Source organism: Dasypus novemcinctus, chromosome 11 (genome assembly GCF_030445035.2).
Source record: "Dasypus novemcinctus isolate mDasNov1 chromosome 11, mDasNov1.1.hap2, whole genome shotgun sequence".
In the NCBI taxonomy this organism is placed as follows: Eukaryota; Metazoa; Chordata; class Mammalia; order Cingulata; family Dasypodidae; genus Dasypus; species Dasypus novemcinctus.
The window spans coordinates 120,475,897-120,547,985 of NC_080683.1; the positions used below are offsets into that span (position 1 = coordinate 120,475,897).

Consider the following 72,089-nt stretch of genomic DNA (forward strand, 5'->3'; position numbering starts at 1 on the left):
TGTCCGAGCTTCTGTGCACCTCCTGGGACTGGCAGAAGCTTGCGTCACGTTAAAGATCAACTTCTTTCCTTTCTTAATCTTTCTTCTTCTACCTCCCTTCCTAAGGCATTCATCATAAGGGCCCTTCTCACAAAATATCCCTAATTTTAAACTCTGTCTCAAGTCTCTTTCCTGAAGAAACCAAACGGTAACAGATACTGGCAGGGGTTATCTCCAGAAAACAGGATGCAAGATGGAGATTTGGACCAGAGTCACCTGCTACCATGCAAGCAAGCAGGACCCATTCATGGTGGTAGAGAGAGCACAGATACCCTTGGTGATGATAAAATGGTTAAAACTTCTATGGTGCTTTGGAATGGTATAATAGTGGAAGGGAATAACAGGTGAGATGAATCAGGTATTTTCAAAGGAGGCAGAAAATAGAAATTATAAGAACAGTGGTGCAAATTGTCAATCACCAAATTCATTGGAAGATCCAGAAAAAGATAACAAAAGATGATCAATAGCCTGTTCAAGATAAATGACACCCTGAAACATGGCAAGGAGACATATGGTTTGCTATGTACCAAATTCTTCAGTTCCCATATTCCTCTGAACCTTATGAGCTTGCACAAGTATACCTCCCATCTTATTCAGAAGGAATACACTCCCCTTATTTGGAGACAAGGCCCAGGTCTCTCCTCCTCACTTCTTCATAGGAATCTCTCCAGATCTGTAACCACCAAGCCTCTGGGCCATGAGACTTATGACTAGCATTGAGTTGCAGCAAAACTCACCCAGAGTTGCACTGGTCCTGAGAAAAGAGGAATGAACACATTCTACAAAGTAATTCCCTGCCACAATATGTGGAACTGAATTCAAAAAGGGCTTGATAAAAGGTGCCCCAAGATAAATTTGAATGATGGCATGTTTGCTGATTTGGGCACATTCTTTCTGAGTTCCAGGGTTTAACAGCCTGGAAAGAAGCCCAGGATATGGTGTGAACTTGTTACTAATATAGTTCCTAGACACATGGCAAAAATGATAACTCTTGCTAAATGAGGTCCTAATGCTAGAAATACCATGCTAGATGGCAGCCATGCAGGATAAGGCATTATGTAGGGCCTGATAACCTGGCACATGTCGCAAGGGAGGTTTAAAGGATACAGCATATTCCAAGGTCAGAGGGAAATCCATCACATGTTCCATGGGAGGTGTAAGGATTCATCACCTATCAAGGTCAGAGAGAATGCACTGGTGAGAGAGGCACCATTGTCCTAGGAATTTCAGCAGTGGATCTCTTTTATAGACAGGGATTATGGAACAGCAGACTGTTACTAATTTAAGTCACTGATTGCTATGGGGATTATCAGTTCACAGGATAAGAGGCAAGGTGGTAGCTCTTAACTGTCAAAAGCTAGATGAAGGCAAAGTTGCAGTGGCTACCTAGAGTGCAGACACACAGAGAATTATGGTGCTGGTTGATGAAATCCAGTGTCCCTATAGGCCAATTTTGTCAGCAGCCAACAAGGGTGATTCTCAACATACCAATAGACTAACTTATGCTTAATGACTAGGTCACTGCTGGTTGCCTTAGTTGAAAGTCAGGATTCCCTTGTCCTGTTTCCAGGACTTTGACAATTTTTAGACCTGCAACCCTTTGATTGCAAGAGAATCCAGATCCTCAGAAGGAAGGACCCTATAAGACCCTGGCCTATGTACATGGTAATAATTTTTCCAGTCCTTTCCACAGATAGATCGGTGGCCACTTATTCAGGTAACTGTACAGTGAATACAGTAAGGTAAATACCTAAACATTTCATTCAAAGGTCTAGCTATTTTGATCCAATGTGGGACCATTCTGAACGACTCTTTTAACTCCGGTGCTTCTCATGAATTTGGGTTGTATGGCGGCTCAGCCTTATCCCCCTGCCTGACCATCTTTCCTCCCTTCCTTTCCATGGTTTAGAGTCCGTAGCTACTCTAAATAATCACCCAGAGCATTACATTTTTGTCGTGTTCTGGTTCCTGAAGGCCCCAACCTATGACTGACACTCAAGGATTTCTCTCTCCCATTTATTTCAAGAGGATGAATAAAAGCACTGAGAAGACTAGAGGAGATGAGTATTGCTGTTCTTTCACTGAACAGGTATTTTTAGATGCTGAAAACACGCCAGTACCTGTCAGACAGGACAGGTGAATCCATTGACAAGGTCTTAGCTTTTGCTTAGAGGCTAATGGAATAGAGAGAAAAAAAAAATGTGGACTCTGTCTTTATTTCTATAAAAATGGGGGGAGTGGATGCAGCTCAGTGGTTGAGCACCTGCTCCCCATGTATGAGGTCCTGGATTCAATCCACAGTACCTCCTTAAAAAAAAGGGGGAAAAGAGGGAGAAGTCACTCCTTTATATATTTCATGATAAAATACACACATTGTTCATGATGATGTTAGTATTTACAAAAGTTCTAAGAAGAAATTTAGGGTTGAGTCTCCAGGCAAGGAACACTTATTAGCTTTGTTTTTAGAAGTTATGGGAAAAAAACTGAATAATTTATATGAAGAGCTGAATAATTATGTCTTAGTAGTATATCATCTCATAGTATTATGAGATAAAATTATTGGAAGATATTAAAACTTATTTTTAAAGGAATGTCTGTTTAAAAGATCAAATTATAAATATTTAATTGCTTTGCTGAAAGAGCTAGACAAATGTATATTCTCTTAAATTAGAAAAATTTTCAATATATGCATGATGGAATCTCACTTGGAAAACAAAGTCAAAAAGTTTGTTCAAAACTTACAAATTGAAAATATATGACAAGACCACAAACAATGAGTAATAATAAAGGATAGTTAGAGAGTATTTCACTAGTGCCAGTAGTTCATGAAATAATGTTATAGAATTTAAAATTCTAATGGCATTAACCTCCTCATTACTATTTGGGATATGTGCAATATATATCAGAAAATTGTATAAAATTCAAGTAGAAATTAAATCAAAATTATAGAGAAAACTTCTATGAAATCCTTAAAAGGAACAAGATTTTTACTATTGTGTAGCTTTCAAATGTCTCTGTTCTTTTCTCGTTCCTCAAATAAGAACAACATTGTCAAATATAAAGACATAGTTCCCAAAATAAGAAAGCAGATCCGTGTTCCATCTATCATCTCACACGCAAAATCACACTGCAAAGCTTACAGAAGCATAAATGAGTTCTATTAGGTGGTAACAATCCCATCTGTACTTTTAGGGTTTCCTAGAATAGCTTCTGATATTTGGCAGTAAAGACCATCAATATATACAAACTTGTTATGTCAAATATGTATTAAATATTGCGAAATATTTTATAATCATTTACCAGAGTTAGAAGCCATCTCCCCTCTTAACTCCACTGCCCACTGTAACAGTTTATACCATTCATTTCACATTTGCCATCCCAACACTTGTGCTTTGTTTTGAACATGAAGATATTTTATATCCTAAACTAACTTGAGGCAAGAGAATATCCTGTACCAGTCAACACTTCTCTAACCTCAAAGCTCTATGTCCATCATTTACACATAATTGTTGTATGAATTCATCCTTCTTATTTGGTTTACTTGAGGAAACCCAGCCTATACGGGATTTTGCTCTCTTTTAGTTCACAAACCAGGGGAAAGACAGGGTATATTGCAAAACTGACTATCAAGAAACTGTTCCTAACAATAGATGACAAGTGAAGGACTAACAGAAAACAAACCCAAAAACCAAACCAACAAACTAGAAAAAATTATAATTATTGAGTATCAAAGTGTACTATGATTCAAAATGATTGCCCAATAATTATTTTTTCTTTAAGTACTCTGTGCTGCTGTTAAATAGTTAATTAATTAAAAATAATCAACTACTCAATCAATGGCGAATCAGGAAACAAATATATATTTATGAAATGCTTCATGTTGACTTTGTATGTCTGTATATATTTAGACATTTCTTTGGATCTGGCCTATTCACACGATTCATTTCTGTGTTTGGAGTTAGTATGGATAGCGTCAGACTTTGAAATCGAGACTGGTATTGAATTCTTTCTTCTCCTATTGAAAGAAGAGTAAAAATTATGCTCAGTAGGAATAAATAATTGGAAGAGGGTAGACAGAAATAAGTGTAGGAGACCATAGCATCAAAGACATTCAAGGTTACTATGTTCTTCATCAAATGAAATAGCCCATGTTAATTGAGTATTAATTTGTAGCAGGCTATTATAATCCGATTACCTGTATCACATCACGTAATATTCTTAACCATACTATATGCTAGGCATTTTTATTACACTTTTTTTTTTGATGTGGTGAGATTCTTGCAGAAATGTTAAGTGCCTGGCTAAGGTGAACCAGGTAGTAAGTAGACGCCGAGCCAGAACACAAATCCATGCTATAGATCATTGCGAACTGGCTCAAATTGTTTGGAATAATAATAGTAATAATAATAATAATCAACCCAATTAAATGAGCTCATATTTATCATGCTGAAAGTGTGCTTAATACTAGGCACTAGAAGATGTTTTCCAGGGTTGTGAGATCAAGAGACTGCCAAGGACCCCTTGGGTCCCTCCTCCAGTTCTGCGATGCTCTTCTCTGAAGTGACCTTCAAGAAGAAGCACAGAGACCTGCACAAGGGGTGTCTCCTGCTCCCAGTGCTCAAGGAAGAAAACACTATCTCTGAAAATAGTTTTATAAATCTCAACTCATGAATCCTAAAATTAATACCGTCACTGATAAGAACATTTTAAAAAACTCTGCCTCCAGGAGGAGACAATAGACACAGTTACAGGTCTTGTGTCCATTCGTGTAAGGTACTCATGAAGCACAACTGTTACCCAGGCTCAAATATAGTAAAAGCAAAACGTTTTATCCCACAGAAGGGCCTTGCATGGAGAAAAAAAGCAAGACTATATTGATTTGCCTTGAGCATGCTATTTAAATTCCTACAACTGCAGCGTTTTAGGTATTAAAGTACTGAGACACTAGAGTGTAAAAGAACCCCTTATAAGAGGCTGTAGAACTCTCAAAAGGAAAAGGAAGTGGGGAAAAGAAGATGGAAAGATTTTGTATGACCTGAAAAGAAAATTCACTGTAGTAATGATGATGAAGCTTTTCCCATTCTTCAATGTCCCTGGCAAATATTAACCTCCTGACATCACAAGAGGATAAAGGGCAGATGTTTGCATTCAACCATGAAGGCATGGCAGACAAAGAACCTACTCACGCATACTTCTCTTTATTTGCTTTTGAAATTCTAGCTAAAGTAAAAACTTTTTGCCTGTTATTTTTATAGGCAGCGATGTCTAACAATATTTACCTGAAGATTAAAATTGACAATTTTAATAAGTTCTGATGGGGCATGGACTCATTTTCATTATTATAAAACTTTATAAATGAAGTTATATGATTAATACTCACTTCTTTTTTGCTGATCCTTGAAGTTATAAAAGGAGATAGGCTTCTTTTTGAGCTTACTTGGACATTATCAATATATAGATGTATTACTCTAGAGCTATAATTAGTCAATGATGTAAATTCAACTGCATATGATGTTGTCCACCATGGATTTACATTACAAAACGCAATTAAAATGTAGCTTGGAGTCATTGCAATTAATGAATATTTAAATTCATACACAGATAAAAAATAATGATAACTATTACTATTTGAAAATTTATTTCCAAAATATGTATGAAAAACATAGCCAATAACCATGGATTATAATAAACTTGCTTGTGATGTAAAATGTTATAATAAAATTATGACTTTCTGAAAAACTTATGGCAATATTATGCTCACACTTTTTTAAAAAGTCAGAATTAATAAAATAAAATATTTTTCTAAAATATGTAATTATTATCCTATTTGCATTTCAGTGTTATTTGGAAATCTGGAAGTATTATAAAATATACCAATTATAAGTTCTTGTAAGAGTTTTGTATAATGGCTAATATTTTAAATATATGGTGGCAATGTACTTCTTTAAACATTCTCTTATTTACACAGGTAATAAAGCAGCTTTCCTAAACCAATAGATCATTTGTAAAAAAAAATGTTCAATTATACTTACAGTTTTCTCATTAAATATGTCCTAGACTTGAAATTATATAAAAATTGAATTTGGAAATATTAATAAAATAAACAGTGTTAAAACTTTGTTACTTATAACTGTTTCTAAGTAATTGAAAAACAAATATATCCTATTATAATAGATGGATTTCTTATAGTTATGCATAATTTTATTTCAGGACATCATTTCTCTGTCCTTGTCTTTTATAATGGAAACATTGATTTCTTTCATGAAGGAATATGTACAAAATGGAATTAATTTTGATATATTGCCATGATTATAATGGGGAACATTAGAAGGTGGTAAAAAGCAAACCCCAAAGCAAAGCCCTATGGGTAAAAGAGATGGGTGAACTTCTGGAGAGTCAACAAGATGGGGCAAATAAGTCTCGAAGCTAAACTCAGCAGGTAAATGCAATGCCTTCCCCCCAGCGTGGGACATGACACCTGGGGATGAGTCTCCCTGGCACCGAGGGACCACTATCAACTACCAACTGATGATGCAACTGGAAAATGACCTCATACGGAAGGTTCAACGCGGATCAGCGGAATATCCCTGTCTACATAAAATAACATGACTTTAAAATGCTGTTTGACCTAATGTAAGGGGGAAATGGAAAGGAGAAATGAGTTTATATGGCTACGAGTCTCTAAAAAAGAGTCTGGAGGCTGTCAGAAGGATTGCCCTTATGCACAACTGAGCAGAGTCAGAGAGACAGATAAAGCAGATACAACCCCCAGATATCGGTTCCTTCGAGAGCTAAAGAGACCCATGGGAGTTATGGTCATGGCCGATGGGGTTAACTACCAGGTCAGATGGCCCCTCTTTGGAACTGGTGTTTATGTGTGACGAATCTGGACTCATATGGGATCTCTCTTCATAAGACTTTCATGCTAATGTGCTGGAGGTGCAGTTAGTGTCGGGGTTTAAGATATATTTAGGGGATTTGAATCTCTGGACTGAGAATGTGATAGCCAGGTCCTGAGCCTCAACAGACTCCAGCACCTACAATCTGACTTATTGGGCTCACCACACTCAGCTAAGATGGAGCTGAAGAAGGACAACCACCACACCATGGAGCCTAGAGTGATTACAACTGAAAGTGGGAGGATTGTATCCAGCATCCAGGTGGAATCTGAGCCTCCTCTTGACATAGAGGTGCAATGGACACAACCAATCCAATGTCCACATAGAAAAGGTGGCATTGGATTGAGAAAAGTGGACATGATGGCTGATGGGTATGGGGAAAGGCAGGAAGAGATGAGAGGTGGAGGCGTCTTTGGGACATGGAGCTGCCCTGGATGGTGCTTCAGGGGCAATCACCGGACATTGTAAATCCTCACAGGGCCCACTGGATGGAATGGGGGAGAGTGTGGGCCATGGTGTGAACCGTTGGCCATGGGGTGCGGGGGTGCCCAGAGATATACTTGCCAAATGCAATGGCTGTGTCATGATGATGGGAGGGAGTGTTGCTGAGGGGGGGGAGAGGTGGGGTGGGGGAGGTAGGGTTCAATGGGACCTCATATATATATATTTTTAATGTAATATTATTACAAAGTAAATAAAATAAAATTAAAAAAAAAAAAAGATGGGGCAAATATATGATTCTAAAGAGAAAGCAGAAGCCGGTGAAAGCTATTTCAGCCTTGCTCATACCAGGAAGAGAAGAAGTCTTAAATTTATTATTTCTCATTTCTTTAGTCCCTAAATCTCTATTAAGGGAATCAAACATGAAGCTCCAAAACAATTTGAAAAACTCAGGGCATTATATTTCATATTCAGTGATGTGTGCAATAAATATTGGAAAAATGATAAAGGCAAAACAATGAGCAAACAAACAAAATCCAATATCAAACAAACAAACAAGGTGACAGACATCCAAACAGATGCAAAACTGAGTCATCATAGCATTTAAAGAATGTTTTCTTTTCTTCTTGGGAGGAGAGGAGCTTGTTCTCGAGAGAAAATAGATTTCTCCATAAATATACACTAATGACCTTTCTGAAAAAATAAATGAGTTTCAGTTATAAAAGATGTATTAGTATTGCCAGGAAAGAAAAGTTTATTATCATTTAAAAACTATGCTCAGCACATGGAATATTACCTCGGAGAGACCTCTGTTATGATTTTCCACTGTATTAATATACTGAAATCTTGAAACCACATCGAGATTTACCACACTATGTTATTGTTTTTGCAAAGATCTATTGCCGAGGCATGACTTGTGTTTGATTTTTGCCATTGTAACTTCTCACTGTCCAGTTCTATTCTGTATTGAGGTGAGTAGCTTTGAGTGTAGACTTCCAAATACAGCTGGAGAATCAGCAGCAGCCAGGGTAGACTTCTTTGGGACTATTTGCTAAATTGTGTTCAGCCAAAATCTGGACAGTTGAAAATATATATCCTGCCACATTGCACTGCTCAGCTAATCTCTCTTCTCTGGCTGCTACTGCCTGTAGCTTCCAGAGCCAAGGAAGCTCAAAGCAGCTCACATTCCAAGAGTGGGAAGGGCACTGCAGTACAAGCTAATGTACTTTGAATGGAACCTCCAGGGCCCAGGAGAAAGATGCATTCAGCCCCACTGTAGACAAGATATCAAATACCATTCCCAAGTTGACACAGCTAGTGAGTGGCTGAGCTGGGATTTGAAGTTAAATCTGCGGACACCAGAGCACAGGACTGCATTTCTCCGTGCACATCGATTTTCATGGGTGCTATTATTTCAATTTCAGGATGACCATCCAGGTCAAGGCGCAGCAAGCTGTTTCATGGAGGACTGGAGAGTTAATATTTTAGACTTTGTGGGCCACAAACGACTCGGTCACATAATTTTATTTCCACGTGTCATACAGATATGCTTATAAAATGCGAAAACCATGCTTAGTTCTAGGGCCATATAAAAACAGAGTGTGGGGAAGATTTGGCCTGTAAATCCTTGATCTTACATACATAACAGCTTTCCCAGACCTGGAAGGCTACCTAGTACATGCTCAAACACAATAATGAAAAATAGAACGATTCCAGAAACAGTGTTTCCCATTCCCTAGAGCCTAGCCTTAAAAGCAGAGATGGTCATTTATACCAAGCGATCTGCAAAATTCCTTTAAAGCAATTCCATTTCTGTCAGGCACTCTTTCTTCTCCATCCTGTTCACCATGTAAACTTGTGTTCTTACCCAATGAATCCTTTGAGATGCAATAAGCATTTATTGGATCAGGCATATTACTATTTTAAGGGAATAGTAGGAATCGACTGCATTAGACTCTACTGCCGCGTGCCCAGAGGCACAGTCCTAGCCCTGAAGGAAAATCCCAACAATGAAAAGGGAGTGCACGGTTTCATTTTCCTGCAATTGCATTTTGTTACTGGAATCTGTGTATTTATATGAAGATTTTACTCTAGTCTCAAAAGTTTATCGCAGTTTGTCCTATACAGTTCAGTTTTATTCTATCTAACCTCATCAATTCATACTAGAATATAAAGCTTTAGATATTAATTTATTACTTAGCTATTTTGCTACTGTTTTACATTCTTTGTCAGAAAATTTATCGCATATATGTAGATAGATAATTTATATTGGATTAAGAGTTGTAGCATAATTACTCTTCCATTTTTTCTTTCATTTATCCTCTTTTCCTTTCTATACTTAAAATATATTTATTCCTTTGTTTCTGATTTTAGCAGGATTTGGCTATTATAGAAAATATTGAAAATAAGAAAAGTAAGAAGAAAATAATGAATATCACATATAGTATTATACATGGATAATGACTAGGAAATACATGAAGTAAATTTGAGTCTTTTTTCTATAACTCTATGTGTAGTGTTTTGTCACTATACACATTCACACATACATGTAGGAATGATTAAATTTTAATGGACTTATACATGTGTTATGTATAGGTTTTGGAGGTTTGGGGGATTATACAGCATGTAGAAATTTTATCTCTTTTCAGTGAAAACTTTGCAATAAAAATTTCTTTTTTTATTGATATTAGTTGAAAACCTCATTATTACTGGCTTTATAATACTCGTCTTGAAGCTATGTGGCATTCCACATCCACACTTAAGTCAATTCCCTATTTAGATACACTTAATTGATCCCCCAATTTTATTAAAAATCTTTCTGAAATAAATATTTCTTACATAATTTTAATGTTTTATTTCTTTAGATTGAAGTTTTGAAAGAGAAAATTGCTTGATGAAACAACATGCACAATTTAGCCTTCTTAATATAACATTCAAAGTGCTTTCAAGAAATGGTACACTGTTTACTCTAGAATGACTAAAAATCTCAAGCCGTCTCTCCATAAGGATTGAGAGAAGTTTTTGTTCCATTTATCTTTCTTTTGCAATTTCAAACAAGAAGACCACTTTTTTGTTTTAGGTTTCTACCATGTTTTTTCAACTTTTTCAGTCCTTTAAGTGACTATTAGATTTCATTTCTTTAATTTAATATAATTGATGGATTGATTCATTGGTTGGTTGATTGATTGAGAGGTTCATAGTTTCAACAGACAGCTTTAGCATACTCACATTTGCTATCATAAATTATTTGTTTTCTGTTTATCTGTTTTCCATTTTATCTGTTTTGCTGTAACTTACATCTTTTTAGCACATTCCAGATTAGTCCACTTCTTTTTTTTATTTATATATTCTTTAAAAACAGCTTTGCAATCTTTTCATTCTAGTGGTTTGGAAAACATATTTTGTATTTAAATGTAAAGGATGGAGATATATATATATTCACACACACATATATACACACATACAAATATTAGGAACAATAATTTCATTTATTAAATGACACCCACCTTATTTGAAATAAAAATTGCACCAACTTATATATGCTTGTATATCTTATTAGCAGCATAATGCCAGGCTTTCGTTGATATATTTTGGTATTTATCAGCAATAATTTATTAGTAGTGTATTAGCAATAGAGCATAATTTTGCTGTACAAAATGGATCACTTTTTCCAGAATTATTTTTAAATGTACTATATTTTGTATTTTGATAGTGAATAATCTTAATTTTTATTTAATAATTTATTTCTCATCACACTTATTTTATACTAATAATAACTCATTTTATTTTTTGAAAAATTTCAATCTATAGGAAAGTTGTAAGAATATTACCACTATTACTGGATTTCAGAAATTTACTAATTGTTACAACTTGTCACATTTGTCCTCTCTCTGTGTATGTATGTTTCCTAAATTATTTGAGAACAAGACATTGTGAAACCTCTCTTCCAAACGCTTTGACATATATATATTCCAAGAAACATGATGAGTCATAACCAAAATCACGTTATCATATTTTGTAAATTCAACCTTGTCAAATACTATTATATAATAATCCACATGTGACTTCCCCCAATTGTCCCACTACTGTCCTTTATATCTACTTGGTGTTGTTTATTGTTGTTCAATCCAGGAACTAATCAAAATACTGCACGATGTTCCATGACCAGATGCGTTTATCAACTTTTATTTTCTTATTTTTAATTATTTATTTTTGTCTTTCATGACATTGATGTTTTTAAGTAGCCAAGCCAAATGCTTTGTAGAATACTCCTTGACTTGCATGTGTCTGATGGTACCATCATGATTACATTCAGATTAAAGAGTTGGGGAAGGAATATTTCATAAGTGATGTTATGATTTTCTCATCATATCATTGATTACACTGATGTTAATTTATTCCATTATGTTAATGTCAAGTTTGACCACTTGATTAAAGTACTATCTCCAGATTTACTCCTTGTATGAGTTCATTTCTGCACTTAAAAATCACTTGATATTAATATGTATCAATAAAATTGATTTTGTAACTAAATCCTAGTTGGAAACTTGAAACTTTGTAACTATCTCATTTTTCAATAAATTTTAACCCAGGATTTTCATATCCATTGATGTTTCTTGACTTATCAGTTATTCTCATTACATTTTAAAATGGTGATTTTTTTAATTCATTTATTCTTCAGCATGGATCAGTTGAAATTTTTCTGTAAAGAATAGTTTTTACCATCTTGCATTTAGACTCATGGGTTTTTGCCAATGTTTTATAATCCATTTCTATAATATATTCATTGTATTACTCAAGTTATCCTTATACAGGCCAGTGCAAGGCCCTCCCTCTTGATTCTATGACCTTTTGATGAGATCACATCTGTGCCTGGGCACTTCTTTCCTTCCCGGAGTTAAAGATATTTCAGGTTTTCCTTGTATTTTCTCTGCCCTAGCCACGGAATGGGCCATTTCTCAAAGGAAACCTGGATCCTTTTATTGGTTAATGAGAACTTGTACTCTTTGTTTTTAATCCCTTTCTCTGGACAGAACTATGAATATACCACTTTTATTTGTGAGTTAGTTTTGATACCTCTAACTCCCACCCAATAAGGTTTTTCTCTTCAACAATTTCATATTTTTATTTTGTGAAAAAATGTGTTTGCCAAACATCTCAATATACTTAATCATTTACTTAGATTTCAATATACACAAAATAGATTCACACTTATTTATAACAATAATACCTCCACTAAAAAGTAAATTTACTACGTAAACCTGGGGGGTATCTTTGTACTTTCTGTCCTCATTAGAGTTCTCAACTGGCTATTTACAAAATGTTTAAACTGTCCTTAATAATGGTATCCGCAGTGGTGTCCAGGGGTTTAGGCTCTTGGGTATTTGTCACGAGAAAGAATTCAAGGACGAACTATCCATCAACCAAACCAGCTGAGAATTTATTGGGAGGTAAAGTGAAGAAAAGAAAGCATACTTCTCAGAGTTAAACGGAGGTAAAGTGAGGAAAAGAAAGCATACTTCTCAGAGTTAAACGCAGGCATTTTCAAGGAAAAAAATGCTAAGTTCTGCCCTGGGTCCTCTGTCTTATGGGGATACAGGACTTTAGAGTCTACGCTGATTGGCATATTTGAGACAAAATAGGGGAACTCTGGGATGGTTTGATTCTCTTAGGGGGTGGGGCTGCTGTCTGGTGGTGATTGGCTTCCAGCTGCTGTCCACGAGCCATGCAGGGCATGTTGGCTGGTGGCGATCGGTTTCTGGTCACTGTACATGAGGTGTGATGTCACTGTTCAGGAGGTGTGAGATAATCTGAAAACAACGGGGGTTGTAGGGGTGGCGCCCCTCTCACTGCTTCCCTCTTGGCTGGCTGGCTTGTTGCCTTCTGATAACACAGTCTTTGTGTGTGTGTGCTGTAAGCTGCCCCTTCCTCACTTCCCTGGGTGCCTCAGCAGGCTAATGCTAGCCAGCAGGTCTTTACCTCACTTTCTCTTACCAGGTTTATTAGGTTTTCTGTCCCCTTCCTCCGCAGGTCCCTATAATCTTCCTGCCTCAGTGAGTATATAGTAAGTATGATTTTAAGAGAAATTGCCAGATTATTAAGCAAAATGCTTGTTGTGGTAAGTGTATTAGTTATCCAAAAGGGGTGCTGATGCAAAGTACCAGAAATCTGGCTTTTATAAAGGGTATTTATTTGGGGTAGAAGCTTACAGTCACAAGACCATAAAGAGTCTAACTCAAGGTACCATGAGAGGTACTTTCTCACCAAATGCCTAATGTCATGTGTGGAAGCAAGATGGCAGGCTATGTCTGCGAGGGTTCCGCTTCCTCTTTCCACTAAGGCTCTGTGGGCCCAGCTTCTTCCAATCTCAGTTGTAGGCTGGAGGGCTCATTTCTTTCCTGGCTCTTCTGCTCTGGTCTCTTCACAAGGTCAGCTGTAAACTATTAGGCTAATCTCTCTGGGGCTGCAGAATCAAAGTTCAATCCTCTTCCGTGTCTGTGGTGCTCTTCCTCTGTGTGTACCTTATTCCATGTTCTTGATTGAACGTCTGTTTACATAGCCCACCAAGGGGATGAGGACTCAACACTGCATGCCCTAATCTTGATTTGATCAAGTAAATGTAAAGCCTTTGAATTTAACACAATCAAAGGGTATCACACCCAGAGAAACAGACTAGTTTATACACATCATCAGTACCTCTTTTTGGAATTCATAAATAACGTCAAACTATCACAACAAGCTATATAACTTTCAGGGCCAGTTCAAAATGAAATGTGAGACACTTGTTAAAAAATGTATAAAGAATTTAAAGATTGTAATGGCAGAAGTTTAAACAAAACACAGCGTCATCCCAAATATGGACCTCTGAGTAATTGCACAGGATATGTGGAGCTGGCCCTAGTATTTTACACCATTTCAAAATCTAACCAGCAAAGCATGACATTCTAGTTTTTCCACATCCTTGCCAATACCTGATAATGTCAATCTCTGTAATTTTTACCATTTGGGTGGTTAGGTAGTAGTACCACATATTGGTACTTATTATCATTTTTGGATGAATAAAAATATTGATTATCATTTAGCAGTCATTTGTATATGTACCCTTAGAAATTGTTATTCTAAACTCACATTTTTATTGTTTCATATTTATTTATATTATTGTTGTAATAGTTATTTATATAATCTGGACACAAGTAGTTTTGGTAGATATGTTTACAGAAAATATTTTCTTCCAGTGTGTGAGTATGTGGTTTTTCTCTTAATTTTCTTCATGGTTTTTTTTTAATAAACAGAAGTTTTCATTTGTTGGATTATTATTTTTTTCAAACAAGTACAATTTATCATTTTTAATGATTAATATGTTTGTATTTTTAGCAGCTATATATAGCAGGGGGAGCATAGAGAGATTGAGAAGCAGTGAATCTTTTCTTGTTTTTTTTTTTGGTTATTATTATTATTATTGAAATAATGAAAATGCTCTAATAATGATTGAAGTGGTGAATGTCCAAATACATGATTATAGCAAACACCATTATATGCATACTTTGGATGGATTCTATGCTTTAATAATATGCATCAATAAAATTGATTTATTTAAGAAAAAAATGAATTTTTTGTCTGCCCCAAGATCATGGATATTTTCTCCAATGGTTTCTACTAATGTTTATAAAAGGTTTAGCTTCTATGTTTTTTCTATACTTATTTTTAAATTAATTATTGGTGTGGTGAGAGTTAAGGATTGAGGTTTGTTTTTTCTATAAGGATATCACATTGTAGTGGCATCATAATATGTTGAAAAGATTATTTTTCCTTATTGAATCATCTTAGCACCATTTCTCAAAACAATTAACCAGACATGTATGTCTATATTTCTGGACTCTCTATTGTTTTCCTTTGGTTTCTATGGTTTCCCTATAGAAGGATATGTCACTCTGTTTTAATCACATTTTTAAAGTAAGTTTGAAAATTAAGTAACTTAAGTCCTTGAAATTTCTTCTTTTTCCAAATTGTATTGTCAATTGTAGGCAACTGGTTTTTGTAAATAATTTTAGTGTTACCTCACTGATTTTATTAAAAGCCTGATTTTCTGAACAATAATGCCAACAGTTTTTATTTAAAATGAGATAAGAAAAGTTAAACATACCTGCCTTTAAATTAAGGAGGAGAAAAAGATACCAACACATATGCAGCACCCATAATGTACTCTGTTCACCACAGTGATGGAGCTAAGCAGCTCTGGGTCCTTCTGGGGAGACACTTTGTTTTCTGGTACAGGGATAAGCCTACCTAGCCGCTGGCACAGATGTAAGACAGAGCACTCTCCCCCAGGGGTGGAGGAGAAACACAGGTAAGTCCTTTCAGTCCAATCACCCATTTCCCATGACCACTCTTAAGCTTATTATGTGGTTTTTTTTTCATCTTCACTTCCATATACTTTTATTACACTTTCATTACAAGTTTAAAGTCTGACTTACACAGAATGCGTGTCAGGTAAGCTCACTAATGACACTGAGAGGGCAGGATAATCACCTGGATAAGTTCCCTGCAAGTCCAGTCTCTAGAAAGTTTGCAAGTAGACTGAAATGCTGTTAAGGGAATTTAGACACTAAGGGCTTGTGTCTGGGTGTCCTTGACTTTCTCTCCTTGGCCTTTTTCTCACTTATCACATCCGCCGCCAGCTTACTGGAGTCTCAGCATCGTCCACTAAACACAGACACGAGACAAGAACACTTCTTAGTTCCAAATAAATGTCTAGCACAGAGGCTTAGATGGTAGAGGCTTAAATATTTGCTGAGAATTTTAAAATATATATACTTCAGTTTAAAATAAATGTTTTAATTTTACAAGAAACAAAAGAAAATGAAAAAGTTAAAGAAATTATATAAAGAGAAATGACAGCAGTAGCCTCTACTGTTGTTAGTTTGGAGAGTTCACCAGGACCTCGGGGTATGACCTAAGGGGCGAATTGTCAACCTTCAAAGCTGTGGCCTCTTTTATGCCGGCTTCCATTATAAAATAAGGACTTTGGGGATCCTTTGTTACTTTATCAATAAATATGTGATAGGGAATTCTGGCCACAGAATTCATAGACTTCTGGTTGAGGTAGGATCTTATATTTACTAATTACTGCCTTGTTGATTTCTTTAATGAAATCATTCGTTTGACAACAGGCTAAGCAGTATTTCATGTCTGCAGGAAAACCACTGAACTCATCAGAAGTTATAAAGGGAATTTCTTTAACATTTCTTTGTTCTTCCAGGGGCTCTTTGTGGGTGCAGTGTCCTCAGCATTGGTTCTTCAAGGGTTTAGATCTGGTTCCTTTACACAGCTCTGGGTTACTGTGACCTGAGGCAAATGGGGAGAAACGTTTTCTTTGAGATGTTGCCCATCTTTATAATCTTCTTCAAGAGATTAAGGGTTACTTGAGTGAATTGTCGGTTCCTGCTAGGTGATGAATTTGCAATTCCAATTTAGAAGTTTATCTACTATGATGACTTCATCTATTTTATTTAATATAGTCTCAAGGTAGGTCCTTGGCCACAGTTTCGTAATGACAGAGTTTGTTTACTATTGCCAATCTTTTCATTAATGTGAAAGAATAATTGTTCCAGATCTGAAGAGGTCGTCCTGTAAACTGTTTAAACTCAGAGGACAAGTCAGGATGGGTCAGTCTAAAGCACTGACACCAACTAAACCAAACCACAGAAATGTCAAGCCTGCCTTGGGTCTTTAGCCAAAGAATGTCTTCTGGGTTCCTCGACTGCAGGAGTCCCAGTACCAGTCTCCAACTTCTGCCATCTGCCAGCAAATGGTCCACTTTGACTCTAGGTCACCAGACACAGAACACAGTCTCAGCCTCAAGTCTGGGAACTTGGTGAAATTTTGAATGTGATCTGTTGTCAAGTCTATAGATGAGTTGTACCTAAAGTTCATTAACTTTTCCAATCCATCAACATGATATAGCTTTTTATTAAGTTCATTTTAAAAGTTTCTCTAAGCAATGTTTTATAATTATCAGTGTACAAACCTTGCACATATTTTGTTGCATTTTCCCCTAGTCACTTTATGTTTTTGGATACTACTTTAAATGACATTTTAAAATTTAATGTTTAATTTTTTGTTGCTTGTATATAAAAATATTAATGCTTTTGGAATTGACCTTGTATCCTGTAATCATGTGAAATTCACATATCAGTTTTAGTGACATTTTTTGTAAATTCTTCAGGATTTTTTATGAACACATCGTTTTCTGTAGATACAGAAATTTTTACTTATTCTTCTGACTTATATGCCTTTAGATATTTTTCTTGACCTATTGCACTTGTTATTACAAAAAGTCGAAGTGAAATAATGAGATTAGACATCTATGTTTTGTTCCCATTCTCTCACATGAATTGGTAGTATTTCTGTAGATTCTCTTTATCAGGTACATGATGTTCCTGTTAATCCTACTTTGCCAAGAATTTTTATTGTGAAATGTGTCCCTGGTACTGAACTGGTACGGGAAACCAGTGGAAGGAAATTTAGAAGTTGGTGTGCTATTTTCCATAAATGAGTAATATATGGAAATTTTAAATTATAACAATGACATAATCAGATGGTTATTGCTTGGGTCAATTGATTCTCTAGAGCAGAGACTGGCAAGATTTTCCTGTAAAGGATCAGAGAGTGAATATTTTAAGCTTTCCATGCTCCGTAGCATATTCTTTGCTTTTGTTTGCCCGTGCTTTTTTAAAAAATTTACTTTATTTGATTCTTTAAAAATATAAAAACATTAATGACTTAAAAAAACAAACCCTGGCCAGATTTGGGTCTCCAGCCTTAATGTGCTGACCCTTCCTCCAAAGAAAGAGAATGAAATGCTAAAGTGAAAAGTCAGAGAACTTCCTTGTCTATGTATATTCCAGTTACCATTGCAATGTAACAAATCTCCCAAAAACTTAGTGGTGCAAAACAACCATTTTATTATGCCCACAGATTCTGTCTTTTGGAAATTCAGAAAAGGCACAACAGGCATAACAATTTTCCTTTCCACAACATCTGGGAGGACCGCAGAGCTGAGAGGGATACAATGGCAGGTCTGGTGTCTTCTCTAACATGTCTGGGGACATACCTATGCTGGGTTGATATAAAAGCTGGATTCAGCTCAGAATGTAGATGAAACATCTATACAGAGCCTACCCCTGTGGACTGGATGTCCTCAAGTTATGGTCTTAGGTGACTAGACTTCTTTAATCACAACTTAGGGGCCCAGAATGAGTTTACCAGGAGATGGGGCAGAAGCTGTAGGTCATTCTAAGAACTAGCCTGATACTGGTTGAAGCAGTTACAAACTCAGTCATGTTCAAGGGAATGGAACTTAGACCCCACCTCTCTGCGGAGGGGTATGAAATGATTTGCAGTCACTTTTAAACTGCCACCATCAACTCTCTTGCAACAAATTATTTCTATTCCTCCCATACGCAAAATATAATCACTTCTTTCTAGGGCCCCATAATTCACATCTCATTTTGGCTTCAGGCTCAGGCTCCCACTCCAAGACCTTGTCAATTAATCCAGTCTATGTGTAGTTGAAGCTCTGATATGTAGGACACACTGGAAAAGAGCTCTGCTGTTTTTGATCCTGCCATGTGACAGAAAGGAGAGGCTCAAAGAACTGAGGACCTGGGGAGAGACAAGCCATATGCCTGATGGCTTGCAGCTGAAATTGGAAAGAAAGTCAAGCAATTGAGCCTGAGAGAAGAAGCCTGAAAAGAGACAAGTCCCATGCCTGGTTGCCCTCAGCTGAGCTCTCCAGGAGATGGTACAACCTACAGTTGAAGGCAGACACCAGGCAGAAATCACCTGCCATCTTGCTTCAACCTGTGGCAGCTGGCTTGGGTGAGAGAGAGCCTCTTATGGTGCCCTGAGTTGGACTTTTCACAGCATTGTGATAGTAAGTTTTCACCCCAAATAAAAACCCTTTATAAAAGCCAACACATTTCTGATGCATTGCATTGGCATTCCTTTGTCAAACTAAATAGTTCCCAATCCAATAAGCTGGTGGCCTTATAATAAGGAGGACATTGGACACAGACAGACAGAGATAAGGAGATAATGCCCTGTGAAGACTGAGGCAGAGAATTCCATAGATTTGCAGCAAACCAGCAGAGGCTACAAGTGGCGAGGAAGGAGTCTCTCCTACAGATTTAAGGGGAAGCATGGCCCTGCTAACACCTGGATTTCAGAATTCCATCCTCCAAAACGACTGTGAGACAATAAATTGCTGCTGTTTGAGGCCACCCAGTTTTTGATGCTTTGATATGGCAGGTTTCTTATAATTAATTTCTAGTTCACTCCATTAGACAAAGGTATACACATGAATCTCTTCAATATGAGTCTTCTCTATTTTTGCTGGATGGCAATGCCCTCAACATTATTAGAAGCACCATTTTAATGGAGGAGTCAGAGACATGCTATTTATTTTATTTGTAGTCCTTGTTATTTTTAAGCTAGGCATCAATTTAGATATTTCTAAGTATTTTTTATTTGAACTTTTCCCTTTCCCAGAAGTCATTTCCTTTTTTTCTTTTTTTTTTTTCTTTTGAGGCCAGATATTAAGGTATTAAACCTGGGAACCTGGGACCTCATATGTGGGAAGAAGCTGGTACTCAACCACTGAGCCACATTAGCTCCCTGAGTTGTTCTTTTTTCTTTGTTTGTTTGCTTGTTGTTTGTTTTTAGGAGGCATAAGGAACCGAACTCCGGACCTCCCATGGTGAAGCACGTGCTCAACTGCTTAAGCCACACCTGCTCCCCTGAGGTCATTCTTAATTTGACTATCTTTTGCTGACTGGAGAGGCTGGGAATTTTAATTCTCTCTACAATTTGTTTTTTTTTTAAATTGAACAGCTCCTTTTTAGCTTGTGTCATTCTCTCTGTCTCTTATCATAAGCACCTAAAAGAAACCAGTTGACCTTTTGAATTCTGTCTGGAAATCTCCTCAACCGTATCCCTGTGTTCATTATACTTTCTAATTTCCATATGAGTTCAGGCAACAGTTTTGCTAAACTTTCTGCCATGATATAACAAGGTTCTCCTAGTGTTCAATAACTTTTTAAATTCTTTTTCCTTTTAGTCCTCACTAATAATGTTTTCAAGGCTTTAACTGTCCACCCTCTTCTCTCAGACTTCTAGTGACCCCCTGCTTCTTAGTCCCAAAGGGAATGCTACATATTTTTTGTTTATGATACCACTCAACTTCTAGTATGAGATTCTATTCTAATTACCATTGCTGCATAAGTAATAACCTTATTTTATTGTATCATTTTGTGTAATTTTACAGATATTAAGTAAAGATCCACCCACTGATTTGGAGGTAAATTTTGTATACATAGCCACAATTAATCCAATCCTAGCTCAGTGGCAACTGGACTGGGACAGTGAGCTTCTTCCTTGTGTAGGTCTATGAGGATTGGGGACTAGGAAGAGCTGAACCACCAAAGAACCAAAAACCTAGGGAAGGGCGAAGGAAGGATTTAATATATGGAAGCACTTGCTCAGGATAAAAGATTGGCAACCTGACAAGGATATTAGGGGGTAGATCTCACTTGCCTGTAGTTCTCAGAGAAATAAAGTTGGGAAATATTCTTAGTGAAAGCAGAGAAAACAGACTTGCTATGGCAGAGGGCAGAATAAAACAAAAGACATGGCAAGATGGCCCAGAGTGAAAATATTCTGTAAGACCATAAAACTAGGCAAACACTATGATCTGCAAATGTCCCCAAAAATACAATTTCAAAATAAAATATTTGTGAAAGTATTAAATAATACACTTAGGAAAGGGTCATCAGCAAGAAGGAGTTCAGTTGTGACACTCTGAAAGTCAGTGCAGATACAAGGAGCTATGATGATAGAACTGAACTCTTCAATGATAATCAATATTATAGGATCCTAAACTAAGTGAGGGCAGGGCCAGGGGGTATTTCCCACCAGAATGAAATTGGACATAACCACTGTACTTAGCAGGAAGGTAACAGTGGCAGCCAGTGAGGCCTTATATGCAGTCAACTATGGAGATGGTCAATAGAATATGGCAAGATAGACTGACAACCAAAATGCTATTATTACTCAACCAAGGCAACAAAAGAAATATCAGTTTAGGTTGTCTGATGGAATATTAGGAGGTTAATAGTATTGGTTTTAATCAAAGATACTACCCTTTGCCTGATTTCAGGACTTGTCATTTTTGGATCCAGAACCCATTTCTGAAGGTAAGATCATGAATCATGGATCAAGGGCTTTGTAAAACTATGACAATTATATATAATAATGATACTCAAGTTCTTCCCCAAAGGAACCTATAACAATTTACTGGTATAATTAATACACTGGAGAAAAGGATGCACCCAAACATTCCCAAAACTTTTACACACAGAGTCTGGATTGTCATTGATATCCAAGGACCCCATCAAACCTCCAACCACATCATGACAGAGTTCTAGGTCAGTCTGGCTCTCAGTGAGTTGTCCACTGTGTCAAAAACTGTCATTTCTTCAGTCCCTGCATGTATGAATGAAATGAATATATTTGATGGTAGGGGCAATTCCTTCATTGGTTTTGTGACCTGTAAGGTAAGAACTATCACAGTGGAGAAGGTCTAGAAGAAAGACCTGAATCTTCTCTCCACCTCCACCAGGATGATAAGTTATTGCTTGCAAGTTCTGCCCTTAATGGATGCAGGGGTGGAGGTCCCGATTATTTTCCTTGTTAATTCACCTTTTAGGCCCCTATAAAAACAGACATATCCTGAAGGATGCAAGTCCACTACTGTATACTCAGCTATTAATTACAGCTGTTATTCTAGATGAGGTACCTTTGCTTTGCACCTATTGATCTGGTGAGTGCTTTCTTGCCTATCCCAGTCAAAAGGAAACACAGAAATAGTATGCATTCGCTTCGGGTGGAAGACAGTATACATTTTTATTCTTGCCCCAGGGCTATATTAATTCCACCATCCAGTCATAACATTCTTGGAATAAACCTGGACCAGCTGGATTTCTCTCAGAACATCACACCTGCCCACTATATTGACAAATGAATTCAAATAGGACTAGTTGGGTAAGAAGGACTTTTGTACTGAATACCTTGGTAAGGTGCAGGAAATCCAAAAAGTGGGAATTAAACCCTAGAACTCTACAAACACCCCATGACGTTTTTAGGTGGTCTGTGGTATGCTGGAACAGTGCCCCTATCAAAGTAAATTATGGTATATCACAACTCCCAACATGGGTACAAAAGCATAATATCTATTAGACCTCTTTGGATTTTACCAATAATGTGCTCCATCCCTGGAAACTGCTCTAGTCCTGTGCCAGGGGACAGGCAAGTCTGCCAGCTTTGATCAGGGCCCTGAACAAGGATGGTCCCGTAATATGCCCAGGTTGTAGCAGCAGTTCTATCACTTTGGCCTTGTAACCCAGTAGAACATACGGTAACAAAGCTATCTGGTGGGAAAAATGAGTTTACAACAAGCTTCCAAACCACTTTATAGATACCCAGGGACCCAGAGTCCTAACCAGGCCAAGCCATATGCAGGTGCTCAGTCATTTTTACTAAAATAAACATATTCTGTATATTTTCACCTCCCTTGCCTGCCTGGCCTTAGCCAGCATCACTGTCATAGTACTGATGGAGGATTCAATCATATCATGTGACCCCACATGTAATTACACCAACAGGCCTAGGAAAGGCAGTGAGGCAGTGAACATCTGACCACGTGGTGGCCTAGTTCTATTTCATATCACCTTACCAAGTGGGACAGTTTGAGATTATTTTGGGAATCCCCAAAAGACAAAGATTATATTTATAAACTATTCTTCTGGTGTGATACTCTTTGATTATACTGGATTCAGCTGAGGGGCCCTTGATTAAATTACCTGTTAAGATTAGTGCTTTGATTTAACCATGATAGTACAGCCTGACTTAGGTTGAGTCCCTGCCCCCTTGGTGGGCTGATATAAATGAACACTCACTCAAAGAGACATTTAGGAAGAGAGAGCTCAGGCATCATTTTTGATCCTTAGGCCCTGAGGAGAGGTGAGCAATTTGCCTGAAAATTTGCAGCTGACCTTGGGAAGAGAACGGAACAGCTGCGAAGACCCTTAGAGAAATGAACCCTATGCCAGGAGAGAGAGGAAGCCCTAAGAGACAAGCCTATGCCAGCCTACAGCTGAGAGAGGAAGCTCAGAGGGGATGGCTGAACCTTCACAGAGATCAGTGGCCATCTTGCTTTAACATGTGACAAATGACTTCGGTAGGAACTCAACCTTGAGCTGGAATCTTTAGGGCCTTGTAACAGTAAGCTTTTACCCCTATGTAAAAGCCAACAGATTTCTGGTACTTTGCATTAGCACCCCTTTGGCAGACTAATACACCAAGCAATGGTTGAACTAGAGAACAATAAAATAGCCTTGGAAGGCACAGCTTGGAGACTATGTCTTATGAAAATGAGGCTTCCCGCTCTAAGACACATAATCTAAATTAAATATGACATGGTATGTCGAACACCTGACTGCAGGGATCCAGGGATAAAAATACAAGTGTCCACCTTTAGTGTCACTTCCACTAATCCACCCGTGGGCTTGCACTTACTTTCTCTCTGGATTTTGAAGGTTTAAAGAACCTCTCTCTCAAAGGGGTGACCTTTCAGCCAGCGGACACAGAAAAACAGATACCTGGGGACTTCAGGCTCCTTCTCGCAAATACCAAGCAGGCAAAAAGTGGTAATAATTAATTGGCATTGGTAATTGACCCTGATCACCGAAAGTCAGTAGGACTGTTGTTTCACATGGGAACACAGGCCAAGGGGGACAGCAGAAATTTGTGCCACATGCAAAGAACCTAAGGATGCAGGGTTCCATTCACTTAGAACTTCTCCTGCAAATTCATACAGATACTGGACAAACTTAGATATATTACCTCAAACTCAAACAAGTAGCTACATCAATTGCAGTTGTTGTGCATATTGAGGTATTTTTTTTAAATGGTCACAGCCTTGACAGTGACCTGCAGCCACTAATCTTCCAAATTCGTTGAGACCATGACTCAGCATTCTCTAGAAATGGGCAAGAGCATTCAGTTAGAGTCTTGCCCAAGGGATATATGAACTTTCCCACCCTCTACCATTACAGAGTCCATAGATACCTGGGTCAGTTGGGCATCCCGCGGAAGATAACAACAATGCATTCTATCGAATTCATATTCAAAGGACTGATTGGACAAGAAGATGTAGACACATTGGAGGATGGGAGACCAAGCCTAAAGCATCCAGGAGCCTATGCCATCAGTGACTACTGAGGTCCCAATCATCTGAGACACCTGGGCTATCCCTCCATTTTAGGAACTAATTATTGAATCTTGTACTTCCAACCATGAAGAAGAAAGCACAGCCCTGGATAGGATTCTTCAGGTATGAAGGCAGCATATTCCACACCAAGAAATACTGTTGCTGTCCCCAAACCAGGTGAAATTAAAGACATTGATGGCATTAAGCATCCAAAGATAGGAAGGGACTTAGTAGCAGGTTCAGGCTGTGCTACAAGAAGTCCTGACACTTGGACCATAGAATGTAGCAGACACAATGCTCTTAGACACAGGAGCAGCGAGAAAGCCTACCTTGTGGAGATTATGGCAAGTCCCTTGGGATAATAACAATGCGACTCTCTAGCTTTCTGGAGCAAGACTCTGCTATCTTCAGTGTGGAATCTTGAAAAACACTGCTGTCATGTGGAAACTGTGGGTGTGGATGTGTTGCATGTGTGTTTGTGAATTAGTTGTTCCCTCTCTATGTCTCTATGTCTAAAACTCCTGTCTGATAGGCCAAAATTTAAAGGAAAAGATTAATTTATTAAGAAAACTTAAAACAAATATATAAAAACATTTTTCATGTCCTTTGGAATTTATGGGAGATTGAAAATTTACTGCTTGTTAACAAGAACTCATGATGTAAGAATCAAAATCTCAGAGTACAGAGCACGCCTGTTATTTGCTTTATAAAATAGGACTGTGCTTTCTTACAGATGTCTTCTACAGCAAGGAATCTATTAATGTTACTGTGTGGTCAGTGGAAAAGCCTCTTCTGTGCACCACTCAGTTTTGAAATTACATGAGTCTTGAGCTCTCTATCTTATCCATCCTCCAGTTCAATCTTTCATTTAACTTACAAGTTTGGGGTTTACTGAAATTAACTAGATAGTGTATCTGCCCTGTTTTCCGGTCTTCTTACTCCCACCCTTGGGTTTTCACATCCTCACTTCTCCTTATCTACCATCAGCAAATCCTGTAAATAAGTGTCAGCAGAAACTGCAGGAGTGATTTCTCAACATGCCTGCTGATGAGGCAGGAATCAGCCTGATTCCTACATTGTTCTTATGAAAATGAGAAAGGTCATGCAAAACACACTCAGCTTGAAAGTTTTGAGTCAGAAACCAGAAATGTGGGCCACATTCTCAGAAATGTGTAAAGTAGGCTCTAAATAGCTCTGTGGATTTCAACTGTGTTGAATCTAATTCAGACAAACCACCTAATGGCATTTCAAACTACTACTCACCTCCTGGGTGCCTGGGGCTTCAGGACACTTGAGTAACAGCTCATCCTCTGCAGCAGCCTTTAATTGGGAGCACTCAAAGCCCCCAGCAGCCACGGTACTCCTTTTGCATCTGCTCAGCCAGTGCGGTTAAGGGCTTTTGAATTTGGCATCTGTTCTTACAGATTTCTCTAGCGGTTTGACACCCGAAAGTCCTTTGCCCTCTTCCAATGGCATAACTTTTCGCCAAATTGAATTGCAAAACATAAGCTACAATTGTGCCTCAGCCCGGGTCCTTCCCCGTTATTATTTCATTGCCTTTGTCACCTCAATATACCTCACAGCATATAAAAAGATATAGATTAATGCATAGAGAGAATACTGAAGTCCATGTTTGTTTAGGGCTGGCAGGGGATGCAATATTTGGCTGTTTTACTATTTTTTGGATTACGAGGACTGCTTTGAATTGTGGTGCAAAATTTTGTTTGATCAAAGTGGACCTTCTTTTCATGGCTAAACAAGGCCAATGCAATTTATGTTTACACAATGGAAAGTAAAATGTAGGTAGGGGCTTCAGTCAACGAAAAAGGTCTACAAAATTTTGATAGCAAATGAATTTGTGAGAAGTGAGTCTTTCTCTTTTCTAGTCTTTAAATTTCAATAACCTGAGACAAGAAGGCAGCAGAAGATGGGGAAATATATACATACAAATAAAAAAATAAAAGCAAAGGAAAACCAAATTGCCAGAAGGACAGAGCATGCTTAGGGCTTTCTGGAAGTGGCTGTCGCTCTCCTACGCTCAACTGTTGCTAGTGCTCTTTGGGATGTGGGCTCATTCTCCTTAAGCAAATCTCAACCTGGAACAATATAATTGAATCGGAAAAGAACAATTGCTGATTAACACTGAGTATCATGTGATAATGCAGGCAGCAAAACGCTTGAGTTACTTTTATAATCCTTGAAAACTCCTATGGATTAAATAGTGAATGTGTAGTCCCTAGGTGTGTGGAATTAAATAAATGTGGATATACTTCTGATGGTGCAAGGACAATAGCTGGAGAGGAGAAGAGAGAGAGCAGGCTAGAATGCCACAGTCATTTATTAGCATATGAGAGAGAATTTGTCTGAGCTATTAAGTGCCAACAGCAGTAAATTCCAAGGACCTTGAATCTTCAATTAATTTTCCTCATGAAGCCTTTGAGAAGCCTCAGGGCTTATTCAGATCTTTAGAATTGCTTTACAGGCCCTCAACAAGAAACCCTATTTGCTGTTAAGCTGAGAGAAAGTTTGCAGTTATGAGCCTATAATGAATATATTCCTATAAAGATTCAGAATTGATTTTTTCCCTCCACCTTAGTAAATGTCTCAAAACCTTTAACACTGAAGCAAATGTTTAATCTAATAGAGATCCTTTTAACAACAAATAAGGCAATACAATCCAACCACTTAATTTAAAATGCTGTGTTTTTAATTTTTGTTTACTTTTCATTCAGCAGGGTGGTCTGGAGAAAGCCACAGATTATTGCAATATATTAAAATATATATATAAAGAAAATGTTCATAATTTTTCAAAAACTTGACATTTAAGATCCCACAAATTTGTATGGCATGAAACACCCCTTGCATCCTCCGCTCCCAGCTGTGACAGCATATTTCCACTCACTTTTTCTTTTCTTTTGTTTCTGCAGTGGAATTTCCTTGTCCAAAGTTCAATACTCCTTCTGGACTTTTAACTATTATTCTTGATCTCCTGCCTTCTGCTTCTTTAAATCAATTGATTAATTATGCCTTAAAAACTTTCCTTTAGGCTGCATGTCTCCACTCTTTCTAAAAATATGCTTAGGTCTCACCTCCAAACAGCATGCTTCCTTATAGCTCCACTAAAACCTTGATCTATTCACCTGCCCCCCCCTCTCCAGGACCAAAGTCACTCAATAAGAGCGCTAGACTTGTTTCCTCTAATTCAACACTTCATTCTACTGCTCAAAACTCTATTTGGTTTCATTCTTCTTCATATAAACTGCAGCTTTTACTTATGCTATTGAAATATAAATGCCTGTTTCTCATGTGGTTGTGTAAAGTCATCGATAAGATGTAAACAGGCAAATTAATATTATGTGAAGATGTTTTTCTGTAAAGGAAGTTATTTCTTTACAGAAAATAACTATTGGGTAGTTATTAAAATATTTAATATTTTCTTTATAAAAGCATATGTATTATGAATTGGAATTTTTTTACATCATTCTGTTTATGAAACTAATAAGCAAATGAAATGAAATATGTCATAAAAGTGCTACTTTTTCTTTCTACCCAGATCCAAAAAACTTTATTTTTCTTTGGTTTAGGAATATTGGGAAACACTATTCTTTGAAAATTCACAATCATTGCTGTCATATTCAAAAGCCTCTTAGTTTTTTATCAATACTCAAAATTCTAGAACATTTTGTCAGAAATAAATCAAATAATAATAAAATAATCTTCCCTGTCATCTCCATCATAGAATCACCTGCTTTGCTTCTGACATTTTCCTCTCTGCATAACGGATGCTCAGTTTTTCCTTTAAACTTTCAAAACATGGGATTATTTCATAAATTCACCTTTGCATTAATTCATGCCGTACCATCGCTCATCTGTTATTTCACTGAGCAGGCTTGGCCTTGCTACCCGCTTAAACCCCCCTTCTATTTCTGATTGGGCGAGGTGTTGGCTTCTTGTTCCTCTAAGGACACCAAAATTCCAAATTCACTCAGACTCAGAGCCTTATAATCATGTCTTATTCTCTCTCCCTCTCACTTATTTGACCTAATAATTAAGTAAATATAGCATCTATTGATTGCTTTCTTTGTGCTAGAAACCGCTAGGTGCTACTGCATTTTTCAGGGTCCCAGCAGGAATCACTGGTGATCCTTCAGAAGAGGAAGGGGTGAATTTAACAGAGGGCATCTTTAGGGTGAAGGCAGGGCCCCCTGGAAGGGGTGAGGGAGGGAGCTGTAACCAGCAGCCAGGGAGAGGTGAAACTGGAACGCAGCTGCAAGAGAAAGGTTGTGCTACAGGAGTGTGACCTTTAATCCGTAGTCCTGTTGCCATGAATGGACTCTAGGGTCGTGGCTACATCGCAAGAAAGAATCCAAACACTGCCAGGTTCACGAAGTAAGGAAAAGGGTTTATTGAGACACGAGAGAAAAGGGAATGTACACACCCAAGAAGACACAGGTGCAGACATAACTCCAGGCAAGAGATGTCCTGGGGCTGGGGGGCCTTTTAAAGACTGGCCCTTCCTCCTCCCCCTTCCCCATGTTAAGGAGGGATCTCAGCTATTTGCTGTCCTGAGTGGTCGCTTCTCTGCAAGCATGGACCACTCACGTGGCACCTGTTAGATTTCAGGGAGCCAATCGGGAGGATTTTCTCTTTGGAGTTATCCAGGGTTTCTTTTGAGCCCAAGAGTTTCAAATGGGACCTCTTGACCAAGTTCTTCGCAGACTTTTTTGGCTGTAAAGGTTATGCCCTTGTTTTGGAGCAGCTGCCTTCCTTCAAGCGATTTCCGGGAAGGCTCACAAGGCCGTGGCCCCGTTCTTTGCTGGGTTTCAGCTGTGTTGGCTGTGGCTTTGTTCTGACCAGCGGCCTTCCCTCATTTCCTATAGGAACATGCCTCAGTCCTGCAGGAAGGCATTGGAAGAAAAAGATGCTGCCCCACTCTCCTCACATCCACAGAGCGCCGCCTTTAGTTTTTTAAATTTTGTTTCTTTATTAGAGACATTTGTGAGTTTACAGAACAATCATATGTAAAATATAGGATCCCGTTCACTAACCCACCACCAATGTCTTGTATTTGTTACAATTGATGGTAGCATGTGTGTAAAATTGCACAATTAAGGGTTCAGAATTAACATAACTATGCTAACAGATAATTATAATTTACTTCCAATAAATTATAAACTAGCCAAAGATTGATAATCTGAAACTCCTGAGACTGACTAGAATCACCTCACCCTTTGTATATGGCCATTTCCAACTAGAGACCTACCATTGGGATGATTATTCCAGAATGATCTTACCTTTGTATATGAACATTTCTATTGAAAGGGTAATCACTGCAATTTCCCCTTTTTAATATCCATACAGAAAATCTTGTCATTGACCCTTGTTTTCAGTACCTCCCTCCCCCAGATGCCTTGATCTCCAATAATGATTGTAACTTTGTGATTCACCTTGGTTTGATACCCACCCCCATCCTGTTCTGCCCCTTAAAGTTTATTAATGAAGGAACCTGTGCCCAGATCCACCCTAATTATTCATTAGCACTTGATGTTATAATATATGAGAACTTTTGCAGACCCAGGAGGCAGTTGTTGGGCCATCTTATTGACTGACCTCCTTTGCTTCTACAAAGAAATAAACTCTTCTCTTTGAAACACTAGTGTCTCAGAAGTTGGTCTTCAAGGCATCAGGAAAAGGAACGCACATTTGCTTGGTATCAATTGTACTATTAACTAAAGTCCATGGTTAAACTTAGGGTTCAATGTTTGTGTCCACCCCTTATTTCTTACAAGTGCCTCCTGCTGACTGAAACAGCCAGAAACCACAATGCAAGGTGAGGCAGGTTAGTACAGGAAACAAGGGAAGGACACTGGTCAGACCAAAGCCGTAACCATCACAACTGAAGCCAGCAAAGAACAAAAAAAGCCTTAACTGTTACAGCCTAAAAGCCTGCCAAGACCCTGGTCACAAGGTTCTGTGTGAAAGTTCCAGGCTCAAAAGAAGCCCCAGGTAAGTCTAAACAGAAAGTTAACAGGAGCAACCTTTGTGGTCCATAGAATATGCCAATGGGAAGGCAGTAAAGCAACCCTCCAGGAGAGCAAAAAGCTGAGATCCTTCCTTAATATGGGGAAGGGGGAGGAGGAAGGGCCAGCCTTAAGAAGGCTATCATCTCCTGCCCTGTACACATCTCTTGCCTGAAGCATGCCTGCAACCATGTCTTAGGCATGTACTTTCCTTTTCTCTCATTTCTCAATATACCCTTTACTTGTCTCATTAACTTGGTACGTCTTTGAATTCTTTCACATGACGTAGCCAAGACCCTAGAATCCAGTTGCCAGCAGCACAAAGTGCTCCTTGATACAGCCTATCAGGTTCAGCTCTGAGAACACAGGCTGGGTGGACATCAGTAAAGAATGCATCTTTAGAACAGAGCACTAATTTATAGCTTTCGTAATATGTCTGTATTAAGTTTATTTGCTAGAATCTGATAACTCCTATCCTCTAATCTCTTTCTAATTTATCCCCTTTTATCCATTATGACCTAAGTCCTGAACAGCAAATTCCTAGGCTTTTTCTGTAACTTTCTTATTTGTCTTCTTGCTTTATTACCTATTTGCACTCCAGTCTATTCTTTACATGGTAGTGAGATAAAAAATCTTAAATAATAACAATAACAGAGCAAACAATTTTTGGAATTTCTCCCCCAAACAAATATATAGAAGTCATTCCAGTTTCAATTTCCACATGTAAAGAACTTGAAAGTAATTACTCCTGTCTTTCCAAGTAGAAAAAGTTGAATACACTGAAAATCAACAAATTTACTCAGTACCATTGGAGAACTAATTTGCAGGGAAAACTGTCACCTCAAAATCTGGACAGATAAATCCAGAGTCACAGACAAAACCTGATTATATGGAATAGAAGCTACTAAAGTCTTGAACTGGCCGGAACTCTTAAATGGTCCTTGAAATGAATTGTAGGAGACTGAGTGAATGGCGTGAGCATCCGGAAGTCCCAGAGGCTGAGGTCTTAGGTTTCCCCCGCACTTTTAAGGGTTTTACCTTTAGGACCAGTAACAGGTTTTCACTGGAAAGACCAAAGAAAGATCCCCTCATTCCTAGCAGGGTAGGAGCAGAGCAATCATGCTGAAATCTCTGAGAGTGTTCTCCATAGCAAAGGACTGCTCTTCAGGGGGAGATCTTACGAAGCCTTATCCCAGCCGGGGGCTAGCAGTGTTCCATTCCATCCCACTCTGGTCCTCCTGTGCCACCTAAAAGACTGAAAAAATGCTCCACCACTGGAAAAACACGTGGGAAGGTGGTATGCCAGACTCAAGTCACTTAAAAGAATGATATTTGATGTGAAGATTTAGAAGTTTTTCTCCTCACACACCACCACCACCACCATGGCCCCGGTGTAAAACTAGTGCCACAAAGAGCTGCAAGCCCAGAGCACCTCTGAGGATGAGCAGGTTGTGAAACCCAAAGTCCAGAGTGGATACAAAAGCAAGGGCACTGTTTGACTTGGATGCTTATGGCTCCAGCAACCATTCAAAACAGCCCGACTCTTGTCAGATTAGCATAAAACCTCCCATTAAAAGCCTATTTAACTCAGCTCTTATTATCTGATGTAACACGTCTGGTTTTCAACACAAACATTGCAAAGCATGGCAGAAGGAAGAAAAACCACAATTTGAAGAGACAACGCTAACCTCAGAACTAGACTCAGACAGGACACAGATGTTGGAATTATTAGACAGGAAATTTAGAGTAACTATGATTAATGTGTTCAGAGTAATGTACGCAGAGAGATGAAAGCTCTAGGAAAGAATCAAAAGGAAACACTAGAAAGCTACAAAAACTCTAATAGAATGGAAGAATGCCTTTGATGGGCTCATCAGCAGAGTCAACATGGATGAGAAAAGCATCAGTGAGCTTGAACATAGGTCAAGAGAAATGCCCGACAGAATTACAAAGGGGAAAAAAAATGAGAAAGACAGAACAAAACAAAACAAAAACAGAACAACCCAGAAATGTGGAGCAATTTTAAAACTTTAACATAAGCCTAATTGAAAAATTGGAAGGAAATGAAAGAGAGAATAAAGTAGAAGGAATATTTGAAGTAATAATGATAGAGAACTTTTCAAAATTAAGGAAGACACTAAACCACAGATTCACAACATTCAGAAAACATAAGTAGTATAAACGCCAAAAAACAAACAACAGAAACCCTATAATCAGGCATATTGGGAGACTGAAAAACCACCTCCCAAAAGATCTCTGTCTACTAATCCCTGGAACCTGTGAATTTTTCCTTATATGGCAATAAAGTCTTGGCAGATGTGGTGAAGTGAAGTTCCTTGAAATTGGAAGATTATCCTGAATTATCCAGATAGGCTGCAAATGCAGCAATATCTAAGCTTAAAAGAAAGAGGCAGAAGGAGATTTAACACAGACAAGAGGGAAGAACGAAAGGAGACCATGGAGGCAAAAATTGGAGTTTTGTGGTCACAAGCCAAGGAATATTGGCAGCCACCAGAAGCTGGATGAGGCAAGGAACAGATTCTCTTCCAGTCTCTGGAGGGAAAAAGCCCCAGCCGACACTCTGATTTCAGACCAGTGCTACTGGCTTTGGACTTTGTACCTCCATTACTGTGAGAAAATAAATTTCTGTTGTTTCATGTTTGTGGCCTTTTGTTACAACAGTAAAAGGAAACTAATACAGCATATCATATTAAGTGACAGAAAACCAAAAATGAAAAGAAAATCACAGAAGAAGAGGTGAAAGTAAAAAGAAACAAAGAATAAGTGCAATGAACAGAAGATAGACACATGATAGACATTAACCCAAATATATCAATAATTACTTACATGTGAATGGTCTAAAGACACCAATTAAAAGATGTCTTAAAACAAGATCCAACTATATATTGTCTGTAAAAAACCTACTTTAATTATGAAGACAGCACAGAAGCAAAGGGATGGAGAAAGGTCTATCATGGCCACATTAGCCAAATGAATATTCAAGTAACTGTATTAATGTCAGACAAAGCAGACAAAGTGGTTCTGATTGTACACAGAAAATTATCAGTTACAAAAAGAGACATTTCATAATGATAATAGAGTCAATTCTCTAAGAAGACGTAACCCTAAACATGTATTCACCTAACAACTGTGCATTAAAATATATAAGGCAAATACTAATAGACAAATCTCCTATGGAAAATATTTCCAAACTCTTACGGAGATACTCAGCTGTCAAGGACAGTCACAACATAACTTTCCATTCCTTAAGTGTGTTGCCAGTAGTGACTTTCTTCTAAAGTGAATAATATATAGAAACATGAAGATAAAGGAGAAATATTACAGTGGAGAAATGTGTAGACAGTCTCCCAACCAGGTCCTCAAGGCTAACAGTGCCAGTGTAACTCATGGTGATGTGCTGCATCCTTGATATGATGTGAAAAAATGGCCCTTTCTTTCTGAGATCTTCCTCCCAAGAAACCTGTAATGCCAGTGTAATCATAGTGAAATAGTAGACAAATCCCAGCTGAGGGACGTTCTACAAAATACCTGAAAAAATTCTTAAAACAGTCAAGGTCATCAAAAGCAAGGGAAGTCTGAGCAGTTGTCACAGCCAGAGAAGCTCAGAAGAGGAGCAATATTGATAACTAAATGCAATATTGTATCCAAGAAGCGATCCTGGGCAGAAAAGGCCATCTGGGGAAAACTAAGGAAAGATGAGTAAAATTTAACAATAATGTATCAATATCACTGTACTACTTTTGGCAAAAATACCACACTAATATAAGGTTTTTAAAGCCATTTGGGTATGAGGTATATGGAAATTCCCTGTACTATCATTGTATTTTCTACAAACTAAAAACATTCTTAGATAAAAAGTTTATTGCAAAGAAGATTTTCTAGTAATAAAAGTATATATATACAGTACATATATATAGTACATATATATATATATATAGTGCCTCGCCCTTGTTTACAAAAATCTGTGTAAAGCTTTTAGTAGCACAGTTGAGACTTCTAAAATAATGTTCTCAGCCCTTTGAAAACTAAGAAATCTTTCCATAAGTATTAAAATATCACGGTGTTCTTGACTATTTAAAATTTTGATTGCTGGCTCCTGATCCCATTGAGATTCAGGGGTCCATATAGCTCGTCAAGCCATCTTTTTACCTTTCTTTCCCATTACTGGTCCCCCTCCCTCTGTGTGCTTTTGGTGCTCATATCCATTTAACACAGAAGATTCTTTAGTACCACCAACTCACATTTTGGAATCCAGTCAACCCCCAAGCTCAATTCATATTTTTTGGAGGTATTGAAGAGTAAATTCTGCTTCCTCTGAAGTGTCATGGACTCTTGTTTGCTGCTCCTTGTTTGCATGGATAAATTCTTTATTCTTCTCTATTCAGTTTTGGTACATTTCTTTGTACCTGGTTACTTTTTCCTTATTCCTAGACTAAATGTTACTATGGAATGTTAAACTTAAGAAAATATTTTCGTCTTCACTAACATTACACCTCTTGGAGCATTTAGCCTACTGTGTTACAAAAATTAGGCACTAAGTATGATATAATTAAAATAATTCAATTCTTAGTGATGCAAAAATGAAGATACATTACTAATACTTTCTTGTAATGTCTGAAAACTACAACATCCATTTACTACTAATATAAACATTTTTAATTACAGTACGTAAAAATAAAGATTATATATATCTACACTTCATGCGTGTTAGTAACAGAAAAGCCTTGACTCCCAGCCTCAACCGGGGATAATGTTTAATATCTATGCCGGGAAAATTACATTTTCTTAGTTTTCAGCTGCTAAGGCAAATATCATACAATGGGTTGACTTAACAACTGGAAGTTATTGTCCCATGGTTTTGAGGCTAGGTGATGTTCAAAATTGAGGAATCAGCATGGCAAATGCTTTCTCCCCGAAAACTGTAGTCCCCTAAGGCTGCTGCTGGCAATCCCTGGTCCTTGGCTTTCCCATCACATAGCAAGGCACATGGTGATGTCCTCGCCTTTCTCTTCCAGCTTGCGATGACTTCCAGCTTCTCCTTCTACCTGGTGGCTTTCCCTATGTCTGAATTTCATTCTGCCAATAGAAGACGCCAGTCTTCCAGATTAAAGCACAATTTGATTCTTCTTGCTATACCTTAACTAAAAATTACGTTTTCAAAGGTCTATTTACAATGGGGTCATACCCACAAGAAAAGACGTTTTTCTGGGATGCAAATTTCAATCTACCTACCACAAAGATGATGTTCATGTTTTTGACCAATTAATAATTTTCAGTTTGAACTCCTAATAAGTAACTATCCTTCTTGCAAAGAAAAGGAAATAAAACTCCTTTCCACTTGCCTCAGCATAATAATGAGGAGAACATATCTCCTTGCAACAAGAGGAGAAAAGTTACAGTATTAGGAGTTATTCTCACAATAAAGAGTAAGGCAGGCGATCAAGCATCTTGAATAGTTTCCAGTATGTTTCAATTCCCCTTAACAAAGAGCTGATAACACATTTCTATTTGAAATTGTATGAAGCCTAAAACTAGAGATTAAGTATTGAAATGAGGACTGTATTTTTAATTTTTACTGAAATTTCTGTATTTCTGTAAAATTGCATAGAAATACACACAAAATACACACATACTCAAATAATCTCTTTTTTTTTTTGCAAGTGAGCTCTACCTCATCACTTCAATTAATCCTACCTCACTCAAAACACTTATTTTCACAACACATATAAAAGCATATATGTATATAGGCAAAGAATTAGTGAGTTTAGTGGTTAATTCTTTTTGCAACAGAATTTAACTGCTGAAGTCAGATTTCACATGTTTTGAACAGCAGGGAACAGACTAAGGAAGAAATTCAACTGTTCTTTACCTTTTGAATGATGAACTTTTAGTTCTCTATCATATCCCTGAAATAAATTGGAATTTTATATTGTAAAGAGTATATTTAGGGAAACGGACTTTGGCCCAGTGGTTAGGGCGTCGGTCTACCACATGGGAGGTCCGCGGTTCAAGCCCCGGGCCTCCTTGACCCGTGTGGAGCTGGCCATGCGCAGTGCTGATGCGCGCAAGGAGTGCCCTGCCACGCAGGGGTGTCCCCCGCGTAGGGGAGCCCCACGCGCAAGGAGTGCACCCGTAAGGAGAGCCGCCCAGCGTGAAAAGAAAGTGCAGCCTGCCCAGGAATGGCGCCGCCCACACTTCCCGTGCCGCTGACGACAACAGAAGCGGACAAAGAAACAAGACGCAGCAAATAGACACAGAGAACAGACAACCAGGGGAGGGGGGGAAATTAAATAAATAAATAAATCTTTAAAAAAAAAAAAAAAGAGTATATTTAGGAGTCTGTAGTGAGTTTGTCAAGAAGAAACAGTGTATGAAAACAGACTGCTTAGGTGCTACCATAAAGGTGGCAATCCTACAATTCCACCAAGTAGCTAATTATATCAAATCTTATTTCAAAGAAATATTTATTGGTTTAAGATTTGCTGTTTTGATGACATCCTAGGAATATAATCCATATTATATTATGAGTGTGACTTCTATATTACACTTGACTGCTGTTTTCTCTTAGAAAAAGAAATACATGTATTTGATAGACATTTCTATTTTAATGGCCACATCAAACTATTTGTTTGATTAGTTGGGACAATAAATTCTCTCAGAAAAGCTTCCATAGGTGATGTTTATAATTAAAATGTAAACAAAGGTGATACAGGGACAGCTTAACTAATTTTAAATGTTACAGGAGGTAAGATGTAAGCATGATAATTTTATAATATGTTAAAAAGAGCAAAGTGCAAAACTTGTAGAGGCACTATAACTAAAACAATGTAAAATATCCCTCTGAAAAAGAGACAACATAAGGATACAGGTTATATGTTAAATGGTTGAAAATATGCTCTCTTGCTCACCCACCTGAATAATTTTCATATGTGTTAAACACACATATATTATTTTTGTAAAAAAATTTTTTCATTAGTTTTAAGTATTTCTAGTGGGGTACAAATACTCATATTTCTGCAAAATGGGCACTTCAATATTTAAAGTAGACAAGTCCTTGCACATTTATGTCCATAAGTAAACAAAAATACAAATATGGTTCTCCATATGTTTCGCTATATTTCCCAGGGATGTTGAACAGGACACAGTTTCTGAAATTCTTTTGCTTTGAAATAATCTACATATTCCCTTAATATCAAGATTTATTATGGGATATTTATTGTTTTGGAGGAAAAACCACTTATTTTACATGATTCCACATACTGAGATCTGAGATAATTTATCATTGTAACAAGTAGAAAAGGATACAGAAATATCTAAAGAATGTCTGTTGCATTTAATAGCAGATATAAAGACACAATTAGGGAAACGGACTTGGCCCAGTGGTTAGGGCATCCGTCTACCACATGGGAGGTCCGCGGTTCAAACCCCAGGCCTCCTTGACCCGTGTGGAGCTGGCCCACACGCAGTGCTGATGCGCGCAAGGAGTGCCCTGCCATGCAGGGGTGTCCCCCGCATAGGGGAGCCCCATGGGCAAGGAGTGCGCCCGTAAGGAGAGCCACCCAGCACAAAAGAAAGTGCAGCCTGCCCAGGAATGGCGCCGCCCACACTTCCCGTGCCGCTGACGACAACAAAAGCGGACAAAGAAACAAGACGCAGCAAATAGACACAGAGAACAGAAAACGGGGGGAGGGGGGAATTAAATAAATAAATAAATAAATAAATCTTTAAAAAAAAAAAAAGACACAATTAACTAGCCAAGTCCTGCCAGAGCCCTAAATATTACCACTGTTATATATTAGCATTAAAAAAATGAAATTCAAATTTAGTTTGATATGGTTATCTTCAAGTTTTACATACACATTTTCTATTTTATCATGCATTATCATTGAAGAAGTACCATATTCAATAGAAAAACCATAAGAATTATGATTGGAAGACATAGTAACACCTTACTAATTACAAAAATTTGTAAAATACTATGTAAATATAGATTTTAGACAAAACAGGTGAAATGTAAGAAATAGTTTAGGAAGTTAAACCATTAGATAAATCATCTAAAGAAAAAACTATTTTACAAATATACAAAGAATGATTGTTTTTTGTAATTCAAATGAAAAATATACACTTATATTTTCAGTGTTTCTGAAACATAGTCTAGACTGAGTAGGGTACTGAAACAGATGATTTAATAATCAAATGAATGCTACTTAGCAATTTGTTGGTAATTGGTTGACGAAGAAGCTGTCAAATTGACTGCCATGATTCTGCCTTGGACAACTGGAAGGAGCTGGTGTTTTCATCTGAAATGGGAAATGCTGAAAGAGGAGGAATGAAGGCAGGGACTGGCTTTCAACAGTGGGAGGTAAAGTGCCTGTGGAGCACCCACTTGAAAATATTGAAAAAGTCCAACAACAAGGAAGTGTAGGGAAGCCCAGAGCTCTGGTAGTGGAATAAGAGGGTATTCCCAACTGGCAAGATCACTTTTTAGGGGAAGCAAGAGACTGCCTTTTGGAATAAGTAGGGAGAGATGAGTTTTGGAAGTAAGAGAAGAACTGGAGCCTTTGAAAGCAAAGACTCTTCAAAAGGTAAGTAAGCAATTTTATCAGGAAAAAAGTGGTTGAAAGAGTTGCGAGGGTATTAGAGGTTGATGATCATGAATTTAGAGTGGCCCATGATTTCTCCAGTTACACTTGTTGCACAGAAAACAACAGGCTTTGGGCTAATAGGTACATAACGGAAAAGGAAATTAAATTAACGAAAAGTCTTAATAATATCATGGATGATCAAATCTCAGTTATATAAAAAGGTAAGTGAGTATATGAGAAAACTATTTACTGTGACCAAATACAGAGTCTCCAGTGGACATATTCTTTTTAAACCTAAGAATGGTTGTGATAAAAGATTTGAATGAATGTTTACGAGAAGGTTGTAGTAAGAGGTTCAGATGCTTGAATTAGTAATTATTGAAATGAACAAGTGGCAATCAGGCCAAATCTTTGGGGAGGGTGGAGTTTTTTGTGCAGAGGAATGTGAAGTTTTGGTCTGATTAAAAGATCAGAACTTGTTAGAACGGTGAATGGTAAAAGTGGACAAGTGGAGTCATGAGAATTTATTTATGACCCAAGAAGCAAATAATAGCCATGTCAGTTGCTTAAGTCTATATATGGCTCAAACTCATTTTTAAATGTAGGCTTGTAAAAACACAATATTTAAAACCTAAAAGGGGGAAGCAGATGTGGCTCCATCAGCTGGGCTCCCGTCTACCATGTGGGAGGCCCTGGGTCCACGTCCCGGGGCCTCCATGTCCAGGCAGGCTCACTCACATGCTGCAGAGAGCCACTGCGGAGTGCCATCTGGCCTGCAAGTACTGCGGAGATACAACTCGGCAAGGTTACACAACAACAAAAAAAAGGGGAGACAAGCAAAAAACACAGAAGAGTGTGCAGCAAATGGACACAGAAAGCAGACAGCATGTAAAAAGCTGCAAGTGGAGAGGGGATAAAAAAAACATAAAAAAATATAAAATGATTAAAACATATCTTGCTGTTCACAATTGAGAATGAGAATGCATATAGTAATTCAAATGACATAAAATAAACTAATGAGGGAGACATAATGATTAACAGAAAATAGCAGAACACCTATTATCACTTCCCAAATGTACTTATATGAAAAAGAATTATGTATACATTTAGAATATTGACAAATTATTGACATAATTTGGAAAGAATAGTGTGCATTAACCTACCAATAACAGAATGCACAAATATGTTAGCTTCAGGAAATTTTTGCAGCATTTCCTCCTTTATAGATTAATGTCTTAGATCCATGTCTGAGTTTAACAGTCTCACAAAAGAAAAAAAAATTAAAGAAAGTCTTTTCAGGCTCATGGTAGATTTTTGGCAAAGGAAGAACAGATTATAGCAATTTTGGCTAAATGAATATGAGTCTAAAAGTTAAAAGAAATAAAATGTGAAGGAAATGAAGCTACATAATTGGGATGAAAAGATGTCATGAATTGTAAATGAGATTTGCTTTGAGGTGCTGACTCACACATGTGATGCTTTCTATGAAAGCTTGGAATAAATAGACCATAATTTTACTTGTGAAGAAGAAAAGTCTTTTTTTCTTCTAATGCCTTTTGGGTTATTATGAAAAGCACGAAATAATTTCTATATATTTCTTTGAATTTTAAGACTTTGATATTAGAACAAAAAAGTTTCAGAAACAAATCGTGCATATTAATTTTTCCATCTTCTCTAGTGAAGGTAAATATTTTAAATTAAAGAGAAAATCAGATATAAAAGAAAGAGAAGTTGATTTATAATATCATATACATACATATATGTGTGTGTATATGTATATACTATATATAGAGAAAGAAAAGCAAGCTCTCATTTCCATCAAATTTGTTTCATTCCAAGCAGCTTTATTTTCTACTCTAGAAAGAGTAGATGAATCAACTTTAATAGATTTCCCAAACACCAAAAGAATCTCTAAACTCAGAAAATGGAGAAATTTTCTTTTACCCTACCGCATTCCAAATCTTCTCATGCTGTATGTACACACACACAGCTCTGCAAGCAGGCATGTATACAGCAGCTGCCCACAGCACATATCCAACTATGTGCCCATAAGAATGCATACAACAGGGAAACGGACTTGGCCCAGTGGTTAGGGCGTCCGTCTACCACATGGGAGTCCGCGGTTCAAACCCCAGGTTTCCTTGACCCGTGTGGAGCTGGCCCATGCGCAGTGCTGATGCGCGGAAGGAGTGCCCTGCCACGCAGGGGTGTCCCCTGCGTAGGGGAGCCCCACGCGCAAGGAGTGCACCCAGTAAAAAAGAAAGTGCAGCTGGCCCAGGAATGGCGCCGCCCACACTTCCCATGCCGCTGACTACAACAGTAGCGGACAAAGAAACAAGATGCAGCGAACAGACAACCGGGGGAGGGGGGTAATTAAATAAATAAATAAAGCTTTAAAAAGAATGCATACAACAGTGTGCCAACAAGCACATAAACAGATGTGTGCCTGTGCCTGGACTCTTCGAGAGAGAGGACCAGAAAAGAAACTGAAAGAGCCATTAGGGCCTCTAATACCCTGAACATAAAATGAGGGCTCAATGTCGACCCTGCCTTAAGTGGAATGTTTTCTCTGATGAAATCCCAGGCTAAAGGGCCCACTGCCTCTTAAAATGTTGGCAGTTGAATACTTATATTGTGAACAAATTCAACACATGCTTTCCTAATGGAATATCAAGTATTGCACACTTTGTGTGCACACGCACCTGTATGTGTGTGTGTGTGGGAGTGTTTATTGTAGGAGGATTGGGCTCTCACTGTCTTCTACTGAGTGGCTATTATAAGGAAATATGCCATATGCAAAGGGGCATTGGAAGTCTCCCAATGAGGAACAAAACACACCATAAACACTGCAGTGTATCTTCCTTGTATTTCCCAAGGAGCTGAAATTTTTGTAAATAGTTTTCAAAAGTTAATGCTTTAGTCTTCCCACAGAAGCTGTGAATAAACAGCAAGAACTGGCAGAAAAGTCTCTCTCAAAGCTGCAAATAACATTTAAAGGTGGGTGCTGAATCAAGAAAAAGGCTACTTAAAAATTGTAGGATCTTGTGTTGTCCTGGCTATCCCATCCGCCCTCACCAGCTTGGTGCAGAGCTGATCCAAACTCCCAGTGGTTCTGGTTCTGGGGGGAACAGAGTAACTCTTGTGCACATTTTAGGAGTAAGGATGTCTGGCCTACATGTCTGGCAGTGGCTTGAGGGAGGCTGCTGTCTTAGAACTTGTCCTGCATATAGAAAAGAACTCATGGAGCTCTCCTACAGAACACTGTGGGAGAGCAGTCAAGTTATGCTCTCTGGCACAAGGGATTTCTGGGTGTAGGGTATAAAGTATAGTATCTGGGATCATGAGGAAATTGTTTCTTAGGAAAGAGGGGGCATTCAGAACTGTATAAATGGGGAAATTCCTTGGGTCATATGTGCAAGCCCAAGACAAGACGCATTTGCAGAAAGGATCAGAGAGGCCCCCTGTGCTTTGGCCTGGAGCTATCCTCTGAACCACTGTATGCATGAGTGCTAAAGGAAAACACTTGCACTGGTCATTTTTTATTTTTTTTATTTTTCCTTCTTCTTTAGTTACTTTTTTTAAAGTCACCTCATGACAATCAAGGAAATCTCTGTCATAACACTAACTAGATGCAAGGAACAGACACCTCTGAGTCTCAGTTCCAGAGATATGACATTAAAATATCAAAATTTACAGGTTTCAACAAAAGATTGCAAAGCATGCAAAGAAATAAGAAGCGATGGTCCAGACAATGGAGGTTTAAAAGCATTAAAAACCATCAGCGAGGGGGATTACATCTGGAATATTCCAGACAAGAATTTTAAAAAATGGACATAATTATACTCTAAGACCTAAAGGAAAACCTGGCTAAAGAATGAAAGGAAATAAGAAAATGATAGATGAAAACAAAAAGAATATCAATAGAGAAACAGATATTAAGAAAAGGAATCAAACAGAGCTAAAAACCATAGAAATAGAAATTTTAAAATTCCTAGAGGGTTTCAACAACCAGTTGGAGATGGTAGAAAAAAGAATCAGTGAACTTAGAGATAAGAAAGTGGATATCCTTCAGTTTGTGGAGCAGAAGGAGAAGGAATGAAGAAAAGCGAACATAGCTTAAGGGACCTGTAGGACAACATCAAGCATACCAATATATGCATTGTGGGAGTCCCAGGAGGATAGAGAGAGAGAAAGGGGAAGAGAGAATATTAAAAATAAAAGGCTGAAAACTTCCCAAGTTTAACAAAAGACTTGAATGCATATATCCAAGACATCCAATGAACTTCAAACATGATAAACAAAAAGAGATCTAACCATGGCATATTATAATCAAATTGCCAAATGACAAAGATAAAGGGAGAATCCTGAAAGCTGCAAGCATAGCATACGAGAAAGCCTTGGTAAGATTAAGTGCTTATATCACACTGGAAACCATGAGACAAGAAAGCTGTAGGATGACATATTTAAAATACTGAAAGAAAAAAAAATTGCCACCAAAAATTCTGTATCCAGCAAAAGTGTCTTTCAAAAGTGAGGGAATGATTGACATATTCAAATTAAAAAACAAAACAAAAAACAAAAAGCTGAAGGAGTTTGGCACCACTAGACCAGCCCTACCAGAAATACTAAGGAGAATTCTGCAGGTTGTAATGAAAGGACAATAGAAAAGAGATTGAAGCCATATAATGAAATAAAGATCTCCTGAGAGGGTAATGAAATGGGTAAATATAAAAAATATATAATGGGTAAATATAAAAAATATGGGTAAATATAAAAATGGGTAAATATAAAAAATATAAAAAGTAGAGTACAGGTCAACAGGAAGACATGGCTGGTGAACTGGGAGTTAATGCTTAAAGAGTATAGGGTTTCTGTTTGGGGGGATGGGAACATTTATGTTAAATGTGTTCCTCAATAAATTAAAAAAAAAACAAGACAGAGCAAATTTGAAACTATGACAATTGAATGTAATACATGATCTTGGATAGGATCTAGCAAGGGAGGAGAAAATGCTCAAGAGGATATTATTGGGACCTATGAAAAATTGGAAAATAAGGTATCCTTGTTTTTAGAAAAAGTACATGGCAGTATTCATTGTTTAAGGAGCATGATGTATTCAGTCTACACTTAAGTGTCCAGAAAAGAGAAAGAGAGAGAGATGGATTGATAGATGGATAGAGTGATGATAGATAGATAGATAGATAGATAGATAGATAGATAGATAGATAGATAGATAATAGAGAGAGAGAATTATATGGCTTATGTGTCATGATATTGAAACTGATGAATCTAGGTATCTGGTGAGGTATATTGGAGTTATTATTATTTTAGTACTTTTGTAACTGTCCTGTAAGTTTGGAGGTATTTCACATAAAAAGTTTAAAAAGTCAACATTTTAAGAAATTTTTTTCCTATTGAGTTGCTGCAATGTTCTCATTCAAATTTGCTTGAATCCTCAGAATCCTTCTTCATTGTATTCATTCTCACTTTAAATATATGAAAATGATAGAAATTTTAGGTTCTTGTTATAATCAAGCATTTCAAATATGAAATTAATAGGTATATTGTTTCTCCATTTGGATCCCTTTATAATATCCCTGCTAAGTGTTTTTCTTGCCTCTGCTTGATTTATCTCCTAATGACTTTCTTGCAACAGCTCTGATATTTAGAAACAAAATAGCACCTTTACCAAAATGTACTTTTTCATAATATTCAGTATTTGGTTCCTTCCCTGTAATCTAGATCCAATCCTCCATAAAACCAGTCTCATCTTCTGTAAGAAATAATGAAGCCACACTAGCAATAATAAAGAAATACTTCTGGCCCTTTAGGTCTTGCACTCTTTCAGAATCCTCAAACTAAATATTTTTGAAGAGCCACCAGGGTACATGTCATGTATTTTCATGTAGATATCTTGAGTCTGGATATTGTTGCTCTTCTTTTGGGTTTGGATTGCTCACTCATCCTGCTCTCCTAGATTTTTTCATCTTCCAATAGTATTTTGCTATATCCATCATTGTTAGCCTATCTGGGAGAATGACTTTCTCCTGAAGCATTCCATACCAGCAACAGAACAAAATTAAAAATATTTCTGTATTCTTTTAAACCATCTCTGCCCTATAAACATATTCATTTGGAGATGTCATTTGGATTTATTTTGACAAGACCTTAACAACCCTTATTGAAGAATGGTTTTAAGAGTTGTAATTATTATAACTCTTTTATAACTTGTTCCCAGGGTTGGCAAGGCTACACTATGTCACCACACATTTCCACCATTCTTCCCAGATAAAAATACCAATATTTGTCTTCCTCAAGCATCCAAAAAATAATGCAGACCAAGTAAAGCAAATTGCTGAGTGTAAATTCAAACCAATCCTGAGTGTATACCAGCTCACATGGACTGAATCCCTGTTAGGTACAACCAAAACTACTCATGCTATAGAATCCTTTCTCTTTTAATGCCTGAGCATGTCTTAGCTTCTTCCATTATTCCTTACCATCATAGTAAGTCTCTTTTGTACATGGTGCTTTTTTAATTTATTTATTCTTTGTTTATTTTGCATGGTTTGGTTTGTTTGACATCACTGTTCAGATATAATCAGCAATGCCCAAAATAAACCAATGAGTTGTTACCTCATTAGAGAACATTATAAAAGCACACGCACAGTGCTGCCTACTGAATAGGAGTGTGGACTATGGTAGCCAACTCTATGGGTTAAATTCTAACTAAAATTTCAGGTTGCAATGATGATTTTGGGAATTTGAAACAAAGGCACTATTTTAGTTTCCTGGGATGCTCAGGGAAATACTATGTGATTGTTTGGTTTAAACAATAGGAATTTATTGGCTCATGGTTTTGAGGCTAGGATAAGTCAAATAAAGACATCATCAAGGGGATGCTCTCTTCCAAAAGACTTGCATTCTGGGGCTGCCTGCCAGTAATCCTTGGTTCCTCTCATGTGGCTAAGAGCATGGCAGCCTCTCCTGGCTCTCACATTTTACTATAAGCAACAAGGAGAAACCACATGCTCTTTCCACATTTAGTGTGGAAATTTCTTCAGATAAATATCGAAGTTCATCACTTTCAAATTCTGCCTTCTATCCAACATTAGAACTCAATTTCAACATTAGAACTCAAATTCACCAAGTTCTCTGCCATGTTAAAACAAGTTTCATGATTCTTCCAGCTTCCAATAAGACATTTGTCATTTTCCTCTAAGTTCTCATTGGAAGTATTTTTAGCAGCCATATTTCTAATGATAGTCTTTTAAAGAATTCTAGCCTTTTTCCATCAAGCACCTCACAATTCTTCCAGTTTCTACCAAGTACTCAATTCCAAAGCCATTTCCACAATCTTGGTATTTGCAATTGCAGAATCCCACTCTCCTGATACCAAAATCTGCTTTATTCAGGGTTCTCCAGGGAACAGAATTTATATAACATAATATATAATATTGCAGAGCCCTCTCCCCCTGGAGTGTTCAAAAGCTCAGCACTTAGGGCAGGATTCTTTCTTCTCTGACTAAAAGTGAGGTGTGCAGATGTGCCCTCCACCCACTCTGATGGGAGAAGTGTGTCTCCCCAGAGGACCAGACATGACGATCTCCTTTCCTTGCTCCTCATCCTCAACCGCCCTCACCAAGCAGCCAAGATTAGCCACCTTCAGGCACCATGGGAAGTATAGGCCACCTCACAGAGGACAAGTCAGCACAAAAGCTCAGGGGCTGAGATACAATCTGCTTAAATAAAGTACAAAAATGTTAAGGAAAAAGTTGAATAACTAACAGCTTCGTTGAGATATAATTACATTTCACATAGTTAGAGTATACAATATGAAATGTTTGACATGCTTATGGACTCAAGCTACCATAACCAAAATTAAGTGATTATAATCACCCCAAAAGTTTTCATAGTGACCTTTAAATTTACTTTGTCTCATGCCTTCATGACCCTCTCCATTCCAGGCATCAACTGACATGCTGTTTGTTGGTAAAGTTAGTTTATACATTCTAACTTTTATGTAAAGATAAAAGATACAATATATTCTCTTTCTCCTCTGGCTTCTTTCACTGAAAATTAATTTAAAATCCATCCCTATTGCTCTCTATATAAATAGTTGATTTGTTTTTAATTGCTGAAAAATATTCAACTATATGAATAGGCTGCAATTTTCTTATCCATTCTCCTGTTGATGAACATTTGGGTAGTTTAAAGATTTTAACACTGTAAGTCTTTGCATGGGAATTTGCATTCTTTTTCCTTGATTAAAAACATATGAATGGAAAGACCTGATCATATTTTACATGTATGTTTAAATTTTTAAGAAATTTCTGCAGTGTTTTCTACACTGGTTGTAACAATTTTTCATTGTCATCAGCAATATATGAGAGTTCCAGTTCCTCTACAGTCCTGCCAACTCCTGATGGGGTCATTCTTTCCCCTTTCTAATGGGTATGTTGTGGTATCTTCTTGTGGTTTTCAGTTACATTTTTCTGATGTTTAATGATGTTAACATATTTTAGTGTAATTATTCACCAAATGTATAACTTATTTGGCAAGTGTCTCTTGAAATATTTCATCCATATTTTAATTGGGTGGTTTTTTTCTGAGATTTGGAAATTCTTTCAAAGAACAGAAGGCTTTTCATTTTGATGTCCAATATATCTGTCTGTTCTTTTATGAATCAGTGTTTATGTGCCATATCAAAAGAATCTTTGCCTATTCCAGGGCAACAGATTTTCTCCTGTTTTCTACCAGAAATTTTATAATTTAAAATGTTACATTTAAATATTCAAAGAAAACCACTCCCAAGTTGTCATATGCCAAGGACAAGGAAAGAAATCTGAAATAGAAAACCAACAAATTATTTACAAGGGAGCCAAAATAAGATAAAGTGCCAATTTCCCATCAGAAACCATGGAGGAAAGACACTGGTGGGATGAAATATATAAAGTGCTGAAAGAAAATAATCGTCAAACAAGAATTTTATATCTGACAATTCTGTCTTTCAAAAATGAAGGAGGATTGACATTCCTGGAAAAACTAAAGCTGAGGGAATTTGTTACTACTAGACCTGTTCCTAAAAGTAATGTTAAAACGAGTTCCCCAGAATAAAGGATAGAACATTAGAGAGTGGATCAAAGCGGCATAAAGAAATAAAGATCTCCAGTAATTATAAATGCCAGTATTATTGTACAGTATATTTTGATATGCAAGTCCAATTTTTACTTTTCACATGTTCTGAAATGCAAATAAATAAAAAGTAATGATGTATCTATGGTTTTGGATATATAAGGTATATTTATATATAGTTTGTAACAAGTGCAACAAAAAGGTGGGTGTATGGAGGATTATAAGAATAGGATTTGTATATGTTGCTAAAGTTAAGTTGATACCAAATCAAACATTATCAATTTCAGATGATAAATGTAAGTCCTTTGGTAACCAAAAACTATCTGAAAAATATACCATAAAGAAATAAAAAAGGTCTCAAAATGGTACACTATAAAACATCAACTAAATAAGACTAAGTACTAATGGAAGAAATGAGGGACAAAAATGGTTTAAGACTCACGAAGGTCAAATAGCAAAAAGTCAGAGGAAAATCCTGCATTATCAGTAGTTACTTTAAATGTGAGTGTAAACTATGCATTCTGGAAGCACCATTTGAGAGAATGGATAAAAAAACATGACCCAATTATTTGCTGTTTACAAGAGACTCAAAGACACAATTAGGTTGAAAATTAAAGCATGGCAAAAGTATACCATGCAAATAGTAACCAAAGAAGAGCTGGGGTAGCTATACTATTATCACATTAAAAGACTTTAAACCAAAAAAGGAACAATGAAGGACACTATATACCAAAAAATTGGTCAATGCAAAAGTAAGACATAGCAATTTTATATGCACCATTACAGCAGACCCTTAAATATCTGAAGGATATAGTGACAGATTTGAAGGAAGAAATAGATGATTCTGCATTAAGAGTAGGAGATTGCAATTCATCACTTTCAGTAATGGATAGAACATTTATACAGGTGATCAGTAAGGAAACAGAAGACTTAAATGATTCTATAAACTAACCAGACCTAATAGGCATAAATAGAACAATTCACCCAACAGCACCAGAATATATATTCTTCTCTATTGCACATGGGTCATTATCTAAGAAAGATCATATGTTAGGTCACAAAACAAGTTTCAATCAATTTTAAAATACTGAAATCATAAAATGCATCTTCTCCCACTACAATTAAATCAAACTAGAAATCAATTAATGGAAGGAGAACTAGAAAATGCACAAATGTGGAAATTAAACAACACATTTCTAGCAACCAGTGGGTCAAAGAATAACCACAAAGGAAATTAGGAAATACCTTCAGTTAAAGAAAATGAATATACAATATATCAAAATTTATGAGATGCAGCAAAGGCTGTGCTGAGAGAAAAACTTATAGATCTAAATGCATACATTAAAAGAGAATATCTCAAATCAGAGACCTAAGCTCACAACTAAAAAAAGCAAGAAAATGAAGGGCAAACAAAATCCAAAGCAAACAACAGGGAAGGAAAGAAAAAACAAAGATTGGAGTGAAGATAAATAAAACAGAGAATCAAAAACAGTAAAATCAATGAAACCAATGTTTGGTGGTTTGAAAAGATCAATAATATTGACAGTGCTTTAGTGAGACTAACAAAGGAAAAAAAAGACTGGGCACAAATAATTAAAATCAGAAATGAAAGGGGGACATGACTACCTACCCACAGGAATAAAAAGAGTTATAAAAGGATACTGTTAATACTCATATGACAACAAATTAAATACTTAGATGAAATGAACAAATTCTGGGAAACACTTCAACTACCTAAACTGACTCAAGAAGAAATAGAAAATCTCAACAGACCAATAACAAAGACATTGAATCAATAATTTAAAAATCCCAATAAAGAAAAGCCAGGAACAGATGAATGGTGAACATTCCAAATTTCATCAACTTCACTGGAGAATTTTACCGTACATTCAAGGAAGAATTAGACCAATCATTCTCAAACTCATACAAAATATTGAAGATGAGGGAATATTTCATATCTACCTCATTCTATGAGACAAGCGCCAATGTAATAATAAAGCCAGGTAAATATACCACAAGAAAAGAAAATTATCTACCAATATCCTTTATTAATATAAATGCAAAAATCCTCAACAATCTAACAGCACATTAAAATAAATATATACCATGGTCAAGTGTGAGTTATCTCAGTATTGCAAAGGTGGTTCATCAAGAAAATCAATTAAGGTAATACCTTACATTAATCCATGGAAGGGGGAAAACACAAAGCCAAAATATGACTATCTATATTCAAGAAGAAAAGGCCCTTCCCAAAATCTAGTATTCCTGCTTGATAAAACACTCTGAAAACTAGGAATAGAAGGAAACTTCCTTAACATAATAAAGAACAAATATTAAAAAAAAAAAAAAACCCTATGACTATCATTATACTTAATGTGGGAAGACCAAAAGCTCTCCATATAAGATTGGTAGGAAGACAATGATGCCCACTGTAACAATTCATCACTGTATTGGGAGTTCTAGCTATAGCAAGAAAAAGAAACAACGATATCCGATTGGACAGGAAGAAGTACAAATTTCTCTATTTATAAATGGCATGATCCTAAATATATAAAAACCAAAAAAATAAAAAATTAAACTACTAAAGGTAAAAAACGAATTCAGCAAAGTGAATTGGGTTTAAGATCGACACATAAAAATCAGTATTGGTTCTGAACACTGGTAATGAACAATCTGAAGTGGAAATCAAGAAAAAATTATATTTAAAGTAGAAACTAAAAGAATAAAATATCTAGCAATAAATTTAAACAAAGAGATAAAACATTTGTACATGGAAAACTATAAAACATTGCTGAAAGAAATCAAAGAAGTCTTCCATAAATTGAAAATCATGGATTTTCAAGATTTTACACAATCTTAATAAAAGTTACAACAGCCTTCTCACCAGAAATGGAAAAGCCAATCTTCAAATTTGTAAAGAAGGGTAAGTGTCCCTGAATAGCCACAACCATCTAGAAAAAGAGGAGTCAACTTGGAGGAGTCACATTTCCTGACTTTAAAACTTTCTACAAAGCTACAATGGTCAAAGGAGCATGTTTGGCCACAAGGACAGACATATAGGCTACTAGAATTGAATTGAGAATTCATAAATAAACCCTCACATGTATGGCCAATTGGTTTTTGACAAGGGTGCCTACTTCACTAAATAGGGGAAGGAGAGTTTTCTCAGCAAATTTTGCTGGGAAAATTGGATAGTCAGATGCAAAAGAATGAATGTGGAACCTACTGTGACTGTTTGAATTTGGTTAATCCCCAAAAAAGATTATTTTTGAACTAATTGATTCCAGTGAGATACTTTGATTGCATTAGATTCATTTAAGGAACATTGATTAGATCACTTGATTAGATCACTTTTGCTTGGACTACATCAGTGAGGTATGACACAGAGTAAGTCTCTGCCTTCTTGCTTGGTTTTATATAAACTGAGAACACACAGAGAGACACATAGAAGAGAGAAGTACAATTTTGAAGCTGCAGTGTGAGAGAAGACTCGAGGCTTGCTAGCAGCTAAAGCTGAAGAATGGGGCCACCAAGAGGCTGGGCCCACAGAGCAGGTAAAGGCAAAAGAGATGAGCTATATGCCTGGTCATCCATGCCTGAGCTCTGGGAGAAGGTGAGCCTTTAGGGGCCTTGGTAGACATCGCCAGCCATCTTGCCTTGCCAAGGGGCAGGACACCAGAAACACCAGTAGTTAACTTTAGTGAGAAATCATCTCTGATGATGTCTTGATTTTGACATGTCACAGCTTCAGAATTGTAAGATTTTCCCCTAAAAATTTCCCATAATAACGGCCAACCAATTTCTGGTACTTTGCATTGGCATCCCTGTAGCAAACTAAGACAGATGTTGGTACCAGGAGAGTGGGTTGCTATTGCTATTAATTGCCAACAATGTTGGAACAGCTTTATAAATTGGTAAGTGGTATTTTTGGAAGATTTATGAAATGCTTGATAGAAAAGGCTTAGATTGCTTTGAAGAGATTTTTGTAAAAATTAGAGCCCCTAAAGTCACTTCTGATGAGGACTTAGACAGAAATGATTGTGACTGGGAGGAAGGTGATCCTTGTTTTAAAGTGTCAGGAAACATGGCAAAATTGACTACTGATATTATATGGAAGGCAGGGTTTGAAAGTGGTAAGCTGGAACATTTAGCTGAAGATATTTCCAAACTAAATGTGGAAAATGTAGCCTGGCTTCTCCGTGGAGTTTAAAGTATAATATGAGAGGGAAAAGATAAGCTGGGATGGTAAGAAGAAATGAAGTTGTGAAATATATGATGACGTGGATGAACCTGGAGGACTGAAGCAAGCCAGACACAAAAGGACAAATACTGCATGATTGTCCTATTATGAACTAAGAGATTATGTGAAATATAAATATATTATATGAAATATGAATTAAGGTAGATTTGCATATATGAGATCATTTTTCTTTGAAGCTGAATAAATGTAAGTTAATACTAGAAAATGTTAATATCAGACAAAAAAATTGTACTAAGTAAAGGAGACTAGGCACAGAGTACTACATATTGTATGATTACACTTAATAAGATATAAATATAAGTCAATTTACGAAGATAAAATGAGATTAGTGGTTATGTAGATCTGAGAAAAGAATGCTAAGGGGTGAGGAATCTTTCTTTTTTGGAGTAATGAAATTGTTTTAAAAAATTTTAGATGATGAATGTACAACATTGTGATTATATTAAAAGCCATTGATTATACACGTTGGATCAAATAGCCAGAAACACCAGCCATGTACAATGGGGGAAGCATACAGAGATTCAGAAGTGAGGAATTTTCTTGTTTGTTTGTTTGTTTGTCTGGTTTTTTTAAATTGTCATTGTTGAAATAATGGGAGTGCTCTGATACTGAGTGAAGTGATGAACGCACAGCTACATGATTATACCAAATAACATTGACTGTTATTGGATGAATTGATGCTTTGTTGATGAGTATCAATGAAACGGATTTTTTTTAAAAAGATAAGCTGAAAACTCAACTGCTGGGTACAAAGAAACCAGAAATTGATGGTTTAAGAACTTTCTAAGATTCCACATAACAAGCCCCCAGAGAATAGTGTCCCATGTCAAGACGTAACTGAACTTGGAAACAGGCAGCCATTTCCTTGAAAGTCAGGACTGGAAATGTAGTTATCTAGAAGGACCTTCTAGAAAGTCTTATTGTCTGATAGGACCCCTGTGAGCCTCATTCAAAACCAGTTCATTATTTGCTAAAAAGAAGCAAACCGTATGCCTGGTTGCTCACAGCTGAGCTCCAGGGGACGGTGAGCCTTCAGGAGAGTGCAGAGACCTTGGCAGAGAGCACCCACCACCGTGCCTGTGCACATGGCGAGACGCCGAATCACGAGTGCTGACTTAGGTGGGGCAGCATCTCTGATGATGCCTTGATTGGACATTTTCACAGCCTTGGAACTGTAAGCTTTTACTCCAGATGAATCTCCTTTTTAATAGTGAACCCATTTCTGGTACTACACACCATACACACACCATACACAAAAATTAACTCAAAATGGATTAAAGACCTAAATTTAAGGACACAAACTATAAAGTTCCTAGAAGAAAACATGGGGGAACATCTTCAGGATCTTGTGCTAAACAATTGTTTCTTTGACTTTATCCCCCTAAACATGAGCAACAAAAGAAAAAAATGGATACAGGAGACGTCATCAAATTTATCTTTTGTACATCAAAGGGCTTCAACTTAAAATATGAGCACAACCAAAGACTGGGAGAAAATATTTGGAAATGACTTATCATGTAAGGTTTTAAAATTCAGAAGATGTAAAGAAATCCTATCCCTCAGGAAAAAAAAACAATTAAAAATGGGCAAAAATGGAAGATATATAAATGGCCAAAAAACACATGAAAAGATGCTTAATGTCATTAGCCGTTTGGGAAATACAAATCTAAACCAAAGTGAGAAATCATTTCACACCCATAAAAAGTATTGCAATTAAAGAAAAAATAGGAAATTACAAGTGTTGGAGATGATGCAGAGAAATAGGAACTCTCACTCATTGCTGTTGGCAATGTAAAATGGTGCAACTATTTTGGAAGATGTTCTGGTGTTTCCACAGATGTTAATGGATGCTTGGGTTATTTCCATCTTTTGGCAACTGTGAATAATGTTGCTACAAACACTGGTGTGTAAATATCTGTTTGAGATCTTGTTTTCAATTCTTTGGGTATATATACTAGTATTGGGATCTGGGTCATATGATAATTCTATACCTAACTTTCTGTGGAACCACCAAATTGAGGTATACACATAAAACTGAATATTATTCAGCCACATAAAAGAATGAAGTCCTGTTACATGTAACAAGATGGACCTTGAAGACATCATTTTGAGTGAAATATTTCAAACAGAAAAGAACAAATATTGTATGATCTCACTTATATTAAATAATTAGAGCATGAAAATTTATAGAGTCAGAAAGTAGAATATAGTTTATCAGGGGCCCAGGGAGGGAGTAGAGTATGGGAAGTTAATGCTTAATTGCTACAGAATTTCTGTTTGGGATGATGGAAAAGTTTGGTAATGGATGGATTTAAAAGTGGATAAAGTGGGAAATTTTAGGTTGTACATATGTTATCAGAATAAAAATTTTAAGAAAATCATAGAGCTGTACAACACTAACAGTAAACCCTAATGTAAACTATGTACTATTGTTAATGGTATAATTATACTAATATCATTTCATGAATTGTATTAATAACAAAAATCTGCCCTAAAGCAAAGTGTTAATATTAGGGAAAACTATGTATGAGTGGTGGTATATAGAAACCCTGTACTTTATGACTTTTCTGTAAAGTTACAACTTCCCTAAAAAATGTCAGACATATGAATGTGCATACTCTTTGATTCTGTATGAATTAGATTAGGTTAGTGAATTGACAAGGACAGTGTACGGTTAAACTGCCTGAGGTAAGGGAATTGCTCTACATATGGATACAAAAATGTGAAATATTGGTATATGCATTTATAAAAACTAATTAACTTGTTTACCAAAATAACAAGAACACAGAGAGCAGGAACCCTATAGCCTTCTCTGCTGGCCTGCAAGAGGTCCAGCCACCAAGCATGTCCGTTCTCGGGCACCCAAGGTTTGTGAATGCTATTGAGTTTTTTGTATAAAAAAATTACCTTTTGGGTCAGCATAATATTTATTTTTGTAACTAGTAATTTTACTATACTTGAATATCATATTAAATCCTATTTTTACTCAAAAAAAATCAATTTGTATACTTAAGTGATTTTCTATGTATAAATGTTAGCATAAAAAGTAAAATTAAATATCTATGTATGTCCTGTTTGATTACTAAAGTTGATTCTCATGGTAGTATGGGTTAGTAATTTTGAAAATACTTTCTGTGTATGTGTATTTGAGGCCTGAGCAAAGGAAGATATGAATATTAGACAATGAGATTCAGATTTCTCACTGTTGCAGAAGAGAATTGCACACGTAAAAAGGTAGAAATGTAGAAATTCCCGCCAGATATGAATTATACTGAAAGGTATCATTAGGATCCCATGGCTTTTAAGATCTATGTGCTGGACTGCCAGAAGCAGGTACTGCAATGGCATTGGAGGTGCAGCCAGCCTGTGTTGGAACTAGCTCATACCAGATTTAAAGGACCATTGTTAGCAGTTCTCCCAACCCAGTGTGCTGTGACTATATACCCCACAGAAACTGGCAAATAAATAACTTGGACAGTCATTTGTTAAGCATTTATGGGAACACCACTAGATGCAACTGTGTATTCGCAGGATCCATACCCATAAAGGAAGAAGGAAGCGGAAATGGGCTGAAGGGGAGGTCAATTCCATTGCTGACCACACAGAGCTTCAGACACCCCAGCAGAAAGCTTGACAGATTCTTGCCCATCAGAATTGTTCTGCTTCCATTTGAAATGACTTGACATTAAGACTCAGGTCTTGCTCAGAAAGCAGATGTGGGCTGCTATGGGAAGAACACAGCGTCTCTGCAGACCTTGAAAGAGCAGGCAGCTAGAAGTTGTGTGCAAACCACACTGTCCAGAGTTAGGCAGCTGGTTGTTCCTTGAAAATAGGTAATGGGTCTCCATGTCTATCATAAATGAAAGATAGCTGTATGTTTACAGATGGATAGATAGATGAGAGACAGAGAGAGCAAGATAAAGAGAGAGGGCGATGGGTAGATAGATGATAAATCTTTCTATGCTTAGAAAGGCAAAAATCAATGACACACTAGAACCAAGGAGCCCACCTCTTGCCGCCATTACATGATTTCTAAATGGCATCCTTTATGGAAAGAAATTATAGCTTCTTGGAGAAAAAGCTGATTCCATTATTAGGGTGGAAAGAGTACAAAATAAACCTGGAATATCTTGAAACAGAAAGTAGTGCTCAAGGAATAATAGATATAAAACTTAAGACCCAGTCTGAAGAAGTTTCCACTGGGAAAATCTGAGCTTCAAAAGTAATAATGATAGGAATGAATTATGATGTAGTGAATTAAATTAAAGTCCACAGATCCATAGTAAAATAAATAAGCAAAAGATCTTCCTTACAGTAAATGCCCATCAATAAACACAGGACAAATGACAGTGTTAAAAAATCATTGATGGATGGTGAAAAATATGAGTGGAAGTTTGGTGAGGAAGTCTCAAGGGACCTCCTCACAAACTGCCCAGGAAAAAATGTACATTCACAGTGGTAAAATCTGCCAGACACAACATCAAAATTGGCATTGTAGGTCTCCTGATATAATGCAGCAAGAAAGCGCACCTTGACTCCTATTCCATTTGGGCCAAAAAATGAGTAACTGAATGTAATTTTGAGGAGACAACAGGAATAGTTTTCAGAATAACTGGACAATACACTATCAAGGTCAAGAAAGAAAAAAGCTTGCATGACTTATTGAACTGCTTTTTTCTGTTACTTTTTTAAAAAATTTTTGAAATAAAGTTAATAAAAAAAAAAAAGAACAAGAAAAGGTGAGAAACTTTCCACATTTGAGGAGACTTAAGCCATATGAAAACAGCAGTAAACAACTTTAGTGGAAACAAACAAACCTGTAATGTTGACTATGGATTTAATTATAATAGTATGTGAATGGTAATTTCCTAATTGCTATAATTTAATTGTGTTTATATAGATTGCGATTTTTTCTTTATAAAATAGTTACTGATGCATTTAGCAGTAGAGTCACTATGCTTCCAATATAACTGTCAAATGGTTCTGCAAAATATATGGTGATAGAGAGGGGAGGAGGAAATATGTATAAGACCTCAAAGTAAACAATATTGGAAACAGGATAAATGGAAATTTCTTCTTGAATCATTTCCTTAAGTTATATTAAGAAATACATAAAAATGAAACTTAAAATGAAAATGAGAATTGAATAAATAAAATGCCCATGGGGCAAGTAGGGGATTGTATTTAGAACACTAAATAAGGAAAGTGTAGATTGTCCTTTGGTACAGTCAAATTCTAAGATTTGTCACTTCTAGTGTAGTATTTCATAGACCATTTCTCTCCCCCTTTCCCTCTATGTCTAGTTATATAACACATGTGTTATATAAATGCATGCACATATATAAGTAAATTACACATATGTATATATTCACAAAATCTAATTGTTTGAAACTCTTTCTCTTCAGAAGTTTGCATTTTCCTGATATGCTGGCTCCAAGAGATATATTATTTTCCATTATTGTATATTTATTAGGTACTTAGATCTCATATAATTTCACAAACCTTCTAAATTCCTGTATTTATCATTTTCTTAAGGCACTTTTGTTGGGCATACTAAAATGGACGTATGGGAATTATCTGGGAATTCCTCGAATGTGGACTTATTTGTAAGGTATTCTAAAGCTCATGGACCATGAATTGTTATTCCGAAATTTGTAGTAAAATGAATTGTTGCATATAAATTTTATTTAAAAAAACACACAACTCAACCAGATTAGCTATATTTGCCAGTATGTCAAATGACTTCAGAAAAATTCATTCTGATTCCAGATTATTGCATCAAAATAAACCTATCATATCCTATCTTTTCCATATAGCAAGATTTTAATCATACTGCTTTTAAAATACACTTGTGATTCTAGAGGACAGATATCTATTTATAAAACCATCTATACCAAATTGGCAATAATTGATTGGCTGCTGCTTTAAATTCAGATGGGTTAAGACTAGCCAACAGAATGTCACAGAATGAAAATTTTTTTTTACTATGTAAATTGAACATGAATAGACCTGAAAAGAGTATTTGGAAATACAATACTTCAAATTAATAAAATGAAGTTTAAAATGCATGTAACTATGGCTCAGTTTTTTCTCTAAATGATGATATTCAAACAAATCAAGTGACAGAAGGCATCAAAAGCTTTGTACTATTTGAGTTACCTGACAGATGCCTAAAAACAAATTTATTTGATGAAAATGAAAATGGCTCATAATCTAGCTTCATGCTCAAAAATGTTTAGTTGATATACCTACTATTTTGTGTTTTCTATTCAGTATGAAGATGCACAAAGTCTAAATTGTAAGAAACAATCATAACATTTTTCGGAAATGTATATCTAGTATGCTCCAATTATTTACACTTTTTGTAAACTTTTTTTATCATAGTGATTTTTGGCGATATGTTTGGGACAGCATTCCATTAGTAGCTGTTGTCAATATATAACTACTGGAAATGTACATTTGCCAAGCAGTCCCATTGCATGAGGTCCTTTAGTTACAAGCCTACGTTGAGCCTGCTTTCTCAACTTTCCTTGTTCTCTTGGTTCATGGATTGATATATTTATATTTCTTTAACTAAAAATTTAATAAAATGGGCACTAAATTAAGGATAGAAAATAACACTTCCATTTTCTTTGAAAGCAGAAAATGTATTCCACTGAGCAGCTGGGTAGCTTTCATGCTTTATGCAAATCAGTTCAAAAGTAACAAAATTAGAGAAAATGTGAGTGGATCACAGTATTTCGTAGTTCAAACAAATGCAAATTTTCTTCATTTAGAAAAGAGTGTACATATGCTTATTTTAGAAAATTCATTACAAAATCTTTAACAGAAAATAGAATTTTCATATTTTTACTATGTGTAAATTTTTTACTATATATAGAGATCCAATGAGATATAATGTGTTCATCTGGAAACATAATAAAAAAACAGGAACTAGATCATTTAGAATATACACAAGAAAGGCCAATTTGTGGTCATATCAGAAAAACAATCAGACTTAGGGGATTCACATCATATTTAAATGTTTCTTAAAACAGAAAAAAAGTTTTTATTTTCATTTCAATATCTGATCATTTCTTCAGCCAATCAAATATTTGAGCCCTGAGTCTACCAGCTATATCTTCATTGCTCAAATGAACGTGAAACATATTTAAAACAAATTTACAAAGTAGAATATGCAAAGCAATACCAACAAAACAATATAAGAGAAATATTAAAGAAATTATTAAAATATCAAACCTCTTGAACTTCATCTGATCCAAGACTCTCCTGATTGTACGAGTCATTTTTGAGCAAAAATGGCCATAAACTCTTTCCACACTGTCTTTCAATATTTCTCTTCTCAACACTGTCCTCAACAAGATGAGTGTCATTTAATACCATTTTTAGATATTGAAGTGCATAGATGAATAAATGACAGATAGATGATAGATAGATATTCATAGATAGATGATAGAATTCTGATACCTATTTATATTTTCTAATTATGAAATCTGATCTGTTAAATATATAGAAAATATTTCTATCACTTTAGCTTGATATTTAAATTCTCTTTTATATATATCTTTGTTCTGCAACTGTTTTCTTATGGCCGAATGACAGCAAATTTTATTGCTTCTAATAACACCTTTCAAAATTGGGTAGGTACTCTTAACCCCACATTGTTTTTAAGGTTCACTCTATGTTCTTCTAATATTTTCTCAGATTTTTTACATTCACAATCTTAATCTCTGAAAGTTTGTTTTGATATAGGATTTTCACCTATTTAACCTTTTCGTAATTTTAATATACACCCGATTTCCCCCAACACATTTGTGAATTGTTCAATTGTTCATTCTTCCCTCTACTGGTAAGGAATGGATAACTTTTTCATCTTCCTACATTATATTAGTCATCCAATTGTATATAATAGACAGCTGGCAGATCACCATAATCACCACAATGCATGTAGGATTCTGTGGCAGCTATAATTGTGTTTTTTATTGTCTTCTCTCAAATTTATACATACATTTATTTAGGAAACATGTATTTATACATCTAGTATAATTATGAATGTTTTCCAAATAAACTATGAATGTTCCCTGCAAAAAATCATACATATTTTTAAAATTTACTATAACATCATGGTTTCTTTCCCTCTGATAGGTCAGGCCTCCCTCCCCACTGTTGTTCAGTTTTTAAAAGTTTTTGACTTCTATTATCTTCCATAAGAAATTTAGAATAGGTGTGTCATGTTCTATTTTTAAAATTCCCATTGCTATTTTGATTTGGAAGGCAATGATTTCATAAACTGACTTGGTAAGAATAGTTACCTATATAATATTGCATTTCCCCTTAGGAAAACTGATTTAGTGTTCTTTATTTCCTAAATGAAAATATATACTTTTCATAATTTTTAAATGTTTTGTACTTCTGTTAGGTTAATTCTTGAGTATTGCATGTTTTATGTTGACTTTGTGAATGAGTTATTTTGTTCCATTGCATTTTTATTTGTATGTTTGTTTGCTCTTACCTCCTATGCAATGGAAGAATCAGAATCCTTAATTCATGAATTTTTTTTTCATTTATAGTCCTCTTTGGGTTATTCACATTTTTGTCTGTTTTCAGTTATAAATCAGATACCCATGAATCAACCAAAGGAATATTGATAATAACTTACATGTTCTCCCTTATCTTATCTCCTTGATTTCTCCCCTACTTGAGGCAGCCATTAACAGGAATTTTTTGTCTGCCATTTTTTAGTCTTTTACAACAGAGTTGTATCAATTATTTGTATACCTGAAATGTATGATGTTTAATTTTAGGTATTTTCCCATGTTATGCATAATTTTCTGGAATTTGTATTTTAAGCAAAAATATATTCCTAAGACTTGTTTATAACATTATCATTCATATTCCTATATCGATAATAGCCCATTATGTGGCTATATCACTACTTATTTTATTATTCTCCTTTTATTGGTTATTTAGATTGTTTCCATTTTTCCTTTATAAATAATTCCTTTATGATTACCTTTCTGTATCTCCTGCTATATGTGCACAAAGATTCTGTTTGGTGCGTACTTACAAGTGGGATTTCTAGGTCTGGAGTTATGAAGCTATTTCATTTTATAAAATAATGCTAATATATAATGCAAAATACTTCTAAACTGATTGAGCCAGTATATTCTCGTTCTAACGTCATCTAAGAAATCCTGGAGATCTATGTCTTCTTCAGGATTTACTCCTGTCAGACATTTTAATGTTTGCCAATTAAATAGGTGTAAAATATTATCTCATTGTATTCTTCTGCTTTTCATTGCTTACTACTGAACTTAAGCATTTCTTCAAATGTTTTGTAACTGTATGTATTTCCTCTTCTGTGATATATGTATTCATATCTCTTTCCTGCTTTTATTTTAGACTATTGGCCCTTTTTGTTTTAGTTTCTTGTTCTTAACGTTAATTGACACAATTCCCTTGCATGTCACAAATACATATCATGAAGAGTACCTAAAGAAAAATAAAAAGAATGCAAAAATTCAATAGATACAGGTTAAATATCTATTTCAATAGACAGATAAATAGATTTGGCGATATATATGTTAAATATCCATTTCAATAGACAGAAAAATAGATATGGCCATTTAATTGGGTCTATACATAAACATATAGAGATATATGTACCCATAAGGAAATACATATATATGAATGTATCTAGGGAGATAAAGACACAGATATGATATAGCTATAATATAGATATAGTAGATATACTTGGTATAGATATATAAATAGGACGAATAAATACATTTAATTTCTGTATTTATTTTATTTTTTTAATTTATTGAAGTATATCACTCATACATAAACATAAATAAACAATAAGTGTATAATAATAGTTGTGAACTTATAAAACAAACATATATAACATCATAAAGACTCTCATAACTCACCCTACCACCAATAACTTTCATTGTTGTTAAAACTTTTAACTAATGTTTAAAGAGCACTGTCAAAATATTACTACTAAACAAAGTTTTTCCCCAAACCAGTCCTATTATTATTATCTTTATATCATTTATATATGAACATACATAAACAATTAAGTGTATAGTAAAAGTTGTGAACTTACAAAGCAAACATGCATAACATCATACAGGGGTCCCATACATCAACCCTCCACCAACACCTTGCATTATCATGAGATGTTTTTTACAAATTATGAAAGAATGTTATCAAAATCTTACTACTAACCATAGTCCTTATCTTAAATTTGGTGTATTTTTCCCCATCTCACCTTATTATTATTTTTTAAATATATTTTTTATGACAGAAATTGTAAACTTGTAAAACAATCATGCACATGTGCAGAATTCCTAGACAACATCCCTCTATCAACACACCACAATATGGTGTGCCATTTGCTACAGATAAAATAATATCATCTAATTGTTAACATGTCCATAGTGTACATTTGGCTCACATTTTCCATACTGTGTCAGTATTAACAGAGTACATCTTTCATATAGATGCAAGAATATTGTATTATTACTACTAACCACAGTCTATAGGTCACTCCAGCTGTATTTTTCCCATGCTTCTCCATATTACCAACACCCTGTAGTAGTGATATATATTTGATCTAGCTAACAAAGGACACTCTTGCATCTATACCATCAACTACAATTCTCATCTACCTCTTGGTTTACTGTGCTATCCAGTTCCTAGTTTATTCTCAAGCATTCTGTCAATTGGCATTTACATAACGAGACTGTGTGTTACCATTCACTCTATACATTTCCATATTTTTACAGTAAAGCTAATTAAAACTTCTACATACATTAAATATTAGTAGTCCACTCAGTCCTCCTCTTATCTCCTTTAAGAATCCACCATCTACCACCAGGGCTTGAATATTTTCCAATAATATCCTCTGGAAGTTTTTATGGTTCTTGCTTTTATTTTTAGTTTTTTTAATCCATTTTGAGTTACTTTTTGGATAAGGTATGGGATAGGGGTCCTCTTTTCTTCTTTCAGCTATGGATATCCAATTCTTTCAGCACCATTTGTTGAATGGATTGTTCTGCCCAAGCTGTGTGAGTTTTACAGGCTAGTCAAAAATCACTTGACCATACCTGTGAAGGTCTGTTTCTGAACCACAAATTTGGTTCCATTGGTCTATTGTGTCTGCTTTAGGCCAGTACCATGCTGTTTTTACCACTATAGGTAGGTATTATGATTTAAAGTCTGGAGATGAGGGTTCACTCTTCCTTTTTATGATGTTTCTTGTTTTTATGATGTTTTTATGATATTCTGGGCTCCTTACCCTTCCAAATAAATTTAATAATACTGTTTTCATTTTTTTCTTTAATGCTGGTGGAATTTTTATCAGGATTGCATTAAATCTATATATCAATTTGAGTAGAAGTGACATGTTAATGATATTTAGTCTTCCTATCCATGAGCATGGAATGTTCTTCCAGTTATTTAGGGCTTTTTTGATTTGTTTTAACATTGAGTTACAGCTTTCTGAACACAGGTGCTTTATATCATTGGTTAAGTTTATTCCTGACTATTTGAGATTTATCTGTCATGTTTTATTTTCACCAATCCTTCGACACTTTCAGTTACTTTTATTGATATAATCTTCATTTCTAGACTGTCTTCCAGGCCCCACTCTGTTTTTTCTTTTCAGGCTCTAGCACACTATTTAGTATTTCCTGAAAATCTGGTCTCTTGCTTAGAATTCTCTCAGTTTCTGCTTATCTGTGAATATTCTAATTTTACCCTCATTTTTGAAAGAGAGTCTTGCTGGATATAAGATTCTTGGCTGGACATTTTTCTTTTATAGTATCTTAAATATATCAGACCACTGTCTTCTTGCCTCCATGGTTTCTAGTGAGATATCAGCACTTAATCTTATTGGATATCCCTTATATGTCATTCATTGCTTTTCTCTTACTGCTCTCAGAATTCTCTCTTTGTCTTTGGTCTTTGACATTCTGATGAGACTGAGTAGTTGGTTTATTTTGATTTTTTTTTGGATGGGAGTATGTTATGCTTCTTGGACAGGGATATCTATGTCCTTCAATAGGGTTGGGAAATTTTCTACCATTATTTCTTCAAATATTCCCTCTGCCCCTTTTCCCTTCTCTTCACCTTCTGGGATACCCATGATATATATGTTTGCATGCCTTTTGCTATCATTTAGTTCCCCGAGACTTTGTTCAATTTTTTCATTCTTTTCTTCACCTGTTCTTTTGCATGTTCACTCTCAGAGGTTATTTCTTCAAACTCACCAATCCTTTCTCCTGCCTCCTCAATTCTGTTATTATATGATTCCAATGATTTTTAAATTTTATTTATTGCACCTGTCATTCCCATCAGATCTGCTATTTTTCTATGTATGCTTTCAAATTGTTCTTTGTGCTCATCCAATGTCTTCTTAAGAGATAATCCTTAATCTCTTTAGCCATCGCATTGAATTTATTGAGAAGATTTGTTTGAACATCTATGATTAGTTGTCTCAACTCCTTTATGTCATCTGGAGGCTTATCTTATTTCTTTAACTGGGCTATAGCTTCCTGTTTCTTGGTGTGCACTATAATTTTTTGTTGGTGTCTTTGCATCTGGCTTCCTAGAGTATTTATTCGGGGTGCAGTTTTTCTCTTTAGTTTAGGGCTTCCTATCCTTTCTTCCTTGGAGGTTGTGCAGTAGGAGCCAAGCATGTAGTTGGTGCTGTAAGCTGTGGAGGCTCAACCTGCCCTCATGGTGCCAGGAACCAATGAAGCTTCTCCCAACTTTCTCCTTTGCCAGAAATAGGGACAGAGTCACAGCTGTGTGGAATAATCTAAGTGCAGGCCTAGACTGTAGTTGCCCAGAGAGCCTGATGAAGCTTCACATCACTTTCTCCCCTGCCTGCGGTGGGGATGGAGCTGCAAGTGTTGGTAGCAATCTAAGCAGTGCAGGTCCAAGATGATCGCAGTTGCCCTGGTGGACTTCTGATTTTCAGGCAATGCCAGCCGAAGTTCCCTGCAGTTGCCTGTATAGCCTGGTGCAGGGCTTTAGCCTTCTCCCTGCCAGAGGCGGCGCTGAAGCCTAGGCAGGCTGCAGGCTCTTCTGCATGAAAGAAACTGGTTCCTGTTGACCCTGAGAGTTTTAGTCTGCTGGGTTTCCCATCTTCCCCTCAGGCTTGGGGTGGAGTCAGAATGGTGGCTACTGGCCTCTTTCTGACTTGGGCTGCTTCACACCCCAGCTGTTCCCAGGGTTCTCTCTTAGCCAGCCAAGTCTCCTAATCAGTAACTGAAATTGGCAACCAACCATCTCCTCCTCCTCCGGTTTCTGGGAAATGGAGCTTCCAATTCCAGCCACAGAATAGTCCTGGTGCGGCTCATACGGCCAGAGTAGGAATAATCACCAGCCTTTGTGACTTGGCCAGTAATTTCCCGGAGAGGCTAACACAGGTCCCTGCAGCTTCCTCCCTGCTGGAGGTGGCACTGGGACCTAGGCTAGACCTGCAGTATGATCTGGATGGGAAGAAGCCAGTCCCCACCAGCACTGGGATCCTCAGTCTGCCCCGCTTCCCCTCGTGCCAGGCGCGGAGTTAAGATGGCAGGTTCCGGCCTCTTTCTGGCTTGGACAGGCTCAAGCTTTAGCTGTTCTCAGCATTATACTGCAGCCCACTGAATTTCCTCATCAATAGCAGAAATTGGTGCCCAGCCATTTCTTTCTCCACCATTTTGGGGAAGTGGAGTTTTCAATTCCAGCCGCGGAACAGCTCCCGAGGTGGCTTGTGCCTCTAGTGAAGGATGGCACTGGCCTCCGTGGTGTGGAGCCTCTGCTTACGAGTCTTCTCTGCAGGCAGGCAGTCTCCTCCTTCCACTCCCTCAAGGGTGTGGCAGGATGCTCTTCTGGCCCCCAGACAGGTGCTTCAGCAGCTCCAGAGAGCTCTGGGGGTTTGCTAACTGCCCTGTAGCAGGAGCTGACTCTAGGAGCACCTTACTCCACTGCCATCTTGCTGGTTCTCAATTTCCCTATTTATTTTTATTTTATTTAATATAATCAAATTCATCAATCTTTTCATTACCATTTAGCACTTTTTTTATCATTTAAGAAATCCCTCCTTACTCAAAGTAAAGTAAGTCATTCATATTATTAAAAAAAATTTATAAAGCTTTATTTTTGACATCTAAGTTGTTTTTTTTTTTATTCACTTTGTGTTAATTCAGGGCAAAGAATGATTCAGGGGAAATTTTTCTTTTTATATGTTTTTAATAAATTTTTCTCAGAAACTTTAACGGAATAGTCTTTCCCTTGTCAAGGATCTACCTTGCACGTTTTGTCATGTAATTAAATTCCATGTAAGCTTGGGTATTTTCTTGGGCTCTCCATTCTATTTCATTAATTAATGGGTCTATAATTGGGCTACTACCACCACTACAAACTGTGTTAATTACTTTAGCTTTCAAAAAGCATCCAGATATCTAGAAGGTCACATCCCACTTGCTTATTCTTCAGAATTACTTTTCCTTATCCTAGACCCTTTATTCTTCCGTATACAATGCTAATGAACTTCTGTCTTCTTGTTTTAATTGGAATAGTTCATTCTGTTTAGGACTAATATATTTTCACTATTAAGTATTCTGACTCATGAACACAAATTTTTTTTTTTTTAACGTTTCACCACATATATTTCTTCTATTGCAGTCTGAACGGAGAATGCCATGTAAATGGGTCACTGTGAAATGCAGCAATGCATGATTTCGTTGATCATTCCTCCCAAAGACCAGGTTTCATGAGTGGCAAAAAAGCTTAGCAGACGAGTTTTGGAACTTCATCTAAAATTAAGTCACGAGTAAACTGCCTTTTGGTTCTGGGAGCCATGACATCTGTACAAGAAAGACTCAAACTTTATAACAAAACACCTCCAAATGGTCTGGTTGTTTGCTGTGGAACAATTGTAACAGAAGGAGAGGAAAAGAAAGCCAACATCGACTTTTAGCCTTTCAGACCAATTAATATGTCATTGTATTTGCTGCATCACAACAAATTCCTTACCGAGGCTGTTACAGCGCTACTTTCGCATGACAGCAGTTTGGCTTTATTGTAAGAGATGGCAGTGGTGCAATTTTTTTGCACACTCCGAGGAAACACAAGAGAAGTCCTGCACAAATTCACTGTGGATCTCCCAAAGAAACGTGGTAGGGGAGGTCAGTCTGCCTTGGTTTTGCCCATTTAAGAATGGAAAAACGACATGACTGTGTTCAGAAAGTACAGAGTATTTATTTTGATCTTTAATATCTTTCAGTAACATTTTATACATTTTGGATATTGTTATACTTCTATATACTTTGTAATATTTACTGCTGTTGAAAATTGTGTTCTTTTGAAATTTGGTTTTCTTATTATGTTAGGGTTATAGAAATACAACTGACATGGTAAATTGATCTCACACCAGATAAATACCTAATGTTCTGCATTATTATTTCCAATAACTTGTATTTTGAAGGATCACTATGTCGAAAATCTTTTCCTACAAATAATGGGTTTTGTATATTTACTTATCATCTGGATTGCTTTTTATTTGCCTTTCACAAAATCTATTATTCAAATATTGTGTTTTGCACTTAATAATGACTTTAAGAACAGTGATGAAGTGAAGTGTTGAAAGTGGGCATAATTTGATTTTCTGAATTTCTGTGAATTGTTCTAACATTTCTTATTTAGTTTAGTATTTGTTAAAAGCTTTATTAAGTACCACTTATTCGGTTAAGGAAGTTCCGTCTGTTCTTAACTACATGAGAGATTTTAATATAAATTCATGTAGACTTTATCAAAAGCTTTTTCTGGAACTATTAAGATAATCATATGATATTTCTTCTTTATTCTATGAACGTGGTGGAAGACATTTATAGAGTTTTCTGGTATTTAATTATACTAACATTCCCAGGATAACCTGAGATTGCTCAGAGTATATCTGTATATGTATATAGTTACATATGTAGTTTTATATACTACTGGATTTGATTTGCTAATATTTTCTGTAGGATTTTTGCTTCCATTTTAAATAGTCCAATAGTTTTGCATATGTTGTCACTATCTGCTTTTTGTTTCAAGGTTATAGTGATTATATATATATTAAATATTCTCCCTTTCTCTATTGTCTAGAATTTTTTATAAGATAGTAATGAACTGCCCTTTGAAATTTTGCTGGAATGTCCTTAAAAACCTTCTAGTCCTGGTGTCATCTTTGTTTCAAGATTTTAACTAGTGCTTTGTAAATCAATATATACAACAATTCAGGATTTATATTTTTTCTTGAGTCATTTTCAACACTTTTCCTTTTAACAATTTATTCTCTAAGTTATTAACTTGTTGCCATCAACTATTTTATCTTTGTAATGTTTGTTTGACCTGTTGTTATATTTATGATGACGATATGTTTCTTCTGTTTTTTTGTCAGTCTTCTGAAAGTTTCTATTTTGTAAGTCTTGATCTCCATGTTTGCTTGATTCTTGCTATAATTTTTATTATCTCCTTTCTTCTGCCTTCATTGAGTTTACCCTGTTGTTTCTTTGTCTAACTTCTTAAAATGGACAACTAGCTAATTAATTTTCATCTTTCTTTCTAGTATAGAAATACTGTTTTCACTGTATTCCAAAGTTCTGATATGTTTTACTTTATTTTTCTGTTCTATGATATTTGCATTTCTATTCTGATTTTCTCTTTGATCTATGAGTATTTAGGAAGAATTTTTTCTCCACTTCTAAAAGTATGGCATTTTGAAATTTAGCTTCTATAACTCAAAAAGTGGTCACTATGTAACATATATTACTTGAATATGTACAGATATTTATTATAGTTTTCTCTGTTACTGATTTTTGTGAATCTTTCTTATATACTTGAACATAATGTTAGAAACATACTTCTATATGATCATTAAGGCGAGTTTGTAAATTCTGTTCAAATATTTTATAATTTTGTTGATATTTTGTCTCTTAAACTGATCAATAATTGAGAAAGATGTGTTTATTTCTTCTTGTAGTCTTATTAACTTGTACTTTATTTACAAATTTTGAAGCTATTTTATTAGGAATTTATATGTTGAGAAGTTTTAGAACTTGTATTTTTAAACGGAATTTTAGAGCCATGAATGACTTTCTCATTCATTCTAATGACATGATTACTAATGATTATTTTGCAAGTATTATTTTATCTGATATTAGTATAACTACACAAACTTTCAATTTCTGATATGTAATTGATCTGTCAAGTTCAAACTGCCTTAATTCCTGGGATATATTCTACAAGGTTATGGTAGATATAAAGGATAAATCTTTGAGTGATTTATATGTCTTTTTATGATTATTCTTGTTATTTTTTTCTTGTTATTTATGTCAATATTTACTTCGTTCCAGATACACATTTATCTATTATACATATATTAAATATATATATTCATCCATTGTAAATTGCTTATTGAAATATATATATTTACTTTTATATTTCCAGTTTTAGCATAAAGCTCTATATTTCCTTAAAAGGTTTTATGTTTGTACAATATCTGTAATATTTGATTTTGTGTTGTTATTCTTTTACTTCTTTCCTGAATTTCATCTCCTATGTATTGCATTTAATTCATGCTTTAATGCATCATGTGTGTATCACACAGGTAATGATAACTGGAGTCATCTCTAAGGAGCTGCAATTTCAGTTTCATCTTTAATTTAAATCTAAGCCATTTGAAGTTGTTTTTATAATATTAGAAAATAAAACACTTTACTGTTTCGCTGTATTTTTGGGTTTTGTTTTGCTTTGTTTCTTTTCCTTGTTACTTAGCCTTTCATTTTATTTTATTATGTATGTAATATACTGTATATTAAGAATATTATCTGTATAATTCCCATCATTTTAGAATGTTTTATTTGATGATTTTCTCATGTTCCTTGGTCAGATTTAAATGACCCTGCCAACTATGTTTGAAAATTCATATGCATATTCTGTTTGATATGTACAAAATTGTACATATATATAACCCTAATTTTACATATATGCATATTGCCATTTTTTATAATTACAATATTAAAGTGTCCCTATTCTTTTCATTCATAATTGTTCTATCCACTTATGAGACATGTGTTAGAACCTAGCACAATCTAAGGTATTAGAATGTAGCCAAGGCCCACAAGGGCAAAATCTATGACAAGGTGGAAGCATGTAGTTGTGCAGCAAAGGGACATGACAGGGGTATAGTGATAATATTGGGTTGGGTGGTACAGGTTTGACAGGGGGAAGGGTGATGAGGGTGGGTTGGATGGTCTATGGAACTGGGGTAGGGTTGATGAAGGGAGCAGGCGAACACCGGAGATTTGTGGGTACATGGTTGAAATTACAATGTTGGGAAGGCTCTTTTGGCAATATGACAAGGATGGGTTACTGGTTTAGGGTATTGGATGGGGGACATTCGGACCAGGGCACACCTGGGGCAGGCTTCTAGGGAGCATGTGAGTGATCAGTTTGGCATAGTGTGCTGCCTCAGTAGGTAGAGATCCACAAAGTGAGCGAGAAAGTATTGGACTCCCATCCTAGGGAGGTCCATTTTGTTCTCAAAAAAAAAAAAAAAATTCCTTGAAACGCTTCTCAAAAGTGTTATGTCTGTCTCACTGGGGAGCATAAATACCAAATTAGGGATAGGAGTCACTTGAGAACATCTGCAGTGCTTAACAGGGGAGGACAGACCAGTGTGTCAAGCCCTCAGTGAAGATGCAAGTAACTATGACTCTTGCCCTTCAAGGCGTGAACCATGGTGGTTGCCATGGGCCTGAAGGGGAGGGGGAGGGAGGAACAAAATAGATGGATCATGGATCGGGGGGCATTTTTGGGGGGATGCAAGTGTTCTGCACCGTCTTGCAATGATAGATGTATATACACCACATTAAATGTTATCAGATTTTATAAAGTATATGGTCCAAAATGTAAACCATAATGTGAACCACTGATGATGGTTATTAGCTAAGTTTCGCTATTTGTGCATCAGTTATAACTAATATACCACCCACATATAAGATGTTATTGATTTGGGGAAGGGGAAAAGAGGAAGCTGTTGAGCACATAGGAATCCCCTGTATTCTGTACATGACTCTACTGTGACCTAAAAGTTCTTTGAAGGAAAAAAAAAGGTAAGATACTGGGGAAATAAATGGAAGAAAATGTCACTGTAAATACGTGACAACAGTCTTACAGTGATGATAGGCAAATAGTAAAAAGAAAAAGCTTTTTTTTCTTTAAATATTTTTCATTATTTTTTAATATCCCAATTTTTTTAAATGTTATTTTATTTTTACTTTTTATTCATTTTTCTCTATTTTACTCCTTAAGAGTAAC

General features: G+C 36.2%; 1 pseudogene; it reads right to left on the reverse strand.

Moving 5' to 3' along the window:
• Positions 1-16,295: 16,295 nt before the first annotated feature.
• LOC101441883 (SKA complex subunit 1-like) lies at positions 16,296-53,883 on the reverse strand (annotated as a pseudogene).
• Positions 53,884-72,089: the final 18,206 nt, after the last annotated feature.